This window comes from Zea mays, chromosome 6, assembly GCF_902167145.1.
Source record: "Zea mays cultivar B73 chromosome 6, Zm-B73-REFERENCE-NAM-5.0, whole genome shotgun sequence".
Taxonomy (NCBI): Eukaryota; Viridiplantae; Streptophyta; class Magnoliopsida; order Poales; family Poaceae; genus Zea; species Zea mays.
Genome location: NC_050101.1, coordinates 169,412,591 through 169,483,919, shown reverse-complemented (window position 1 = coordinate 169,483,919; position 71,329 = coordinate 169,412,591). Strand labels below are relative to the sequence as shown.

At 45.7% G+C, this 71,329-nt stretch overlaps 4 protein-coding genes and 1 long non-coding RNA gene across 7 annotated transcripts; 1 reads left to right on the top strand and 4 right to left on the bottom strand.

Moving 5' to 3' along the window:
• Nucleotides 1-12,976: 12,976 nt before the first annotated feature.
• LOC103631200 (uncharacterized) lies at nt 12,977-14,413 on the bottom strand. The gene is made up of 4 exons (XR_002265976.2): nt 14,300-14,413; nt 14,034-14,215; nt 13,820-13,945; nt 12,977-13,708 (listed from the first exon to the last, which is right to left on the bottom strand). It is a non-coding gene; the product is annotated as an uncharacterized lncRNA (long non-coding RNA).
• A 7,787-nt stretch (nt 14,414-22,200) lies between these two features.
• Nucleotides 22,201-28,251, bottom strand: LOC103630579 (F-box protein). Its single transcript, XM_008651626.4, has 2 exons — nt 26,739-28,251; nt 22,201-22,639 (listed from the first exon to the last, which is right to left on the bottom strand). Exon 1 carries the CDS (start codon nt 28,015-28,017, stop codon nt 26,779-26,781), a length of 1,239 nt encoding a protein of 412 aa, XP_008649848.1. The 5' UTR covers nt 28,018-28,251; the 3' UTR covers nt 22,201-22,639; nt 26,739-26,778.
• Nucleotides 28,252-30,522: 2,271 nt separating this feature from the next.
• On the bottom strand, nt 30,523-58,707 carry LOC100281515 (UBP25). Of its 3 annotated transcripts, none has more exons than XM_020546203.2 (9): nt 58,074-58,707; nt 57,492-57,981; nt 56,808-56,883; nt 56,584-56,676; nt 36,021-36,107; nt 35,175-35,938; nt 31,427-31,555; nt 31,101-31,253; nt 30,523-30,950 (listed from the first exon to the last, which is right to left on the bottom strand). In XM_020546203.2, exons 1-8 carry the CDS (start codon nt 58,246-58,248, stop codon nt 31,133-31,135), a joined length of 1,935 nt encoding a protein of 644 aa, XP_020401792.1. In that variant the 5' UTR covers nt 58,249-58,707; the 3' UTR covers nt 30,523-30,950; nt 31,101-31,132. The 3 variants fall into 3 exon arrangements, with proteins under 3 accessions (XP_020401792.1, XP_020401793.1, NP_001147905.1); XM_020546204.3 differs by having other exon boundaries at nt 30,523-30,817; NM_001154433.1 differs by having other exon boundaries at nt 30,654-30,959; nt 58,074-58,560.
• A 4,241-nt stretch (nt 58,708-62,948) lies between these two features.
• LOC100192668 (uncharacterized) lies at nt 62,949-67,841 on the top strand. The gene is made up of 11 exons (NM_001365542.1): nt 62,949-63,123; nt 63,221-63,287; nt 63,394-63,429; nt 63,746-63,890; nt 64,032-64,190; nt 64,271-64,341; nt 64,420-64,498; nt 64,570-64,685; nt 64,760-64,907; nt 66,822-66,891; nt 67,455-67,841. Exons 1-11 carry the CDS (start codon nt 63,090-63,092, stop codon nt 67,613-67,615), a joined length of 1,086 nt encoding a protein of 361 aa, NP_001352471.1. The 5' UTR covers nt 62,949-63,089; the 3' UTR covers nt 67,616-67,841.
• Nucleotides 67,842-69,901: 2,060 nt separating this feature from the next.
• Nucleotides 69,902-70,899, bottom strand: LOC100275527 (uncharacterized). The gene has a single exon (NM_001149586.1). It carries the CDS (start codon nt 70,806-70,808, stop codon nt 70,074-70,076), a length of 735 nt encoding a protein of 244 aa, NP_001143058.1. The 5' UTR covers nt 70,809-70,899; the 3' UTR covers nt 69,902-70,073.
• Nucleotides 70,900-71,329: the final 430 nt, after the last annotated feature.

Sequence of the window (71,329 nt, the reverse complement as noted above, 5' to 3'; positions counted from 1 at the left end):
CCCGGCTCGCCTCGCTCTCCGCCCCGGCCAGGATGATGAACATCCTTGAAGCTGAGGGCGGGACCAAGATCGCAGCCCGGCTTGCTTCTCCCCACCCAGGGGCTGGTGGTCACCGTCTCGGGTGACCACCGGTGAGGGGATGCAGCCGGGCTGCATGATGAAAATCCTTGAAGCCGAACGATGGCTGAAAGGTACCAACTTCCGCAAAGTTGCGTTCCTCCAACGACAAGGCGGAAGGATTGCGGGAGTTCCCCATCCGGGGGCTCGGAAGGTGGAAAGACGCGATGCATAAGGGAGCGCAAAGACATGGTCGCCTTTCAAGGGGATCACCCTCCTTTTAAAGGCGACTCTCCCCACTTGCGTCCTCAGCCATCGCGGGCTGAGTCTTCTCCAACACGCTCCAAGGTCCTCCCCCTACGGCATAGGGGCTGGGTCCCGTGCGTCATGCAAGCTGGCCCAGGGCAGAAGAAGCCAAGCCGCCGCGCGCGGTGCATGCAACTGCCCAGCGGTTAGAAGCATTCCTCCACAATCACCCAGACCAGCGGGTGAAAGGGCGGACAGCCATGCAGGCGGCATGCAACCGCGCTAAGTGGGCGCACCCCTCCGACTTCCAACGCACCTAGCATGGAGGCCCAGGCCCACACGTCATGCAACCGGCGCGCCGGTTGCTACGTGCGAGCAACTGCACCGCCACTCGCACCACTACCGCGCCTCCTCGACTGCGGAACCAGTACCGCGACTCGAGGCGACCCTGCGTATGACCCAACAGTGCCAGCCAGGCGCGACGGTCAATACGGCCAAAAATGGGCCGGCAGTAATGGTGGTGGCATGCGGGCGGAAGCAGCGGTCACGTCGTCAGCCAAGCTTACGTCCCATCCAGGGACAGCAAGGGAACCCTCTCCCACGACGTGAAGACGGCGCGCCCGTGTTCCGTTCCTCGAACGGCTCACGCACGCGCAACGGCCGCCCCGCGAACCACTCGCCCCGTCGCATTAACTCCGCGGCGAGACAGGCGGCACCTTTGGTGGGAGAAGCGAGCGACGCTTCACCTTCGCCATAATGACCGCGTCAAAAAAGGTACGCCACATCATTCGATTTCATATCCTTTTCCTCTTTCTCTCTCTTACAACAGGGACAGGGAAAGGGGGATACCCCGAAAGGGATCCTTCTCCGCGAAGGAAACAGGCCCCGAGCCTCCCTACTGATCAGAGGTTCAAAGGCTGGCCCCTCGGAGGGGTTCAACAGCCGCCTCAGAGTGTTTGGGCTCCGTGCCCACTACTGGTCAGAGGTTCGAAGGCCGGCCCCTCGGAAGGGTTCAACGGCCGCCTCAGGCCACTCGGGCTCCACGCCCACTACTGATCAGGGGTTCGTAGGCTGGCCCTCGAAGGGTTCACAGCCGCCTCAGACGTAGAGCAAGGGATGACCCTAGGTACGTTCGATACATAACCAAGGCTCGGGCTGCACTCCCGAGGTACCCTAGGACATTTCTGAGACCAGCGGGAACGATCTTGTAACGGAATCCCATCAGAGGGAGGCATCGAGCCCTCGGACCCCGTCAAAAGGGGACCGGGTCCGGCAGATCACCCACAGGTACTTTTGGAGCGCGCCTCCGGGCCTCTAGCCGACCCCTAACAAATGGGGCACGTGCGTCCACTCGGATTACCCGTCAGCAGCTCGCTGGAGACACCATGTTCGGCGCCCTCCAAGGGCAACATGGCGCTTCCCCCCCTCCTCCTTGCGGAAAGGCGACGCAGGGGCGTATGTAAAAAAGTCGAGTTTGTCCTTGACCATCCTCTCACCCTATGCAGAGGCTTGGGGGCTGCTCTCACAAACCCGGCTCCGGCCAAAACCGTTGACAACGTCAACATACCAGCCCGAGAACATGGGACCCGACCGTGCACCCGGGCTACGACCAGCTCGCATGAGAGAACAACCAGACCAGCTGAAGTGTTGCAAAACGCACTAAGACCTCGAAGGAGTCAAACCACTCCTCCGAGGCCTCGGGGGCTACACCCGGCGGGTGCGCTCGCGCGCACCCACCGGAACAAAACGCAACCAAGAAAGGCTGGTCCCCTTGCAAAAAAGTGCGACAAAAGCCTCCAAGCGAGTATTTACACTCCCTTCGAGGCTCGGGGGCTACTGTCGGGGACCATAATTAGGGGTACCCTCAAGACTCCTAAATCTCAGCTGGTAACCCCTGAAAGTCGCCTAGAGGGGGGGTGGATAGGCGAAACCTGAAAATTAAAACTTTATCCCCCAACTAGATCCTTTGATTAGTGGTTAGAACAAGATGAACAATTATCGGAGTATAAAAACTAAGTTCTTGCTGGTAAAGAGTATAGCTTTCAAATAAAGCGGAAGTGATAAATCAATACAACTAATAATTCTATGATAACAAAGCAAGAAAGCTTAGATGAAAAAGAGCACTAACTCAAGTTCTTTTCTTGCGGAGTGTTGCTTCACTTAAATGAGATTTTAACTTGAAGCAACACCAAATGATATGAGCAAAGAATAGTGCAAGAGAACTTAGAGTAAGGGAAAGCAAACAAATCACAAGCAAAAGCACAATGAACACGGGTGATTTGTTTTACCGAGGTTCGGCCCTCGAAGGCCTAGTCCCCGTTGAGGAGTCCACTTAAGGACGGGTCTTTTTCAACCCTTTCCCTCTCTCCCGATCACACAAGGATCGACGAGCTCTTCTTCTTCTCAAGGATCACTCTCGATCCCACAAGGACCACCACAATCTTTGGTGTCTCTTGCTAGCTTTTACAAGCCTCCAACACTTTGGAGGAAGTTCGAATGGGAGTCAAAAACTCCACGCGCAAATGAACACAAAGATGTAGAACACACTATCTCTCAATGAATCTCACAAGGCGCTAGGGCTAAACTCAATTGAGTAGCTCTCAATTGCTTGCTCTCTCTTTTGTGGCACTTGTGTTGGTTGTAGTGGACTAAATCTTGTGTATAGGATGGATCAATGAATATAGGTGGTTGGGAGGGCTTGAGTATGTCAACTAGATGACTTGGAATGTTGCTTGGACTCCCACACTTTGAAGTGGCCGGTTGGGGTGGTATTTATAGCCACCATCCAATTTTGTAGCCGTTGGAGAAGCTGCTGGCGATGGGCGCACCGGACAGTCCGGTGCACACCGGACATGTCCGGTGCCCAAGCCACGTCATCCTATCCGTTGAGATTGGAGCTGGTCGACCGTTGGAGGCTTTGTCCTCATGTGGCACCGGACAGTCCGGTGCACACCGGACAGTCCGGTGCCTCTCTGATCCTCTGCTCTGACTTCTGCCGCGTGTACTGTTCTGCACTGTTTCCTGTCAGAGTCGACCGTTGGGCGCAGATGACCGTTGCTCCGCTGGCACACCGGACAGTCCGGTGTACACCGGACAGTCCGGTGAATTTTAGCGGAGCAGTCTTCGTGAAATCCCGAGGCTGCCGAGTTCCTGAGGCCGCGTTCCGTTGGAGCACCGGACACTGTCCGGTGTACACCGGACAGTCCGGTGAATTATAGCGTGCCGGCCCCCAGACTTTCCCGAAGGTGGCGAGTTTGAGTCTGAGTTCCCTGGTGCACCGGACAGGTACTGTTCACTGTCCGGTGGCACACCGGACAGTCCGGTGCGCCAGACCAGGGGTGCCTTCGGTTGCCCCTTTGCTCCTTTTCTTTTGACTTTTGTCTTGTTCTTTTTATTGGTTTTATGTTGAATCTTTGGCACCTGTAGAACATATAATCTAGAGCAAACTAATTAGTCCAATTGTTTGTGTTGGACATTCAATCACCAAAATCATTTAGGAAAAGGTTTAAAGCCTATTTCCCTTTCAATCTCCCCCTTTTTGGTGATTGATGCCAACACAAACCAAAGCAAAAATATAAGAGCATAATTGAACTAGTTTGCCTACGGTAAGTGCAAAGATTGCTTGGAATTTAAACCAATATTGATTTCATAAGATATGCATGAATGGTTCTTTCTTATTTAGTATTTTGGACCATGATTGCACCACATGTTTTGTTTTTGCAAATTCTTTTTGTAAATTCATTTCAAGGATCTTTTGCAAATAGTCAAAGGTGAATGAATAAGAGTTTGTAGAGCATTTTCAAGATTTGAAATTTCCTCCCCCTGTTTCAAATGCTTTTCCTTTGACTAAACAAAACTCCCCCTAAAAGAGATCCACCTCTTAGTGTTCAAGAGGGTTTTGATATACCATTTTTGAAATACTACTTTCTCCCCCTTTTGAACACAATAGGATACCAAATGATAACTAAGTTTTTGAATTTGGTGGTGGTGGTGCGGTCCTTTTGCTTTGGGCTCATTTCTCCCCCTTTTTGGCATGAATCGCCAAAAACGGAATCATTAGAGCCCTCAAAGTGCTATCTTCCCCTTTGGGCATAAATAAATGAGTTAAGATTATACCAAAGGCGAAGTCCGGTCTTTTAGCTTTGGGCTCTTACTCTCTTCCAGAGACGAAGTCCTTTTCTTTGATGCTCATTTCTCCCCAAGGAATAGAGAGTTGCTTGGAGTGATGGCGAAGTATGATATACAGAGTGGAAGCCTTTGTTTTTGCCGAAGACTCCATTTCCCTTTCAATCTACGACTTAGCATAGTAATATACTTGGAAACATATTAGTCGTAGTCATGGTACGGGAATAATAGGATATTTGTACCAACATGAAAGAGATATGATCAAGAGATATGTCAATTAAGCATGATCATAGTTCTATATAACATAGATTTCTCCCCCTAAGTATGTGCATGGAGAGGAACACATATTATGGCCTTAAATGCCAATTGCACATAATTAGGTTAATGAGAACATATCTATATTATACAGAATGTGAAGTGCAATGTGTCATAGTATATGAGTGATGCTCAAGACAGTTTATGCACTTATGAAAGCATGTTGCAAACATTTTAAGCATTTTCCTTTAAGGATTTCAAAGAGACTTAAGGACCATCCACCTTTGGAACAAAGGTAGCTTATCCTCGTTACAAGGTTAAGCTTTAAGCTCTTTGACAATAGAATCACTTCAACTAGTTTTAGCAAAGATGCAATAATGCATGAGTGAAATTTTAAGAGGTTAAACTAGGTATGAAGCAGGGATAAATGCAAAGGACATGCTTTCTCTTCCTTATGTATAAGATATGCAAAGAATGCTTATAAGAGGAAGATTTAGGTACAAGTTTAAATGAAAGGAAGTGATTTTACCCTTTTGTACCTTCTCATAGAGACGCTCTCTTCATTGTGCTTTGTCCTTAGTCTTAGTTGCTTAAGACCTATACTCAATGACAATATATGGAAATACTTTGCACAAGAGAGAGTTCTACAACTAGTGATCTTTTTCAAGTTATTGTTAGCATATATCAAATGGATCACAAGTTGCATAAATGAATCATGAATTCTCCTTTTTCCTTAGTGTATATCAAGATAGATGTCAGTTAATATTACAATTGAAATCAAATTCAAATTACATAAGGCACTAAGGAGCATAAGTGATAATTGAAGTTGTTCAATGATCAACCAACATGCGATCAAGAAGACAACAAAGACATTAAATTTTCAATCAAGCTTAAAAATAGGAGAATCCAATAAGCATGCTACTTTAGAAATGAAAGCAACAATCCTTGATAAAAGCGACATTATTTTAACAAGTTGGATTGATGTGTAGTAGCATACTATATGAGAAACATTATTCTCATGCAAGAGAATATATGAAATTTCTAAGACAAAGCAATAGTCTCAACATAATCAAAATATAATAATGGACTCCCCCTACAGATATGCATCAAGTAATTTAAAGAGTTGATTTCGATGCATTCACTTTTAAGAACATAAAGGGAGAAGCATTATACATTTTGATCAAGGCTCATAAATTTAGCAATAAACAACTTGAGCCTGGTAATCTCATAATGAAAAAGGATTTAGAATGCTTACAACCACATCATTGATTGTTGTCCTTGATGTTCTTTCTTTTTCATTTGAGTGTCCTCCCTTTATATTTGTCTCTTTTACCTTCCAAACTTATTGAAAATACTCAAGAGACATGTTAATAGCGCAAGGGAGTCTATGGTGAAGGATGATTACTTTAGATAATTAGCATACAAGATTCATCATCCACAAGTCACACAGACATGAAGTAAAATCCTTAACATTAGTGCATTTCATTTGAGAAAAATGAGTGAGCACCTTTTAAACATTTTTAATAATCATTGGAGATTTTACTTTATCATATTGGAGTTAGTTAATCATCACTTGGAAACAAATCAATATGATAACATATATATAAATATCGCAAAGGAATTAAATAGATTCTAATGGACATGAGCATTGAGAAAATGATATTTGAATGCACACTTAGTTAATTTTGGTCCAACAGCGAATCTATTCCTCACAAGGGTAGAATATGATAATTTAGATTAAATACTCATAGAGATGGGAACTAAACTTAATTAAGAAGATGAGTTCCCATACCTTTGCTTTTACCTTTCTTCTTTTGGGTGAAGATCAACCCATGAGGCTTGTGTACTTTCCCTTCTATGCATATTTATAAGTAAGCTCAAGAGATACGTTAGCAACACAAGCACTAGTTTCCATTTAGTAATCATTTTGATAAAGAATGAGAAGTTAGATTAACAAAACATGGAAACTCTATAGCATGAACTAGATTATTCATAGATGATGTTATGCTTAATTTTAACTCATAAAACAAGCATAACTAATCCTTTGAGATTATAGGAATAAATCTAAATCATGATTTGGAAAGCGATAAATGTAGAAGAATCATATCCAATTTAAGCAATAAAACATACAGCATACATTATTGGATTAATTTTCCTTGTCATGGTGGATTACGCATTTCCATAGAGAAAATTATCTCTACAAGTGAGACTACTTAAATTATTTAGATAAAAACATTAGTCTCACATTTCTAGCTATAGAGAGAATTTTTCCTTTTATAAGTGTCCTAAGTATTTGAATTCCTTACATGACACCTTATTCTTTTAAGAACATGAAATATCTCTCTATATCTAGAACATGGCAATAATAATTAATGTAAAAACATGCCATGAAAAATTGCAATAATTTAAAACATGTAGATTGTCATAATATAGAATTGATAAATACACAATCTACCATATGAAAGGAATTTCTTCAAAGAATGATGACATAATTTTAAAACATCCTTAAGTGCTTTCTATTTCTATGTGACTACACAAGACACATGACAAATTAAGATAATTGCACTTAAGAATATAAATGTTGCCATCCCTTGACTTTCCTCCATGTTGTAGGCTTTGAAATTCCGCACATGATAATTCTTTAATTCCTACAACATCAATATCTTCCCCGAGATGATATGGGTTTTGAATAACATATTGAAATAACCTTGGGTCAATCTTGAATATGTAGATCATTTGAAGATTGATAGCTTGAGTTGATAAGAATTGAATTAACTCCCTCAAGCACCCCAAAGGTTCATATCATCTCCTTCTCCTACAAATCTTGTCAAGCACATTTTGGTACCCATCGCTTGATGGGTCCGTTAAGGTTAGTAAACAAAGATCTAGGAACCCAAGTGTCCTTTGTGCTAGCGCTTGGTAAACTTGTTACCTTTCTAGCACAAGTTGCAATTTTGGGTTGCCTAGTTACATGAAAATTAATTGACAAGCTAGGAGTGGAATTGTTACCAATGGGACAATCCTTGCATTGATGTCCCTTTCTTCGGCATGTGTAGCATAGGCGTTTTTCAAGTTTTGAAGTTTTCTTCTTTCCTTGCTTGTTGCCTGCTACATGGTTAGTAAAAACTTTCTTTTCTAACTCTATGCCTTTTTGTTTTAAATGGGGACAAGATCTAAGCAAGTGTCCCTTCTTAGAGCATTTAAAACAAAGTCTATCATCCTTGTTAATAATCAAGCCATTAATATAGGGACATGACCTAATCAAGTGCCCCATTTCAAAGCATTCACTACACCTCTTAATGTGAAGTGTGGCTTGATCATTACCTTGGATGTTACCTTTTGTGGAGGCGTGGTTGAGGCTTTTGGAGGAGGTGTTGAATTTCATTTTTTGTTTCCTCCTCATGGCAATCCTCAAATCCTTGACATTTTCTTCAAGGGATGTAGTGCATGCCACGGTTGTTCCTGTCTCAAGCTTCTTCACCATGTGATCACGGTTATCTTGAGAAGGTTGGGCAATGCATTTCCCTTTTAGTTGTGTCAAGCTCTTCTTTAGCCTCTCATTTTCTTCTTTGAGCTTTTGATATGAATCATCATTTGTTCCTGCAAATTCTAGCTCAAAGGAAGTTTTGCTTGTTGACAAACAACAAGCATTAGCACATGGTAATATAGTATTAATTTGAATACATGTGCATGAGTGAGGTTGTTGGGATTTTAAGTTTTCTATCACAACCTCATGAGCGATGTTTAATATGATATGACTATCCATAAGATTTTCATGAGAACATAAAAGCATATCATATTTATCTTGAAAAGCTAGATTTTTCAACTTTTAGCTTTTCTACTTGGTCCTTGAGCAAGGTATTCCTATTTACTAATTGAGAGATACAATGTAAAGCGTTATCTTGCTCAATTGAAATAGTTTCATACCTTTGGACCAAATCATCATGAGAGCACTTTAGCTCCTCATGTTCTTTAGTCAACTCGTCAAAGTGTTGCATCTTTATGGAGAGAATATCTTCTAGCCTTTGACGAGCTTCGCTTTGTTCTCTCGCTCTTTCTAGAAGTTTGAGCATGACCGCCTTATCTTCTTGGCTTAGGCGAGCGTAGAGATGCACAAAGCTTCTTTCTTCCTCCTCATCCTCATTTGTGCTTCCGCTATCATTTTCATTAGCCACACAACACATGTGTGAATCGAAATGGGAAGACAAACCTTTTGGAGAGGTGGATTCATCGTTTGGTCTCCATCGTTCATTCTCTTCTTCTTCCTTGCAAGGGTTAGTATCACAAATACCAAAGGAAGTAGAAGCACAAAATGAACTATCATTTTTGGACTCATCAAATTTGCTTCTAATTCTAGTCCAAATATCATGCGCATCATGGACGGATTCATCATAGTTTGATATGAAGGCACGATAATCTTCTTTGCTAAGAGAATTGTTTAAGATGTCAAAAGCTAGGTAGTTTAAGCGATAACATCTTTGATCCTCCTCGGAATTAATTTTTCCATTAAAACTAGAGGGAAAAATACTCTTGTCAATAATTTGTTCTAATTGAGGATGTATGGTTCTAAAGGCATTTATCACACTAGTAGACCATGAATCATAATTAGAACAATCATCAAGTAATATCTCAAGAGTTACCTCCTTTTGAGTTGCGTTCGTTTGAGGAGTCTTCTTGTTCTTTTGGGATCTTCTACGAGCCATCACTTCGAGTTGTTAGACTCAAGATGAAGTGCCTACCTCTGATACCAATTGAAAGTCGCCTAGAGGGGGGGTGGATAGGCGAAACCTGAAAATTAAAACTTTATCCCCCAACTAGATCCTTTGATTAGTGGTTAGAACAAGATGAACAATTATCGGAGTATAAAAACTAAATTCTTGCTGGTAAAGAGTATAGCTTTCAAATAAAGCGGAAGTGATAAATCAATACAACTAATAATTCTATGATAACAAAGCAAGAAAGCTTAGATGAAAAAGAGCACTAACTCAAGTTCTTTTCTTGCGGAGTGTTGCTTCACTTAAATGAGATTTTAACTTGAAGCAACACCAAATGATATGAGCAAAGAATAGTGCAAGAGAACTTAGAGTAAGGGAAAGCAAACAAATCATAAGCAAAAGCACAATGAACACGGGTGATTTGTTTTACCGAGGTTCGGCCCTCGAAGGCCTAGTCCCCGTTGAGGAGTCCACTTAAGGACGGGTCTTTTTCAACCCTTTCCCTCTCTCCCGATCACACAAGGATCGGCGAGCTCTTCTTCTTCTCAAGGATCACTCTCGATCCCACAAGGACCACCACAATCTTTGGTGTCTCTTGCTAGCTTTTACAAGCCTCCAACACTTTGGAGGAAGTTCGAATGGGAGTCAAAAACTCCACGCGCAAATGAACACAAAGATGTAGAACACACTATCTCTCAATGAATCTCACAAGGCGCTAGGGCTAAACTCAATTGAGTAGCTCTCAATTGCTTGCTCTCTCTTTTGTGGCACTTGTGTTGGTTGTAGTGGACTAAATCTTGTGTATAGGATGGATCAATGAATATAGGTGGTTGGGAGGGCTTGAGTATGTCAACTAGATGACTTGGAATGTTGCTTGGACTCCCACACTTTGAAGTGGCCGGTTGGGGTGGTATTTATAGCCACCATCCAATTTTGTAGCCGTTGGAGAAGCTGCTGGCGATGGGCGCACCGGACAGTCCGGTGCACACCGGACATGTCCGGTGCCCAAGCCACGTCATCCTATCCGTTGAGATTGGAGCTGGTCGACCGTTGGAGGCTTTGTCCTCATGTGGCACCGGACAGTCCGGTGCACACCGGACAGTCCGGTGCCTCTCTGATCCTCTGCTCTGACTTCTGCCGCGTGTACTGTTCTGCACTGTTTCCTGTCAGAGTCGACCGTTGGGCGCAGATGACCGTTGCTCCGCTGGCACACCGGACAGTCCGGTGTACACCGGACAGTCCGGTGAATTTTAGCGGAGCAGTCTTCGTGAAATCCCGAGGCTGCCGAGTTCCTGAGGCCGCGTTCCGTTGGAGCACCGGACACTGTCCGGTGTACACCGGACAGTCCGGTGAATTATAGCGCGCCGGCCCCCAGACTTTCCCGAAGGTGGCGAGTTTGAGTCTGAGTTCCCTGGTGCACCGGACAGGTACTGTTCACTGTCCGGTGGCACACCGGACAGTCCGGTGCGCCAGACCAGGGGTGCCTTCGGTTGCCCCTTTGCTCCTTTTCTTTTGACTTTTGTCTTGTTCTTTTTATTGGTTTTATGTTGAATCTTTGGCACCTGTAGAACATATAATCTAGAGCAAACTAATTAGTCCAATTGTTTGTGTTGGACATTCAATCACCAAAATCATTTAGGAAAAGGTTTAAAGCCTATTTCCCTTTCAACCCCCATCAGCACAAAGCTGCAAAGGCCTGATGGGTGCAACTAAGTCAAGGATCGGTCCATTCAAGGGACGCGATCACGCCTCGCCTGAGCCCAGCCTCGGGCAAGGGCAGCCGACCCCGGAGGATCTACGTCTCGCCCGAGGACCCCCTCCAGCAATGGACACACCTTCGGCTCGCCCGAGGCCCAGTCTTCACCAAGAAGCAACCTTGGCCAAATCGCCACGCCAACCGACCAAATCGCAGGGGCATTTAATGCAAAGGTGGCCTAACACCTTTATCCTGACGCGCGCCCTCCAGTTGACAGAGCCGAAGTGACCGTAGTCACTTCGCCGCTCCACTGACCGGCCTCACAAGAGGACAACGCCGCCTACGCCGCTCCGACTGCTGTGCCACTCGACAGAGTGAGGCTGACAGCAGCCAAGTCCGGCCTCAGGCGCCATAGGAAACTCCGCTTCGCCCGACCCCAGGGCTCGGACTCGCGCTCAGCCCCGGAAGACGATGAACTCCGCTTCGCCCGACCCCAGGGCTCGGACTCGGGCTCAGCCCTGGAAGACGATGAACTCCGCTCCGCCCGACCCCAGGGCTCGGACTCGGGCTCAGCCCCGGAAGACGACGAACTTCGCTTCGCCCGACCCCAAGGCTCGGACTCGGGCTCAGCCTCGGAAGACGACGAACTCCGCTTCGCCCGACCCCAGGGCTCGGACTCGGGCTCAGCCCCGGAAGACGACGAACTCCGCTTCGCCCGACCCCAGGGCTCGGACTCAGCCCTGGCCTCAGTCGACGGTCTCCGCCTCGCCCGACCCAGGGGCTCAGACTCGACCTCGGCCTTGGAAGACAGACTCGACCTCGACCTCGGAGGAGCCTCCACCTCACCCAACCCAGGGCTTGGACCGACCACGTCACAGGAGGCGCCATCATTACCCTACCCCAAGCTGACTCAGGCTACGGGGAACAAGACCGGCGTCCCATCTGGCTCGCTCCGCTAAACAAGTAATGATGGCGCCCCACACGCTCCATGACGACGGCGGCTCTCAGCCCCCTTACGGAAGCAAGAAGACGTCAGCATGGACTCGACAGCCCTGACAGCTGTCCTTCCGCCAGGCTCCAGTGCTCCTCCGACGGCCACGACACCACACGAACCGGGTGCCAAAACCTCTCTGGCTGCCACGATGGCATGTACTTAGGGCGCTAGCTCTCCTCCGATAGACACGTTAGCACACTGCTACACCCCCCATTGTACACCTGGATCCTTTCCTTACGCCTATAAAAGGAAGGTCCAGGGCCCTCTTACAGAGGGTTGGCCGCGCGGAGAAGGACAGGACGACGCTCGCGCAGGGCCGCTCGCTCCCTCCCGCGTGGACGCTTGTAACCCCTACTGCAAGCGCACCCGACCTGGGCGCAGGACAAACACGAAGGCCGCGGGTTTCACCTCTCACGCATGTCTCCCTCCGGCTCCTCTTCCCCCCTTCGCGCTCCGTCTCGCGCCGACCCATCTGGGCTGGGGCACGCGACGATAATTTACTCGTCGGTCCAGGGACCCCCGGGGTTCGAAACGCCGACAAGACTTAGCATACATGTATGTGAAAAAATGCATAACACTGCGTTGTGTAATGCATAAGATGGTTAGCCTATGAACCATGACTGTACAAAAAATGAGCCTTTTTCCAGTATATAACGCTGATAATTGTATCATACACTTGAGACAAAACTAGAATAATGTATTGGCATAGAATGATGACTATTGTATCATAAGTGTATGAGCAAACATGCATAAGACCCGCAATAATTATATCGTAAACTTCGGACAAAACAGACATACTTCGAGGTTATTGATAGAACAATATTGTACAGGAATCTGGCCGAATCAAATGCAAGAAACACACATTACTATCAAACACATTTGGTACAATATTCCAGTTTAGAGGTTAGCTGATCCCCAAAGTTGTCATTGACATAAACTAAGAAACGTCTACGGTCTTTGCCCATATTATACACACATGACTGATCTGAAGTTTAGGGAACCATTGTATACAAAATTTATTACATGTCCAAACTAAACTACATCCTTTAGACCTTGAATCTTTGGATGTCTTCGAGCAGCGATAATGCTTTGTTCTTCGGGTGGAATGTGATATAATGCAGCGCAAGAGACCGTATCTCACTAGTGTTGCCCTGAACAACAAAAACATTGAGTTAGTTATACCTCTGTTCCATATGTTGCCTTGTGCCAACTATAGAAATAACTGGTAAATTTGTACATAGTGCTTCTATGTCTGACCGCAAAGATCCTTCGTCGCATTGATAAAATAGAATGTAACCCATAACATAAAACCCACAGTCATTGGATCCTGCTGCCATGTTAGGACAATTTGGGCACAAGTCAATTGTGAAGTTACCAAACTTGGAAAAAGCATGTCCTGGGCCGTACATGTTGTATTGCTTTGTTTAATCTACTCATAATAACCTTAGCCCATGGTAACTTTCTGCCACTTGAGCCCAAATGTGCAAAATGATAGTCCTTCCATGTAGTTCCACCAAGTGTTGGCCCATATGGGTTGGAATCTAAAATATGAATGCACTTCTTGACCTTGTTGACAACATACAATGTCCAATGCCCCCTGCTTACCATGGGGACCATGATCTGACCGTGTAAAAAAAGCATAAAATGAACAGTGTAAATTAGAAAAGCATAACAATGTGATATGTTCCATTTAAAAGAAAATATGTTTGGATTATGAAATACGATTGTTACCGCTTTGCATTGGTCCAATTCATCTGTCTCAGGCAATGAATTGTCTAGAAGTGTGTGTAGTACAGATTCATCAAAAGGTTGAGGGTTGCGACTGTGTCGTTCCTGTTCCTCAAAGTTGAGTAGTGACTGCAATAAACGATATAAATGGAGTGAGTGTACTTGGGTTCATCTAATTTGTATATGAATATGGTGTATGTAAGTTACGATAATTTACCCCAACATTAACATCAAGAATCAAACTGTTCGAACTCATGGAAGTCTGCTGATTTTTTTGCATCATCAATAACACATTGGATGAAACACTGCATGAATACATTGTCGAGACACTTCCCATCGGCAAAAGATTCATATATATCAGAACATGTCGCTGAATATTCACCATAATCTATTATGGTCCTGGGGAATTTTTTATATCGATTAGAGAGGTCGCGTAAAACTACCAGCATATAAACAGATTTTGATTTAGTATGTACTTTGTACCTGCCGGTGTCAGATTGCAGACCACACAAATATTCGCGTAGAGCTAACACAGTTTGCATCTCCGAATCAAGAGAAGCCTGGCCAACCTGTGGAGTGTTTGTAGCTGGATCGGTTTCAACAGAAACCTAAAAATATATATGAAAATATACATAAAAATCTGTGAACAATTTTGACAACTATAAAGAAAATGAAAATTACTGAGCTGACATAAAGTGGAATAAACGTATGTTGAATCAAGTGTCATAAACTGGCATAAAATTAATGAGCTGACATTACTGATACAAATCAAGAGACAGAAATATTCTTGCAAACTGCATAAATGTATGTGTAATTTATCATAGGCAGCTAACAGTTATGTAAAAACTGAATGCACATCTACTTAGCATACATGTATGTGCAAATATGCATAACAGTGATTTGTATGAATGCATAACCTATTTAAACTGTGAAGCATGGTTGTACAAAATCTGTGAACAGTTTTGACAACTACAAAGAAAATGTAAATTACTGAGCTGACATGTTCAGATAGAGTCTGATCAAAGCATGGACCACTGTCGGGCAAGTCTGTTTCTGCCGCTTGTTGTACGCCGCCAGTAGACTAACAATCATGGTATAAATGGATTACAAATTTAGTAAACTGCTAATAATAATATAGAAAAACCACGAGGGGGTTTACTCATACCTTGATTTGCGGAGTCGCATCAAATATCGGCGCATCAGGATCCATATGTGGTGTTGCTTTAGGAGTGACGTTTGTATTGGTCGGCATGTTTTTGCCACCGTCACCATGTTTACCCTAAAAAATTGTAATGGTTATATGCCATTTAAAGAAAACGATGAATACAACCCTAGAATGAAAAAATACAATTAATAAGAAAAACATTACCACTGTGGTTGTAGGTGTTTTGTTCTGTTTCGTTATATTTGTATGAACCAGTGGATCAATATCAGCTTCATCGGAGCAACTTTCTAATAGTACACGAATATGCTATTGCCTTAACAGTAATTCATGTACCTGTGTGTCTGTAAACTGCGTATCCTGCTGAGAAACTGGAGTAGACATATCAGGTACTGTTGGGGGGGCCAGACACGTACATCCTTCTGTACGTGTCATGTAAACAAAAAAACATTGTTTAAAATAATGACATCAAAACGATATCGACAAATGATTGCATAACTTTTTATATTGACGTAAAGACATTAAACTGACTAACTAGCTGTCTGGGGAAGAATATCATCTGATTTTGAAGTTGTTTTCTGCACATCATAACCATCTTCGTTGTCCCCCGCCTCAGCACGGAGGACCTCATCAATTAACTCGCCAAAAACATCAGATAGATTGTATTGTTTCTCAACAATCTGCTGAAGAGTCTGTTTAATAACTAAACACGCCTTACCAACCTCCGTATCAAAATGTGACAGCTTCTCTATGAAACCCAGGCGGTGGCGGGATGGAAGCTGATTCAGCTTGCTTGATATCAAATCCCTGATGAGCGGGAGTTCGATGTGAATTGAGTGCTGTCCAGATGGGTCAGGACGAGGTACATCAAAAGTGTTGGTCATGGTCTTATGCTGTTGTAAATTGAAAAATATTAAGTAAATATATAGCATATCACTGAATATTATGTTGAAATTCTATGACAAAAAATATATAAATAGAATCATGCCTTGAATTGTGCTTCAACGGGTGGTACAGCTGTGTAGCAGGTCTCTGAGGAGCTTCGGAACTAAAAAAGGCGTGAAAGATGGAGTAAAACTTATACAAACATATTAAATTGATAAATGAGATTCATATGTTTAATGAAAAATGCAAAAAAGCATCACAAATATGCTTACAAACGGGCATAAAGGTATGTGAACGTTATCATATGCATGTAAAAAATGATTGACACATAAAAAAATACCGAACAATGTCCAAATGCTTCTTCTCCTTTGCGTATCTTGCCCTTGTCAGCTCTTGTCAGGGCTTGAATAATATTCCTATCAAAGTATTTGATTCGTGGTGTTCCACGTTTGTTCTGGGTGCCGCTGAGTCATGAAGATGATCCAAATAATACAGCTGCAAAAATCATAACATGAGTCATTATGAGACATAACAAAAGCATAATCTACGTGTATATGGATTTTGCATACAAGATTATGGGTACATATAACAGACAAAAAAGGATAGGCTTACAAGAATAACGATGGAACATCCATAGATGGTTGTAGAAACGTTCGTAACGCTCCTAGTATGCCACTTCTTGGCAGCTTGGCATAAATCATTGAAAATAAGCTGGCACCAGTCCATCTGGTGGAAACGATCCATCTCCTCGGTTAAAAGAACCTCATGGTTGGTTATTCCCTAGCTGGCAGTAGGGAACAACAACCTATTGAACAATATCAAGAAAAAGCATCTGATGCTTAAATCATCGTCAGACCCTTTCCTCAGACGATCTTGAAGAGCTGTAACCCCAAAATCTTCTTTCGATAGACCAAGTTCAGCTCTTAAATTGTTGGCAGCAACAGCTTCATCAATGCCCAATGCGGTTCCTCCACCAGCATTCGGTAACCCCAAAATTAGGTGCACCGTATCCTTTGTAATTTTTAGCTCCTTCCCTGGGCCGGCTCGAATTGTCATGTCATTGTGGTCGAGCTTTTCCATCAGCCAAGCTAAATGTGATCTGCTGCCGAGTGCGTCCAGTCTCATATCAAGAATACTGGAAAATCCCCTCCGTGCAATTGCTTGGCGCTGTCTGTCATTTAATATCTGGATGCTTACTAATACATCTTGGGGGTTGCATCTGACGTTAAGCCTCTGCTGAAAAAAAAGTATACAATGAATATCGTAAACATTTACATCTGCATAATCGCAACTCAATGTTTAACTCAAACATCAACACAACATGATTTCACACATAAAATGATATATTGCCATAGACCATAAATCTCTAACCTGTCGGGGGGGGCACTACTTTCCTCCGCTTTGTGACTACCTTCTTCAAAACTTTCCCAGGACTGTCGTCCAAGTTACGCTTCTTGGATAATGGCATAAAGTCATCATCCTCATCAGCAGCCTACCTTGTTTCGGGTCTAACAGTCTCCACCGGAACACGAGGTATGTCAACGCTGAAGCACTCTTGAGTAGACTGGATTATAATCCGTTTTGGATTAGAAGGAGGTTGGTCTATGTTCTTCATGTCTGATGTTCCTGCCAAATGAAACAACACATATACATAAAATACGTAAAGGATAAAAAAAAAGATAAGCGCAAGTCAATCCAGTTCAGTTCATGACCATGCATTCCATTAGATCCCAACATATCATGCAGCATCACTACTAAATTGTAAATTGCATAATTCTATCAACAAAGCAGCATAACACAATATTGTAAATTGCATAAACGTGTGAGACTAAATGGATCAAAAAAAATCTGCTCATATGCGACATCCAATTAATGTATAACCTGGTTATTTCGTGTGAGCTGACCCAAATTGAACAACAAGATGTTTATGGCATAATATATTGATGTATGTATCATACTTCTGTCAACAAAGCAGCATAAACAGAGTATTGTAAACTGCATAAACGTGTGATGGATTGCATAGTATACATTTGTGTCTCCGTTTAACTATAAGTTTATAATGAATTGGTTTTTGATAAAACAAGCAATTGGCAAAATAATAAGGTGAAATCTATTTACGATTCAGATTGTAAGAGTTAAAGGTTGATGACTTACCGGAGTGTGGATGGGCCTGGAGGACGGCTGAATTCGAGACACCTCTGCAGGGGACAACCCAAGGCGACGCGCGACTGTGTCAAATGCGTAGGGGACTCGACGTTGGGGACGGAGCTCGCGACGGCGTAGGGGACTCGGCGTTCGGCCGCCGCGGTGGAGAAGATCGAGGTCTCGGTCTCTGCCGAGTAGAAGAACGAAGGGGCGGCACAACCGCCTCCGCGATTCCGGGTCCCTTCCCGGAGACGAAGAACAAGGCCACGGCGTGTATGCGGCGGAGAAGGCGAGTCCAGGTCTCTGCGGTGGTGAAGGAGAATGCGACAGCGGTGGAACGACGGGGGGAGAATCTTAATGCTCACGGCGGGCGCGGTGGACAAGAAGCTCACGGCGGCGATTAGTCTAGGGTTCGACGAGCGCGGAGGAGAAGCAGCATACGGCGGCGGATTTGGCTAGGGTTCGGCCGCCGCGAGAGTTACGGGAGAGATGAGCTGAAAAAAATGAGAGCTCGGTTCCTTGATTCGTGGGCCCGGATGTCGCGAGACATGCGCACACCAAAAGAGTGTAAATCGTAACAAGATTGAGCATAACGCGTAGTTATAATTGACGTAACTAGGTACTACAGTCAGCCAAAAAAGCGTGCGCGCCGGTCAGCGCACCTGGTCGGGGCTTCCATTGGTCGGGGCTTCCATTAGTTAGAGAGAGTCCAGGACTCTAAATACTATATATATATATATATATATATATATATATATATATATATATATATATATATATATATATATTCAAACTAGACATATAATTTGTCTAAAATGAATGACTAATCTGATGTGGATCCGTGAGATCCAACCCACAATCCATTTTTTGTCAATATAGCGTGTGATCAATTGCACCTTGCCATGCTTAAGTGCATTTAGTATGCATGCACAATAAGGAGCTCATGTATGGTGGGCACGCCACCATGAAACGAAACTTAGGGCACATATAATTTAGATATTATGATGTACTTTTCTAAACACTAGATACATTTAAAAAACTTGTTCGTACAAATCATTGTATTTAAGCATTGTATATTATTCATTAGAAATCCTCAAGATACCGATCATTTATGCGGGGTTGTATGTGTGAAACTGTATCTTAGACTTGCAAAACCGTGTTAGATATATTCATACATCAAAATATGTCTCGTATGTTTCGTATCTCTTTAAATACCCTTAAGATATATGTCATTTACGTGTGCATGCAACGACATGTGTATGGAATAGAATTGAAAAAAAATGATATAATATATGATAGTTGATATAGGTTTGAGATATAAAGTAAATATGAATGTGAAGAATTATAGTATAAGGTAAAGAATTTAATTAACAAAGATAGAATATTTCTTTTAAAACAGAAATTTAGAGTTATAGTGGAGCTGTCAGCTTATACGAGCAAGTGGTTAATATAATGGGCTCGCAGATCGGACCCGCGGCTGTTGGCATGGCTGCTCTACGCCGCTCGCGCTCGCCGCTCGGGCCTGTGGAATACAAAATTGATTTCTGATACGTTGTCAGTGAGGCCGGGGACGGACGTTGTCAGTCACTCAGTTGACAGTCATACTGATGCGATGCGGTGAATCCGAATCCGGCTGTTGGCAAGTGTTTTCGGCGTGGGATGACTACTGCATGTATGCATGTGGCCGCAGCCCGTACGCAATGGAGAGTAACGACTAGTATGCAATTAGATACTAAGCGTGCAAATAGACTTTTTTTATCTGTTAGATTTAAATCTAACGATAGATATAATTATGGCATGTTAGGGTTTTTTAAAGCTACGTCAAGTGGTGGTCGAAGGATTTAAGTGCTAAATATAACATACCGTTGGATCTATATCTAATGGAGTAAAATATCTGTTTGCATGCTTTCACCTACTCAGTGACGGACCCAGCTGCTATGGTTAGAGTGTGCCAGAAAAAATATATAAAAAAAATAGGGATCAACAAGACTCAAACCTTGAAAACCAAGTTCAAGATATAGCACTTACACCAATATGCTAACTACTCTTAATCTTAGGTTGTGTCGTGGATCATATAGACCACCCGCTGGGTCCGCCCCTGCACCTACTATATGCTTGCATATTAGTCGTCATCTGTTGTACTATATGTCGCCTTTTAATACAGCATAATGTAGATCAGTGGTGAATTTGTCTCGCTTAATTCTATTCTCTACTACCGGTTGTTGTTTTCAAACACCATTCCCCAAAATGTGTGGATGGAACTATACAACCAACAAAACATGATTTTGAACCAACTCATGCCATGCCATACCCTACAGCCATCCAAACAAAAACCATGTACGTACGTACGTACGTCAGGTAGCCAAACAGTTAACCTGTACCCGTCAATCGTTTTCTCAACCTGGATGTCATCCTTTTTAGGACATGTACAAATTTATTTAATATGCGATCTTTTGTAAGGTCTCTAAGGAGTTAAATGCAAAAAATACGATTCTCATTATGCATATATCTTTTAGCTGCATTTATTATCAAAGTCTTAAAGTTATATCATACAGCCTCTTAACCGTATCTTGTATTTTGAAAACCGAATCAAAATGTCAGACTCGTACATGCCCTAATCTCTTTCCATCCAGGTGGCACGTCCCACTCATCTCTGTACGCCCAATCAGCACTGCTCGTATTTCGTAACACGTGCTTCATCTTTCACAACACTGTCTGTATTTTGCAACACGTGTTCATCATCATTAGCTTCGAAACCGCGTCTCCAAGCCAGAACCATGTATGAGATTTTAGGTGCCATAGCCGAAATCTTATATAAAAGCATTTAACCTAGTATATGCAATAAATATATATATGTGCATGTATATAATTACAATCACATATTTCCATGGGCCAAAAAACAAACATAATTAGCTAGCTCTTGCACATGTTATACACGCACACTTGTCTCGATCATTGACTGTGTGTTCCAATGTTTACATGACTGTCTAGTTCTTTGGCGACGTGGCAGCGACACCGTAACAGGAATTAGGTGTTTGAATGTATTATGTTCTGAATCCTGATTTAGAACATGACTTACATGAATAGGTCAGCAGCCACTTCTGGCTTATATTATATGAGCAAGATAGCAAAGATTAAGTTGCCCAATTACATAAGCGAGGTAGCAGGTGGTAGCATTAGACGGACCAACCAAACGGACATTATTTAGACTGATTAAATAACTAAGTATTATATTTAATTATATAGGCTCTGGACGGCCGCCCACCTCGCCGTCATGTCCGGCCCTGCTCCAAGCGGGGGCATTCTTTCACTTGTGCTCGTGCTGTCGTGCACAACAGAGAGCTCCGAGATGAACGACCCTATTTAAATATACTAGAGTTAATAATTAGTTGACTAAAAAATTGCTAGTAAATCTAACTAAGTATTTGTCAATTTTAACTAATGGTTTGTTTGGATCCTTGTGGCAAACACATTGCCGACCAATTTTAGCACCTTAACCTTCAAACAAGTCGGCTAACAAAGTAGCTAATTATTGTTAGCTGGAGGGCTAGCAAACTGTTTGCTCATTAGTCATTTCACTTTGTTAATAAGTGCTAATAGATCAGTAAAGAGAAAAAGACGTATATTAGCCAAATCTCAAAACATAACCTGACTAATTTTTGCTAGCTAGTTATTGAGGACTAATTATTACCCACTCGCAAACAATACATCAGAAGGATCTAAATAAGGTAGGTTGCGCAAGAAAAGCTGGGTGGGTGGGGTGGGGGGGGGGGGCATAGAGCTAGCTAGTGAATAGGGCGCCAAGACCACCATTTCTTAAAAAAACGAACGAGTCAAGTTACCCAGTTTCTAAGGTGCAGATCAACCGGCCTGTGGCTTGGATCAATCAACATGAATCGGTTCTCGCTCGTTTTCCACATGGATCTCCCTGGCCATTGCTTCTCTCGTTTCTCCACATGAATCTGCAGCCAGCTATCACCTAGCTGCAGGAAAGATACTCATTTCTCCACGTTCATCATCCATGATCCGTCCATTCATCTGCGTGCGCAACTTATGTGTGAACCTAATCTGAACTTCACTTTCTGATAACATCGCAAAAATTGGCGCAGCATTATCGATCCTGTCCGCGTAACGTACTCTTTCGGACAGCTTCACCAACGTCAGATTCATCATACAGGGCTGAATCACATCATACAGGGCTACAACATTTCCAGATTCACGGGGGAAAGGAAGCAACATTCCCAAACTCTGTTTGAAGTGCTAGTAACAATTTTATAGCTTCCACTAATGCCAAATCTACGGGTCCAATCTTGACACACATTGATGTACAGAGCGCATTGCATGTTATTCTGCAAACAAGCGGCACAATGCCACAATCCAAAAGTAGAAATTACATAAAGTTAGTACCTTGATGTGGATACATATATATAAAAAAAACTATCTATGCCACATCTGATCTCAGAGAACACAATCAACTCGGCCATGGTTTTGCCTTTCGACTCCAGCATCATAAGTTAACAAAATTTCTGTTTTGATTCCATCCATGTTCTTGCTGATAGCGTACAATAGCGCATACTTGCCACGTCCGAAGTAGGTGCATGAAAGGCATCCACAACATTAGTTATAACATCCTGGCAAAATGAAAAATAAGAAGATTTAAGTAGCAGGTCAGAAGTGTTAATCTCACGTTAATGGCTTCCGGAATTGAATACTGCTTGCTAAAAACTCCACTTCAAACATAATGACTACTTACGTTGTTGGAACAATTGTTGACCACGACTAAATCCAATAAACATAATGGAAACATCCATTCTTGCCTTTTATTGGCTTATGCCATGCATATGTTTGCGAGTTAACATAGTGTCGGCGTTTCGAGACCGGGGGTCCCTGGGTCGACGAGTGAAATGTCGCCGCGTGCCCCAGCCCAGATGGGTCGGCGCGAGACGGAGCGCGAAGGGGGGAAAAAGGCGGCCGGAGCGAGAGAGAGGCGGAAATCCCGCGGCCTTCGTGTTTGTCCCGCGCCCAGGTCGGGTGCGCTTGCAGTAGGGGGTTACAAGCGTCCACGCGGGAGGGGAGCGAGCGGCCTCACGCGAGCGCCTGTCCCGTCCTCTTCCCCGCGCGGCCAACCCTCTGTAAGAGGGCCCTGGTGCTTCCTTTTATAGGCGTAAGGAGAGGATCCAGGTGTACAATGGGGGGTGTAGCAGAGTGCTAACGTGTCTAGCGGAGGAGAGCTAGCGCCCTAAGTACATGCCATCGTGGCAGCCGGGGAGGTTTTGGCACCCGGTTCGTGTGGTGTCGTGGCCGTCGGAGGAGCGCTGGAGCCTGAGGGAAGGACAACAGTCGGAGCTGTCGAGTCCTTGCTGACGTCCTCTTGCTTCCGTAAGGGGGCTAAGAGCCGCCGTCGTCATAGAGTGTGCCATAGAGTGTGCGGGGCGCCATCATTGCTTGCCTGGCGGAGCGAGCCGGATGGGACGCCAGTCTTGTTTCCCGTAGCCTGAGTCAGCTTGGGGTAGGGTAATGATGGCGCCTCCTGTTGACGTGGTCGGTCCGTGCCCTAGGTTGGGCGATGTGGAGGCTCCTCCGAGGTCGAGGTCGAGTCTGTCTTCCGACGCCGAGGTCGAGTCCGAGCCCCTGGGTCGGGCGAGGTGGAGACCGTCGGCTGAGGCCAGGGCTGAGTCCGAGCCCTGGGGTCGGGCGAAACGGAGTTCGCCGTCTTCCGGGGCTGAGCCCGAGTCCGAGCCCTGGGTCGGGCGGAGCGGAGTTCGCCGTCTTCCGGGGCTGAGCCCGAGTCCGAGCCCTGGGTCGGGCGAAGCGGAGTTCGCCGTCTTCCGGGGCTGAGCCCGAGTCTGATCCCTGGGTCGGGCGGAGCAGAGTTCGCCGTCTTCCGGGGCTGAGCCCGAGTCCGAGCCCTGGGTCGGGCGAAGCGGAGTTTCCTATGGTGCCTGAGGCCGGGCCTGCCTGCCTGTCAGCCTCACTCTGTCGAGTGGCACAGCAGTTGGAGCGGCGCAGGCGGCGTTGTCCTTCTGTCAGGCCGGTCAGTGGAGCGGCGAAGTGACTGCGGCCACTTCGGCTCTGTCGACTGAAGGGCGCGCGTCAGGATAAAGGTGTCAGGCCACCTTTGCATTAAATGCCCCTGCGATTTGGTCGGTTAGCGTGGCGATTTGGCCAGGGTTGCTTCTTGGCGAAGACTGGGCCTCGGGCGAGCCGGAAGTATGTTCGTCGCTGGAGGGGGGCCTCGGGCGAGACGTAGATCCTCCGGGGTCGGCTGCCCTTGCCCGAGGCTGGGCTCGGGCGAGGCGTGATCGAGTCCCTCGAATGGACAGATCCCTGACTTAGTCGCACCCATCAGGCCTTTGCAGCTTTGTGCTGATGGGGGTTACCAGCTGAGAATTAGGAGTCTTGAGGGTACCCCTAATTATGGTCCCCGACACATAGCAATGAATAAACATAAAAAACTATAAGATCAACTTGGGATAAAACTGATGAGGGCTCCAAAGTTTGCTAGGACTATTGAAGTAACGGTAGGCCCTCCCTAACCTCTCCATTGCAAAGAAAATTTCCCATCACTACGACACAAAATAGGTCTAGGAGAAAATCAAATGAAGTTTGGTGAGTAACCAATGAGAACTACGTCATGGGGCAAAGGGTTTCTCAAATTGATTAGGAAGATCTGTAGAAAGTAGTTAATCATTTAATTACAACAAGATTATGTAGACTACTGGGCCAATTGGACCATACTGAACATCCACATGATGGAAAGAGATCGAAACACTATATCCTTTCCAAAGCTGATTTGAATTTCACAAGATTCAAATGTCTTCAAAATTTTCCTTGTTCCTTACCAGGATTTTTAAAAAAATCGACCAGCGGGGTAAGACAACCCGCAAGTATTATATTAAGAAGAAAACCTTCTCATGCAGATCGAGAAAACCCTCGAACCTCTTCCGCACCCATACACAGCGGCATCATAGGCTCGTAGCCCATGTGAGAACGGCAACGACCGGAGCCACCCTTAGACCTATGCTTTGGCGTGCGACAGATGAGGGAAGCCCCCAGATATTATATAAAGTAGACCTTTTCACGTAGGTCGAGAAAACCCTCAAACCTCTGTCGCACCCATACACATCGACATCGTAGCCTATGTGAGAATGACCACGACCCGGGCCAGACCTTAGGCCTATGCTTTGGCATGCGACAAATGAGGAAAAATTTAAACCACAGTCTGAAATTTGCTCCCACGAGGAATCAAACTCAAGACATGAGGAGTGCTACTCAGACAACCTAACCAACTCAACTAGAGGCCCTTTCGCCCTTACCTAAATTTTGAAACCAGTAATGGTATGGCAATCCTTGAAGGGTCGTGCTATACAACACTTATCAGTTAACAGTTATAATCATGTGTATGTGTAAACACAGCTGAATTCCACGTATTAGTCAAGCGAGTGTGACAGTTCAACCCAACAGACCAATCCAAAGTCCAAACACAGTCACATGCTTCTGTAGCAACTATTAATGGATTTGAGGAAGTAATTAAATGTAGTCCGCTACACCTGTTTCCTTCTCGATGAGCGCAATGTTACTCTTATACCAAAAGAAAGAAAGAAAAAAGAATCATTGACTCATTGTCAATTATAGAGTTATCTAAGATTAGTCACTTCTGGACTAATGGCTAGGGCATCCAAGTGTTCGCTATGATTATGTTGGGATGAGGTATAATGGTGCATTCTCAAAGCTTGGAGCCTTGGAAGGCTTTGAAAAGAGGACTCACAATGATGAAGTGGAGTTCACTATGATTCTGTTGGGATGAGGTATAATGGTGCATTCTCAAAGCTTGGAGCCTTGGAAGGCTTTGAAAAGAGGACTCACAATGATGAAGTGGCGTTGCACAGCAATAACCAATCAAGACATGTCGGATGTGTAAAAAAAGAGTAAGCAGAATACTATACTTAGCAGTCGTAGCCAGTACAGTGGCAGAACGAGGAACAGAGTAATACAAGTAACCAACATGAAGTTGTAGAAGTCTATACTCTGAAAAAAAACTTACTATGGAACAGAATCAAAACACCAAGAAAGGCAAAGATCCCTTTTGGCTAAACAAGGTTTGGTTTGCGGTGAGATAACAACAAATACAGGCACTCCAGCATTTGGATATGGCGAGGTCAATGAGCAGGGTATTAGCACAAAGCTACCAACGAAGCAAAAAAATGTCATAAGGAGCCAGTGTTTTGAGGAATTGTGCAAACTAGCTAGTCACGTCTTTTCGTTTTGCAGCCCAGGTCCCTCTGTCCTCTGTGCTTTTGTTTTGCTATATGGCCTCTACAATAAGCTTCAATCCACCATACAGCGGCTGATGTGTGGGCAAAAAAAATTTGGAAACACCAAATAGCACTTGGAATCAACATGGGTGCAGGGTGCCCAGCTCGGCCAAAAAAAAAAGAACATAGGTTTCCACCTAATACTGGTCCTGACTGCCCAAAACTTAGTTCCACCTAATGAACTAAAAGTCTAAAACAGAAATTTGTGTACTTCTAAGATGCAACACAAGCCAAAGTCAAATTCGGCACATAAATTCAACCAAGATATTTTGACTCGTGCTGTTTAGTGTTTAGAAAAATGTGTGTCGAGGTGACCTAGTTGTATTCATTTCAGTATTTCACAATTATGCAAGAATACTAAAACTCGATCTACCAAACAGAAATTACAAACAAAAATCAGACAACTATTGTGTACCTCTCACATCTGAAGCTTCCAAAATGCCATCTCCCATAGATTAGAATGAATTCATCTCAAGGCTGTAGGTCCTTCGCTTGAGAAGCATCTTCGCCGCTGTTCTATATGGCTCCTCGAATGCATCCAACACCCAGGCTGCATCAGCAGTTTCATTCCAAACTGTGTCCCCTGTTCCTTCCTCACTTGGCTTGATGGCCACCAGCGTTGCACCATTCAGCAACAACCCCCCAGGCAGCTCAATACATGGTGCATACCACAGCCACATGCAAAGCTCTGGCATGAGCGTCCGGTGTGAGCCCCTAGATGTTGACACCGGTCTCACCCTCAGCTCCTGCAGTTGGCACTTGTCCATGGTGAGCACTCCCTGACCATCAGCATCTGTCAGGTCCAATGTCTCGAGCGTCATGTGATCAGCAATGATCGGCTGCAGCAAGTAATGCCTCGCGGCGGCCGCAATCAATGAGCTGATTGACCAAACCACTCGCAGCTTAAACCCCCCATTTGTGTAGAACGACTCAGGGATGCTTCCTGAATCGTCACATTCATCAGGCTCGGTGTGGCCACTGTCATCAGAGGGAGCGGCGCTCGGACTATCTGAGCCAGCTGAGGAGGGGGAGGGCGACGGCGAGGCTGAGGATGCTCCAAGGATGACGCAGCTGCCCAGTGTGGACCCGAAGTCAGCCTTCCACTTGAGCATCACGCCATCGTCCATGCCGAGCTCGCCCGCTGGGAGCTCGATGCGAAGGTGGCGGAGCTCCTTGAAGGAACGGAGCACCTCCGATGGCGAGTGGTGCGACACGTCCCCAGCAGGCAGTGGCGAGGAGGAGGACGACGACGACGATAGCGACGAAGCGGCGGATGCCGGAAAGCCGGAGGCGGAGTTGGCGGGTGAGAGGATCTGACCAAGCGCCTGGATGGGCTTCACGATGCCGCCGAGCACGATGCGCGCAATCTGTGAGAAGACCCCGCGGGCGCGCACGGACGCCGTAGGAGAGGACGGCGTTGACGAGGAGGACGAGGAGGAGGGGGGCTCGTCGGGGATAACGCAGTCGACGCGGACGAGGACGGAGTCGACGAGGGGCACGAGCTCGTGGAAGCGGCGGGAGACGAGGGAGCAGCGGCCGAGCGCCTTGACGTCGCCGATGCGGTTGAAGATGACGAGGAGGAGCGCGTCCGGGAGGCGGTCGAATTGGTCGTCGCCAGCGGCCCCCGAGAGCCAGCGCTCGTCGCCGCCGAGGTCGCACCGCCAGCGGCGGGATCCCACGGGATCTTCGGACATCGGCGGCGGCGGGGCAGACCGGATCTGAAGGGGGGAATGCAGGGAGGGAGGCGTGGGAGACGTGGGCACGCGCCGAGGAGCGCACAGAGTGAGCCAGGAGGAGAGACAGAGAGAGAAGGAGAGGTGGTGGGCTCGCACTCTTGTTTTTTTTTTCGCCGTTTCGGCAGACGGCAGGGATGATGCTGGCAAGGCCCCCCCTGACCTTTCTAAAAATTACACCGTAGGGAGAAACTTAACACTAATGGCCAGCCACATGGTTTAAATTGCCAACACCCAACAACCATGGACCAGCAATTTCCCCATACGAAATGCACCGATTATACCGGGATTTCACTTAAAATGCAAAGATGAAGCAGTAACAACTAATCTCTGGAAAACTAGCACCGGTGAGAAATAACAATAGCATGAAAGTGGTCATTCAATTTAAAGAAAGAACAAAACCAACCAACATTATTTTATTAAGCAACAACTAACTTTGTTTGGAACCTCGATTTTTTGGGGTAACCGACGCCAATTATAAAGGGAGTAAAAATGTGTTGCAGGATGAAAACGGAAATGATAATTTTCAAATATCGGGAATCATTTTTGAATTTTTACCGAAATTTAGGTCTAAACGGAAACAGTTACCGAAAATACGGAAATGGAATCGGTAGAAAAAAAACCGGAATCGAAAACGAAAACGGTTTGGGCTTTTTCCGTCCGTTTCCGAAAATTGCCGTTTTTATTCGGTATTTTACTGTCGGTAATAAATTCGATATTTTTCAGAAAAATATTAAATCTGAACTTATCTTTATAAATTCATAATAAATTCATCTTAGCTTAGAAAAATATGAAACTAATTTTATTATTTTCCTAAAATCAAGATCTATCTAATGATATATAGTTTAAAATCATTTAAAACTTTTATAAATCTTATTTATGTTTTTTACCTATTATTACTCTATACATATATTCATAATTTGCACGAGAACTTAAGAAGGACTAAGAGGACACTAACTATATTGACTATGCCAAATAGTAGGAGCACACATAGAATTTAAGTGTCATATCATTATACACATCTTGATTCTACTTTATTTAAATACATAATGATGATTTTATTATTGTATATTTCTTACCTTATATATTTATTGTAACCTCCTACCTTATATATTATTACTAATTTTATATGAATGTATGACTTGCATGAATTTTTGAAGTCAATTGATGGTACATGTTATAAAAATCGATCAAATTTTAGATTCTGATAACCGGTGTAATTTTCGCACCGAACTTTTGTTTCCGATGTTTTCATTTCCGGAGTTACCGTTTTCAATCTCGTTTCCGAGAAAAAATATGAAAACGAAAATGGTGTTTTTCGATCGTTTCCGACTGTTTTCACTTGCAGGTATCTAGATTTTTTTCACATTCTCGTTTAGGTCCCTTTAACTTTCTAGGTGGTTAATTCAAGGGACTTTAGAGTTTAGACCAATGATTTGATTTAGAATGTAACTATTTGTAAAGTCGATGGTGGCCCTGAGGGTGAGGCAGAGTAGCGACCACCCTATAACCCTAAGTTTATAGGGCCCCGACACTAGGTATACATTCAATAGTCAGTCTATCATTATATGTCAAAATAGTCCAGCAGCGAAGTATTAAAAAGTTGATGGCCACAACCCACAATGTCAAAACAGTCTATTATTTTAATTTCATGAACCACCAACGACGCATTTTAAGTTAATATGAAAGAGAAAACCGTTGGTATAGAATTTTGATTAGAACGAAGACACGGAGGTCAACAACTAATTGTTGCTAAGTGGTTGGTTAATCGAAGATGAATTCATTCTCTTTACTTTGTCTCTGTCTCTTGGCCCAACGTGTATAGTTGAGGAGACTTTGAACAGGGAGTGGTGAGAAAATATGCAGCGTGCTCAGCTGCACTTTTGCAACCGCTGCGGCAGCTTGATTCGCACGGTGGTTAGTGGTTACCGAATGATGCAGCTAGCGGTAAGCCGTAAGCGTTGCAGATCAGAGCCCTATTGATTATGCATTTATCAATGATCTAATTTTTTACTAGTCGCTCTATTCCAAATGATGGATCATTCTGACTTCTTCTAGATATATTGTCTAAGTGCACCTACTGAGCTATTATCAACCAGTTTGGTGTTATGGCACTGTCTTCCTATATGCAGCTGCCAAACAAGTGCCTGATGGCTACGCTTTGTTCCAGTGCATCGTAAGGCAGGCGCCACCAAAGCAAACCCATTGACAACAGAAAGAAAAATAAAAAATGACAAGCTGTTCCGAAACAAAGCTTTAAAACAACTTGAAATGCAAATATACAGCCCACTACCTGTCTACCCACTTGCATCATTGGATAGGTAGCTCGATATTCTTTCCAGAGCTTAGATCCTCCATTTAAAGCATGCCAATTTAATTTCTGTGCCATAACAAAGTACAAGAACAGATACACATAATGTATAAAAAGCACATTACTAAATAGACGAAGCGCTAGGGCTATTCAGGTTTTTCTCATGATCAAACATCAATTTACCATCAGAACGATAAAAGATTGTATTCTCAAGTCAATTTGCTTCCGGAGATTACACCAGAAAATCTAGAAAAATGTTGCTATCGAATCTGCCCGTAACAGAACATTGACCAAAACTGAGACTGATCGGGGCAAAAAATACATTTGTAAAGGGTCAAAAACACCATAAACTCTTGCTTTAATCTGCCAGCTATAGTATCTTACAAAAGGAGAAAAGGAAGTATCTTCTACATTCTAGACAGAGAAGCGGTGGGGATGGTGGTGCGTTGCCTATAACATCAGGGAAACAACAAAAGATACAGCTTAGAACTCCTCGTCTCAACCTCAGCAAAGAAAACAAAAAATTCCTCAAAATAAGCCGCGCGAAGCGTTAGGGAGTAGACCACCAAGATCCAATTGACACCTAAATTGTCTGGGATAAGTTAGCAATAAAAATATATTCATGGCAATCAGCCATAAGGAAATTAACAAGATAGTAACCAGGACAATCAACTATTTCCGCATGAAACTACAGAATCCCACACAGCAACACAGAGTTTATATAGATCCGAACCTTAAGTAGCTTCTGAAGAACTGCATGAAAAACTACTCATGTGGTGAATGTTTGCCCTCGAAGTATGATCTCAGGCGTTTAATGAGATTTTCCATCAGTGACTCCGGAACTTTTGACCTAAATATTGCTGCAGAATCTGACACTAGCTGCTTTCTGCATCACATGAGAAAAGCACACGGTGTTAGAACAGGAATCCGTAAACATCTTGAAAATATTTAATTCAACAGACCTTTGGTACATATAAAAAAGTATAGAATCTTAATCAACAACTTTCCGGTAACCAAAGTTAGATATTTTCCACCATTGACTACAACAAAGCACGTCACCTCATTGCATCAAAATCTTGAGTAACGTCTGAACTTAGAAGTCGACGCCTCTTTTGCGAGCGCATAAAATTATAGACATCATCCATCCATACAGACAGCCGAAGCTCAGAAGAAGCTGACTTAGCAAGCCTGTTTTTTGGAGGCAAGGTCAACAAAACATGCCATTAGCATTATAAAATTATTACAATGAGACAATGATCAGCACAGGAAGGAATAATATATTATGCATATACATTAAATGGAAGAAAAGAATATGGTTTTAGAATGTGAAGGTAACTAAAATGGCAACAGTAATGTCCATGCATGGGTCGTTAAACGATGTCAAATGGATTGTGCATCTAGAGGTATGAGGCAAGACCTTCATGTGTGGTTGCTAAGCGTTAGGGACATTTGAAAATTTCCATTCAAAGCTGTTAGGCTGTGTAACGTGTGTGGGCCTTGAGCAACATCTCTTTCATGGTACTGGTAAAAATAGTTAGGTTCTTCCTACCGTCTGCACCCAGCGCGCCATCTCCGGTGTTGCCCCAAGGCCAACGCCGTCGCCCCTACGGATCGGATATCAATGTTGTTGCTGCTGACCTCCAGCGCGAGGATGCTCACGCTGCACAGGAGAGCGAACACAGCCAAGGCTGATCATGACGCTGCCCTTGCCCACACGACAGAGGCAGAACGCGAGGCTACCATTGCTCAAACCGAGCGTGCGGTCACGGAGCTGCACCACGATGAGAACGCCGCCACTGACATCGACGGCAATCTACCTCCTCTTTTTTTTTAGAGAACAGGAGGGGGGAGCCCCTACTGAGCAATCTACCTCCTCTTGATGCGGCACTTCTTCAGCACGAGATTGCGGCCCTTCTAAACCTGCATGCCTAGGCCATCACCGTTTACAACATCTGCGCCCTCGTGCAACTACTACTCGATGTCACCTCTAGCTTCTATGCCTAGTGGCGCAAGTCGTTCCTCCTCATCGTTGGGAATGTTAGACAAAGGGTGCGGCAGCCCCATGCTAGGCCAGCACACCTCTATTTGGGCCTAGTGCCTATATGTCTAGTATAGATAGATTGATCTCTAATATGCAAGTATCTCTCTATTAGGCAAGGATCACTGTTGATTGATTCTGTTTCGATAAACCATCGGCCATCCTTGCCTACATATGTGTAACACCACATCTCCTACAATCCTTTACATGTGTAACACCATCGCTTTGAAGGGCCGTCTTGCACATGACTTCCAATGTTGGTATTCTCACACACCTCGCCTTCTTGGTACCATGTTCCCTCTTCAATTGTTGTCGGTAACAATTCACTTGTTATCTCCATTAGCGCAACCACCCTCCTAGGTCACCTTCATCTTAATAATGTTCTTGTCTCTCCCAAACTTATTAAGAACCTTATTTTCGTTCGCCAGTTCACATCTGACAACAATTGCTCTGTGGAATTTGACCCTTTTGGTCAGGGACAGAGGCAGCGGTGGGGCGGGCAGGGTTCGAGGTGTGCTCCCCTAAAATTTAAAATGTACACAGTATAATGTAAAAGGGGCTCCTATACTGTAGCGATTTAGTTCAATCCCTCCTAAATTTTTTTCTGGCGCCATCCCTGCTTTTGGTTGTTCTATGAAGGATCTTCAATCTTGAAACGAGACGGTCAGGTGCAATAGCTTCAGGCCCCTTTACCCGTTGCGCCTTCCTGCTGTTGATGCTCTTCATGACTCTATCTCCACACCCCTATGGCACCGCCATCTTGGACATCCTGGCCTGACGCCTCTACAGTCTTATACATGCTTCCTTAATTCCTATTTGTAATAGACACCAATTCGGTTTGCCACGCTTGTCAACTCGGACGCCATACTCGTCCTCTTTTTCATGTATCTATGGCACGAGCAAGTGGGTAACACATAATTTTGATCTAGTTCATTGTGACTTGCGGCCTCCCCTTTTGCCAGCATTTTTTGATACAAGTATTACTTAGTCATTCTTGATGATTGCTCACATTATGTTTGGGTGTTTCCTTTGCAACTCAAGTCTAACACCTTTTTACTCTAACTTCTTTGCTTATGTCTCCACCCAGTTTGGCGCCACCATTAAGGCAGTTCCGTACGACAATGGCTGCGAGTTCAACAACTCAAGCGCCCGCCATAACCCTTGCTGCATCTAGGACATGCAGTCCCAAGCTGCTAACCCCCCACCTGTCATCAACAGTGTTATTAAAACTACATTTAAACAGAGACGTTTAAACGTCAAAACGCTAATTAGAGGTTGAAACCACGTTTTGGCGTTCTAAACTGTAAAATGCAGTGTTTCATGCGTTTTAGACCATTAGCTACTTTTGGGCCCAGACCATTAGCTATCTATGGGTCTAATTCGGCTCATGGGTGAAGTTTTGGTAAGCCACTAACCTCTTTGTTTTGGTATTTAACTTCATATTATTGTCTGAAATTATGATATATTGGTATTTTCCTATGTTGTTTAAAACTATGTTTAAACTTCGTTTAAACGTTTATAAGTCAAAACTTCATCCATTTGCGTTTTAATGTTTTATAGTTTTAATAACCTTGGTCGTCGACTACTCCGCCAACCATTAATCAGCCCCAGCCGCCCCAACATCCTCCACAGATGGGGGGTAACTAGAGTGGTGGGTTCGGCGGCAGCTCCTAGCCTCCTACCAGCAACGATGGCGGTGGCGCCAGCTCTGCTATTCCCAGGGGCGCTAACGGACAGCCCCACAATGGCACCTAGCCCACCACCATCTACAACATGTGGTCCGATTCCATCCATGTGGCCCGGACCGCAGGAGCCTCATCCTCCGGTTGGGCAAGCCTAACCACCCCACGCTCTGCTCCCTAATACGGGCAATGGGCCGATCAGTGGGGTGTCCCACCCCCAGCCGTGACGTTCTGCCCACCAGCAGCTCCAGGATGGGATACACAGGCCCTAGCATCCAATTTCCAAACCATGTTTCGCAGCAGCCACCACAACATGAGTGGTATTTCGATTCCGGTGCCACTAATCATATGACCTCCAAGCCCCATGCATGTATGTGAAATTAGCACCATTATTATTACAAGGATAAACAACAGATCCAAATCAGTCTTAGATTTACTAGTGTATAATACAATTTTTTATCTATGCAAACCATGGTAGTACATATTATCTCATGTTAACATATTTCTTGTTCACATTGTACTACATGACAAGTTGGAACATATAAAATGAATACATGACCAAACTTGGAAGGTGCTAATGTGCAAAACACAACTGAAGGGAAATGGATGACTCATATTTCATGGGAAGTGTTGACACGTAGAATAGGTGAAGGATGTGACAACATCAGAGCCAACATTGTGTTGGTGGGCATTGGGTAGCGCCACGAGGAGACTAACTCTTAAATTCTTGCTTTCCTCTAATAGTTGCAACTCCTATATTATTAGGTAGGATCCCATTCCTATGACAAAACCCCCGAGTGCTTGTTCGGTTAATCACCTCCCCAAGGAGATTGGAGTGGATAAGGGGCACTTTGACTTGTTGGACATTTAATCCCTTTAAATTCCCAACAAACCAAACAAGGCCTAGGTATTGGATGACTCCAGACTCTACATAGTATAATTCTACCAAACATAATGGACCGGTAACCACTGATTAGGAGGGTAGACCCGTTGTTACAGTACCACAGTGCTGTTCATATGGCCTCGGTGTTCAAGGCAGCAGAAAGATATACAAAAAAGTGTAACAAAACATCAATTAGGGACTTACATTTTCTGAAACTTATCTTCTTCAAGTTGGCGTTTGTTTCCTGAAGAGTTTGCATGCTCTTTTTGGTGAGATGACCCCTCAAAACATTGTTCAGCATGTGAGGCCTTGCCATTACTGGTCTCTTGTTGAGCGGGCGTGGCATTGCCATTACTGGTCACTTGTTGAGCAGGCGTAGCATTGCCTATACTGGTCTCACCAAGATACTGGGACTGATGGATTGGCTGGCCATTTCCATTTGCATCCTGCAGTATTCTTTCTGATTGTTCGCCTCCCTCTCCACAAGAAATAGTATTATTAGCATTAATTTTACTGGGTCCTACAAAGTGTTCAGTCTTGCATCCATTTGATTCTGATAATTTCACAGTTTCATTAACCTCGGGATTAATTTTTGAAGTGAGGTTTATTTTGCCATTTGGTGTAGCCTTTTCTGCTGCACTATTCTTGAAGTGAATTGGCTTGATAAGTGGACCTGATGCAGTCTTGCCATTCCTCAAGGGCATCAGTACATTACCTTTGGCAAGACGTAGGTCATTCTGTTTTACCAAAGGTATCTTCGAGGTCTCACTAGGTGAGGTGCTTGATATGTCAATTACATTGGTGCTGAAAGGTTTAGCTGCAGTAAAAGAGTAACCATTTGTACTAGACTTTTGAGTTTTTGAATTCAGTATATAAAATAGGATGTAGACCTTCTCAGACAAAACATTCTGAGAACTTGATAGGGAGACATGAGAATCGTTACAACAAAACCATTGACCACTAGGATCCTGCATATAATGCATGTTCCGAGTTAAGTTTAGATATAGTACAAGTACAGGATTAAACGAATTTACATACTGATTGAATTACCTTAACATATGCATAGTAGTGACCAGACTCTGGGGAGAGCCCTGAGTGGACGATGCAACCAAAAAGGTTATATACTGGTTGCGGATCCTGCAGCTCCATCAAACCAAGATATATTTCATATCAATCAAGGGGATAACTGATATAGTCTAATAAGATATCCGCTAGAAAATAAAAAAAACAATTTTCAATTAATAAGATTAGGAAAAGCATCATGCCTTCACTAAATGAAAAATTCATTGTCCCAGACAGAAGTGGCACACTACAACTACGAAATTAGAGAAGTTAATAGACAACAAAGGAAAATTATTTCACAAAGAAACTTGAGTGATACAATCAAATACATAGATCATAGAAAGAGAATATAAGTGGATAAAATACTGCAAAGAAATCTCACGGTTCACATTGCCATCGCACTGTTGCCATGCTCTTATACGCTTTAGCACGCTATAAACAAAATGGTACTCATAAAACCTAATTGTAAAAGATTTCCTTGAAACTAAATGAAACACAAGTCTTGGTTTAGATTGACGTACTTTGGTGATAGTTTCATGTAGTAAAAACTTGTGTGGTTGAGTTTCAAGACTGGAGTACAAGCTATATTACTGACATTCACTACAGAAAGCGATTGTTACTACATAACAGGGGACATTTTTAAATTCAACTTTACTCTTAAAGCACTCAAAGTATGAACGTGACTAAGTCAATTCGACAGATGGCAACGGGCCCCGATCCTCGATTCCCGTGGGGAATTCCTCCATTAGGACACGGGAAAGTTTCTTCCTCCACGAGGATGTAACCGCGGAAAATTCTTCCCCCAACGGGTAAAGGGGGATGGAGATATCCCCGTTCCCCATGGAGACTCATTAAACTTGCATGGGCCTATGTTTTGGTGTACTAGTTAATGATAAAAATAAATAATTATCTTGTCAAGAAATTATTCATTGTACAATGTGTTCATTTTTATGTACACATAATGATTCTTACATCTGACAATATGTATAGGTGACAATGTTTTGCATTAATAACAAAGAACAAATGTATCAATCTCTATCTCTACTACTTATTAAGGCAGCAAGGGTAACATGTCATTCCCTGTTCTACCATTCTCATTCCTTGTTCTGTCTTTCCCATTCCCCTTCCCCACACAACCCACACCCATTCCCATTCACCCACACAGCCCACGCCTAGCTAAAATAAAAAACACATGTTCACAAGGGGATTCAAACCCACGCTCCCTCAAGCCAATGCGAGCAGTAGCTACCGCTACACCACCTGTGTGTTTGTGTCTCCATCTACGACAGGAAAAACATCTACTACACCTCTCCCTAGGCCCACCTGCTACCCTTGCACAATGCGCAGAGCGGCGTCTTCCATAGGAAACCGTAAGCTTTCCCCTCCGCGGTGGCAACCTCCGTCTCCACAGATCCCCTTCGGCAACCGCTCAACTCCACTCCGCAAGCTCCCTCCCCACGACCACGACCTCCACTTCTCTCGGTTCAACGTGCAGGATGAAGACAAATCGATGTGCGTCTCGATTCCTCTCCCCCACTTTGCCGACGCCAGAGCCGTCCGCAAACTCCCCTCCCCCATCCTCCTTCCTTCATCGAGAGCCGGAAAACCACTTAGTCCACAACCTCTCCTCCTCCCTCCATCGGCGCGGCGTCGACGACTTCGCATACGGACTATCTCGGTCGAGCCTCAACCGAGAAGGAGCAGTTGAGCGGGCAGCAGACGAGCGAAGCGACCAGGAGCCGAAAGACCTCGCCGTCCACAACCTCCCCTCCTCGCTTCCTCCATCAGCGCGCCACTGCAAGCAGCAACGGGGGAGAATCGTCCCTTCTTCGGCGGCCACCGCAAGCACCATGCCCAACGTCTGCGCGCGTAAGAGTTGCCCCTGCGGCCCTGCGACATCATCTCCGGCTCCGGCATGCTCAATGGCACCGGAGGCGAGGAGCTTGCAATCCTTACGGCCCTGCGGCATCAGCTCCGGCTCTGGCGCGCTCTATGGCACCAGAGGCGAGGAGCTCGCGGTCTGCCAGGCATGCGCGATGCCGCTGGACGCTTCCAGGATCCTCATTGCCAACAGCAGGGAGCGATTGGCAGCCGGAGACGAGGACAACGAGAAGAAGGTCAAGATCCTGGTCGTTGCGATCGGCGTGGGCGGCTGTAGTGGCGCTCTACCTCTGACACAATAAGACGACGATGAAGCTGCGTCTCGAGGAGTCATCGCGACGGGTGTGCCGCAATGTGGAGGCCATGGCCATGACAGCGCCTCTGGTCCCGTCGCTCGGATGCGAGGAGTTCACGATCCGGGACTTGTTGCGCGTCATAGACGGCTTCTTGGAGAAGATGATCGGGATCAACAACTTCGTGTCAGTGTAGCGCGCCAAGCTTCCCGACGGGCATGAGGTGCTGCCTAAGCATGCTCGTGACTAGCCCTTGCCGGACATGGCGCCAAGGCCTCGTATAGGCCACGCGACACTAGGTGTCTGACGGGCGCTCGCTCATCAAGTCGATTTGCGTGTGCGTTGCGACAATGTTAACCGTGACCCTGCAGTGCTGAGGGGCACCAACCTCAACGTCATCTTCCAGGACACCAAGTGTAGCGGATTCGTCGGCACAATCCAAGGTAGGAGCATGAGAGCAGCCATCCTACTACTATGTTTTCTTACTTTCTTTCTTTAATTAACTTTCATGGGGATTAGGGATTGGATTTTCCAACCTTGGTGAGGAGATTGCCATGAATCATGATGTGATGTGATATGCCTCCTCTGTTTTGGGTGCTTATTGCACTACCAAAACATGTCAGCATGTGGGGCTTTAATTTGTGGGTGCAGCCACCGTCATTATTTTTTGATTATTTGCACTCTTAAGGATTCCATTTTTCAAGCTCCCAAATCTGATAACTCAGGTATGTTTGACATTGTCTTATTTTTCTTTTACTAAATTAACTATAAAGCTACATAGAAATTACATAGCTCTTCTGTTTCTGCACTTGATTCGGTCCATTTGGTAAATAGCTCTTGGTTCTGCATTTGTGATATTAGATTTCCAATACTTGAAATAGTAGTAGATAAGTATCACTTAGATTCTTGAATTATATTTTTGGATGAAGGGAGTAGTAGTGCTTGCTCTGTTAAGGGTGGGTGCCGAGGTTCATTCGATTTGGTTTTGTTAGTCACCCACCTTAGGGAGGAGTACTGTGTTTGTACGAATAGCGAAACCTAACGGGCAGCTACACACCAGGAGAATCTTTGTAAAGGCTAGGTAGTGAATCCCTAGTCATTCACCTCGGTAGTGAAGATCGGGTCTTGCAAGCCTAGGTTGGAAAGGGATCACGACTCGTGGGTAAAGTGTGCGACCTCTGCAGAGGGTTAGAATGTGGTATATCAGTCATGATCACGGTTAAAAGCAGCCTTGGGATCATCTTTGATTAGAGATACTATGGATACATTTATGTTGATGGTTTAATGATGATGGCTATACTTATGATATATGGTACTTTCCTCTCTGAGGAGGTGCTTTCTTTTGGTAATATCAACTTGGGTTCTATGATAAAACTTGGCTTTTACTAATGATAAGTACCTGACCAACTAAAAGCAACTGCTTTGAGCTTAACCCCACATACAGCTAGTCCACTTCAACCAAACGGAACATTTGCTGAGGACGTTGATGTGTACTCACCCTTGCTTAAACACCAAACACCAGGTTGTCCACATTGCAACCATTGCTCAGGAGAAGATGAAGGCAACGCGGAGGATTTTCAGGAGTTTCAAGACTTCGAGGAGTTCTAAACTAGATTAGCGGCAAACCCCCAGTCGGCTGCATATGAAGGCCTTATCTCTACTACATTTCGTTTAGCACTTTGATTTCTGTTTAAGTTAATGACTTTGTGGATGTTTTGGACATCATGATGTAATAAAGTAATACTTCTTTACGCTATTATTTGAGCATTGTGTGATGATGTCCAGTTATGTAATCGTTGTGTACGTGAATTTCTGATCCTGGCACGTACATGGTCCGCATTCGGTTTACCTTCCAAAACCGGGTGTAACACGCAGGTCAAGTTTTTTTTAAAAAAATGGCATCACCTTGTTGCCATGTCCTCTTCTTTCTCCATCTATCTCACTCGATTTCAAGACAAACGGCGAGTGCCAAGCCGACGAATCTCTCTCCATCCCTCTTCTGACCATCCCTCCTCTTTTGGCGCAGATTACCACAAGTGACAGCGGCTGCAAAACGCATGCGGCGATTCCAGCCGCCACTCCTCTTCCAGCACCGATAAACACGAGCTATGAGGCCTCAGGGTCAGTGTCATGTGGGGCCGCTCCTACACGAGGAGGCGTCGTGCGCGCGTCGTGCGCAGGGCCACGGAGCGCGCCGAGCGCATGGCTCAGGAAGGAGTCGGTATTAGTGGCTAGAATACAAAGATAGGATTTGATTTGTTAGTTTCTAAATTAAGTCCTTAAGTCTAGGACTGATTGGTTGGCCAAGGGCCATATATTCCTTGTACCGCACACTATTATGGTTAAGCAAGATTAAACCCATATAATCTCACTCTTCTCTCTTAAGTCAGTGGTAAGGGGGGCATAACCCTACCGACGAAGAACAACGGCGTGGGGGCATAACCCTGCCAGCCACCACGGACCGCGACTAGGAGCTTCGTAGTCGTGGACCGGCTACCCTGAGCACCAACGCTCTTGACAACCTGGTATCAGAGGTCAGGCGATCTTCCTCCTCACATTCCCAATCCACAGAGCCCTCCACAGCCGTCGCACCCCACCAGGCCACCACCACAGCTCGCGCCGCCCTCTCCCTCGTCGTCCTCAGTCATAGGCGATCAGCCCACCTTCACTGATATCATGAAGCAGTTGGAGTCCCTCACCACGGATATGACGGCTATGAAGGCCGACATGGAGGGCCTGAAGGATAAGGCCGCCACGACGTCGGAGGGCGGCGGTAGCCATTCTGAGGTGCCCCGCGACCTCGATCGTCCCCCAAAGTTCCACAAACTTGACTTCCCTCGCTACGACGGCAAGGCAGACCCCATGCTCTTCATCAACAAGTGTGAGTCATATTTCAGGCAGCAGCGCACCATGGCCGAGGAGCGCGTCTGGATGGCGTCGTACAATCTTGAGGACGTCGCCCAGCTCTGGTTCATCCAGCTCTAGGAAGACGAGGGCACGCCGTCGTGGGGGCGTTTCAAGGACCTCCTCAGTCTGCGCTTCAGGCCGCCTTTGCATTCGGTGCCCCTGTTCGAGATGACGGAGTGTCAATGCACGGGCACCGTGGAGTACTCCAATCGCTTACAGGCCCTCCTACCCCGAGTCGGCCGACTCGAGGAGTCCAAGCGCGTCCAGCTCTTCACAGGGGGCCTACTACCACCGTTAAGCCACGTCGTTCGGATCCACAACACGACGACGCTCGCGACGGCTATGAGTCTGGCCCGCCAGGTGGAATTGATGGAGCTCGACAGGCTGCAGCAGGCGCCGGCCAAGCCCGCGCCTCGCACGCTGCTGCCAGCTCCGGCACCGCGCCTCCTGTTGTTCGCGGTTCCGGCGCCGCTCGCCCTGCCTGCACCAGCACTACCGGCGCTCCCGACGCCACACCGACGCTGCCAGCCCCCCAGATCAGGGGCGGGGCCAACCAGGCAAAACGCCTCTTGCATGAGGAGCAGGCGAAACGGCGACGCCTCGTCCTCTACTACAACTGCAACGAACCCTATTCTCGGGGCCACAACCGAGTTTGCCGCCAGATTTTCTACATTGACGGCGTCGAACTCGGTGCCGTCGCGCCAGCCTACGACGAGGACGATAAGGACGCGCCAGTGTTCTCACTCCGGGTCGTTGCTGGTATGCCGATTTGTGACACGATGCAGGTGCGTGTGACTGTGGGCGCGGCGACCTTCACAGCCCTCTCAGACACCGAGTCCACCCACAACTTCATCGCGGAGGCGGCAGCAAGTCGCACTGGTCTCCAGGCTCACTCCGACCCGCGCCTCACTTCCATGGTGGCCAACGGCGAGCAGATCTCCTGCCCCGGCGTGTTCCGTCAAGCACCCATTGCCATCGCTGGCGAAAAGTTCTGCGTCGATCTGGTCCTCGGCACCCAGTGGATGGTGACCTTGGGCTCGATCGTCTGGGACTTCACCAAGCGCACCATGGCGTTCACTCGCCAAGGCCGACCGGTTTGCTGGTCCTCGACAAGCTGTTGTCCGGCTTTGGGGGGTATCTTCGTCGAGCCGACCAGCCTTCCCCCGCAGCGCGCGCGCGACCACAACATCGTTCGTCCTCAAGCCAGGCGCGCTGCCGGTGGCGGTCAGGCCGTACAGGTACCCTACCGCCCACAAAGATTAGCTGGAGCGGCAGTGTGCCACCATGACATCGCAGGGCATCGTCCAGCGCAGTGACTCCGCATTCTTGTCCCCAGTCCTCCTCGTCAAGAAACTGAACAGGTCGTGGCGGTTCTGTGTCGACTACAGGGCACTAAAAGCGCTCACGGTGAAGGACGCATTCCCCATCCCCGTCGTCGACGAGCTCCTGGACGAGCTCCATGGGGCGTGCTTCTTCACTAAGCTCGGCCTGCGCTCTGGCTATCACCAGGTCCGCATGCGACCAAGTGACATTACCAAGACGACGTTCAGGACGCAGAACGGCCTCTACGGGTTCCTGGTCATGGCTTTTGGGCTATGCAACGCCCCGACCACGTTCCAGGCCTTGATGAACGACGCCTCCCGGCCGTTCCTCCGCAGCTTTGTGCTTGTGTTCTTTGACGATATTTTGATTTACAGTCGCACATGGGCGGACCACTTGCGCCACATCCGCGCAGTCTTCAGAGAGCTCCAGCGGCACAAGCTCTTCGTCAAGCGCTCCAAGTGCGTGTTTGCGGCGTCGTCCGTCGTGTACCTCGAGCACGTCGTCTCTGCCGCGGGCGTTGCCATGGACCCGCCCAAGCTCCAGATTGTGCGGGATTAGCCGCCTCCACGGTCGACGCGGGCGGTGCGCGGCTTCCTCGGCCTCGCCGGATACTACAGGAAATTTGTGCACTACTACGAGACCATCGCCGCGCCACTCACCGCACTTCTTCGGAAGGATGGGTTCTCGTGGTCCAAAAAGGTCACTGCTGCGTTTGCCGCCCTCAAGGGCGTGGTGACCTCAGCCCCGGTGCTAGCCATGCCGAACTTTGCCAAGACGTTCGTGGTAGAGTCTGACGCGTCATCTCACGGATTCGAGGCTGTGCTGGTCCAGGACAACCACCCAATCATGTTCTTCATCCGGTCGGTGGCGCCCCGGCACCGTACTCTTGCCGCCTACGAGCGCGAGCTGATCGGCCTTGTGCACGTCGTCCGACACTGGCAGCCATACTTGTGGGGGCGCTGCTTCGTCGCCAAGACAAATCACTACAGCCTCAAGTACCTGCTCGGTCAGAGGTTGTCGTCCATCCCGCAACATCACTGGGATGGCAAGCTCGTGGGATTCGACTTCGCCATGGAGTTCAAGCCGGGCCATTCTAATGTTGTGGCTGATGCCGTCTTGCGTCGGGACACTCCAGAGGGTGGCACGGTGATGGTGCTCTCTGCCCCGCGCTTCGACTTCATTGATCGGCTTCACCAAGCACAAGCCACCGATCCGGCCCTCATCGCCCTGCAAGACGAGATCCAGGCGGGCTCCAGACCGCTGCCATGGGCGCTAGCGGATGCGTTGGTCTAGTACGGCGGGCGGTTGTACCTTCCACTGGTGTCGCCTCTGTTGCAGGAGGTTCTGGTGGTCGTTCACGAGGAAGGGCACGAGGGTGTCCGGCGCACTCAGCACCATCTCCGCTGCGATTCCACTTCCCCAATATGAAGCGCGCGGTGCAGGATCTGGTCTGGGAGTGTGTCGTCTATCAAAGCAACAAGTCCGAGCATCTCCTCCCAGCCGGCCTGCTGCTCCCACTGCCCGTGCCACAAGGAGTGTGGACTGACATCGCCCTAGACTTCGTTGAGGCGCTGTCACGCGTCTGGGGCAAGTCTGTCATCCTGACCGTGCTCGACCGGTTCAGCAAATATTGCCACTTCATCCCCCTCGCACACCCATACTCGGCGAAGAGTGTGGCTCAGGTGTTCTTCACTGACATCGTCCGGCTGCACGGCATTCCGCAATCCATCGTCTCTGACCACGACACGGTGTTCAACTCCAGTTTCTGGCGCGAGCTGATGCGCTTGAGTGGCACCAAGCTCCAGACAACGACGGCCTTCCACCCCCAGCCAGATGGGCAGTCCGAGTCGGCTAATCGAGTCATCATTATGTACTTGCGGTGTTTTACAGGTGACCGGACCCACGACTGGCTGCGCTAGCTGCCTTGGGCGAAGTACATCTTCAACACCGCCTTCAAGTTGTCGCTGCGCGAGACGTCGTTCCGCGTCGTGTACGGTCGCGACCCCTCGTCCATTCGGTCCTACGAGAAGGACGAGACACGGGTCGCTGCTGAAAAGGAATTAGGCTTACACCTAGTTCCTAAATAATTTTGGTGGTTGGATTGCCCAACACAAATAATTGGACTAACTAGTTTGCTCTAGTGTATAAGTTATACAGGTGTAAAAGGTTCACACTTAGCCAATAAAAAAATCAAATATTGAATTCAACAAAGGAGCAAAGGGACAACCGAAGGCACCTCTGGTCTGGGGCACCGGACTGTCCGGTGCACAGAGGACTCCAACTCAAACTTGCCACCTTCGGGAATTTCCAGAGGCACTCCGCTATAATTCACCGGACTGTCCGGTGTACACCGGACAGTGTCCGGTGCTCCAAGGAAGAGCGGCCTCCGGAACTCGCCAGCCTCGGGAAAACGCAGCGGCTGCTCCGCTATAATTCACCGGACATGTCCGGTGTACACCGGACTGTCCGGTGCAACTCCGGAGCAACGGCTACTTTGCGCCAACGGTCACCTGCAGGCGCATTCAATGCGCGCCAGAAGCGCGCAGAAGTCAGGCACGCGCGCGCTGGCACACCGGACATTGAACAGTACATGTCCGGTGTGCACCGGACATCCAGGCGGGCCCACAAGACAGAGCTCCAACGGTCGAATCCCAACGGCATTTGGTGACGTGGCTGGCACACCGGACATGTCCGGTGTACACCGGACTGTCCGGTGCACCATACGACAGTCAGCCTCCACCAACGGTCATGTTTGGTGGTTGGGGGTATAAATACCCCAACCACCCCACCATTCATTGCATCCAAGTTTTCCAGCTTCCAACCACTATACAAGAGCTAGCATTCATTGCAAAGCACACAAAAGAGATCAAATCCTCTCCCAACTCCACACAAAGCTTTAGTGACTAGAGAGAGTGATTTGTAGTGTTCATTTGAGCTCTTGCGCTTGGATCGCTTCTTTTCTTTCGCATTCTTTCTTGTGATCAAACACTCACTTGTAATTGAGGCAAGAGACACCAATTGTGTGGTGGTCCTTGCGGGAAGTTTGATTCCCAAGTGATTTGAGAAGAGAAGCTCACTCGGTCCGAGGGACCGTTTGAGAGAGGGAAAGGGTTGAAAAAGACCCGGACTTTGTGGCCTCCTCAACGGGAAGTAGGTTTGCGAGAACCGAACCTCGGTAAAACAAATCCGTGTGTCTCACTTCTTATTTGCTTGAGATTTGTTTTCCACCCTCTCTCGCGGACTCGTTTTTCATTTCTAACGCTAACCCGGCTTGTAGTTGTGTTTATATTTGTAAATTTCAGTTTCGCCCTATTCACCCCCCTCTAGGCGACTATCAATTGGTATCAGAGCCCGGTGCTTCATTAGAGCCTAACCGCTCGAAGTGATGTCGGGAGATCACGCCAAGAAGGAGATGGAGACCGGCGAAAAGCCCACTACAAGCCACGGGAGCGCTTCATCGGAAGAGTCCCGCACCAAGAGAAAGGAGAAGAAAGACTCCTTAAAAGGGAAGGAGAAGAAGGACTCCTCCAAAGGGAAGGAGAAGAAATCTTCTTCACACAAAAAGAAGAAGGAAAAATCCTCTTCTCACAAGCCTCGTCGGAGTGGGGACAAGAAAAAGAAGATGAGGAAAGTGGTCTACTACAAGACCGACTCTTCATCAACATCCACCTCCGGCTCCGACGCGGCGTCCGTCACTTCTAAGCGCCAAGAGCGCAAGAAGTATAGTAAGATTCCCCTACGCTACCCTCGCATTTCTAAATATACACCTTTACTTTCCGTCCCATTAGGTAAACCACCAACATTCGATGGTGAAGATTATGCTAGGTGGAGTGATTTAATGCGATTTCATCTAACCTCACTCCACAAAAGTATATAGGATGTTGTTGAGTTTGGTGCACAGGTACCATCCGTAGAGGATGAAGATTATGATGAGGATGAGGTTGCCCAAATCGAGCACTTCAACTCTCAAGCAACAACAATACTCCTCGCTTCTTTAAGTAGAGAGGAGTATAACAAAGTGCAAGGGTTGTAGAGCGCCAAGGAGGTTTGGGATGTGCTCAAAACCGCACACGAAGGCGATGAGCTCACAAAGATCACCAAGCGAGAGACGATCGAGGGGGAGCTCGGTCGGTTCCGGCTTCGCAAAGGGGAGGAGCCACAAAATATGTACAACCGGCTCAAGACCTTGGTGAATCAAGTGCGCAACCTCGGGAGCAAGAAATGGGATGACCACGAAATGGTTAAGGTTATTTTAAGATCACTTATTTTTCTTAACCCTACTCAAGTTCAATTAATTCGTGGCAACCCTAGATATACACTAATGACTCCTGAGGAAGTAATCGGGAACTTTGTAAGTTTTGAGTGCATGATCGAAGGCTCGAGGAAGATCAACGAGCTTGATGATCCCTCCACGTCTGAAGCTCAACCCGTCGCATTCAAGGCGACGGAAGAAAATAAGGAGGAGTCTACATCAAGTAGAACACCCATCGACGCCTCCAAGCTCGACAACGAGGAAATGGCGCTTGTCATCAAAAGCTTTCGCCAAATCCTCAAGCAAAGGAGAGGGAAAGACTATAAGTCCCGCTCCAAGAAGGTTTGCTACAAGTGTGGTAAGCCCGGTCACTTTATAGCTAAATGTCCATTATCAAGTGATAGTGACAGGGGCGACGACAAGAAGGGGAGAAGAAAGGAGAAGAAGAGGTACTACAAGAAGAAGGGCGGCGATGCCCATGTTTGTCGCGAGTGGGACTCCGACGAAAGCTCTAGCGACTCCTCCGACGACGAGGACGCTGCCAACATCGCCATCACAAAGGGACTCCTCTTCCCCAACGTCGGCCACAAGTGCCTCATGGCAAAGGACGGCAAAAAGAAGAAGGTTAAATCAAAATCCTCCACTAAATATGAATCTTCTAGTGATGATAATGCTAGTGGTGAGAAAGATAATTTGCGTACTCTTTTTGCCAACCTTAACATGGAACAAAAAGAAAAATTAAATAAATTAATTAGTGCTATTCATGAAAAGGATGACCTTTTGGATTCCCAAGAGGACTTTCTAATTAAGGAAAACAAGAAACATGTTAAAGTTAAAAATGCTTATGCTCTAGAAATTGAGAAATGTGAAAAATTATCTAGTGAGCTAAGCACTTGCAATGAGACAATAGACAACCTTAGAAATGAAAATGCTAATTTGTTAGCTAAGGTTGATTCTCATGTTTGTAATGTTTCAATTATCAATCCTAGAGATGTTAATAATGATTTGCTTGCTAGGATTGAAGAATTGAACATTTCTCTTGCCAGCCTTAGAATTGAAAATGAAAAATTGCTTGCTAAGCCTAAAGATTTTGATGTTTGCAATGTTACTATTTCTAACCTTAGAAGTGAGAACGATATATTACATGCTAAGGTTGTAGAATTAAAATCTTGCAAACCCTCTACATCTATCGTTGAGCATGTATCTATTTGTACTAGATGTAGAGATGTTGATATTAATGCTATACATGATCACATGGCTTTAATTAAACAACAAAATGATCATATAGCTAAATTAGATGCTAAAAATGCCGAGCATAACTTAGAAAATGAAAAGTTTAAATTTGCTACAAGTATGCTCTATAATGGGAGACGCCCTGGCATCAAGGATGGCATTGGCTTCCAAAGGGGAGACAATGTCAAACTTAATGCCCCTCTTAAAAGATTGTCTAATTTTGTAAAGGGCAAGGCTCCCATGCCTCAGGATAACGAGGGTTACATTTTATACCCTGTCGGTTATCCCGAGAGCAAGATTAGGAGAATTCACTCTAGGAAGTCTCACTCTGGCCCTAATCATGCTTTTATGTATAAGGGTGAGACATCTAGTTCTAGGCAACCAACCCGTGCTAAGTTGCCTAAGAAAACTCCTATTGCATCAAATGAACATAGCTTTTCATTTAAAACCTTTGATGCATCATATGTTTTGACTAACAAATCCGGCAAGGTCGTTGTCAAGTATGTTGGGGGCAAACACAAGAGCTCCAAAACTTGTGTTTGGGTTCCCAAAGTTCTTGTTTCTAATGCCAAAGGACCCAAAACCGTTTGGGTACCTAAAGTCAAGAACTAAAATTGTTTTGTAGGTTTATGCATCCGGGGGCTCAAGTTGGATCATCGACATCGGGTGCACGAACCACATGACAGGGGAGAAGAAAATGTTCTCCTCCTATGAGAAAAACCAAGATCCCCAACGAGCTATCACATTCGGGGATGGAAATCAAGGTTTGGTCAAAGGCTTGGGTAAAATAGCTATATCACCTGACCATTCTATTTACAATGTTTTTCTTGTAGATTCATTAGATTACAATTTGCTTTCTGTATCCCAATTATGCAAAATGGGTTACAACTGTCTTTTCACTGATGTTGGTGTCACTGTCTTTAGAAGAAGTGATGATTCAATAGCATTTAAGGGAGTGTTAGAGGGTCAGCTATACTTGCTAGATTTTGATAGAGCTGAACTCGACACTTGCTTAATTGCTAAGACTAACATGGGCTGGCTCTGACATCGCCGACTAGCACATGTTGGGATGAAGAATCTTCACAAGCTTCTAAAGGGAGAACACATTTTAGGACTAACAAATGTTCATTTTGAGAAAGACAGGGTTTGTAGCGCATGCCAAGCAGGAAAGCAAGTTGGTGCTCATCATCCACACAAGAACATCATAACGACCGACAGGCCGCTTGAGCTACTCCACATGGATCTATTCGGCCCGATTGCTTACATAAGCATCGGCGGGAGTAAGTATTGTCTTGTAATAGTGGATGATTATTCTCGCTTCACTTGGGTGTTCTTTTTGCAGGAAAAATCTCAAACCCAAGAAACCTTAAAGGGATTCTTGAGACGAGCTCAAAATGAGTTCGGCTTAAGGATCAAGAAAATAAGAAGTGACAACGGGACGGAGTTCAAGAACTCTCAAATCGAAGGCTTCCTTGAGGAGGAGGGCATCAAGCATGAGTTCTCTTCTCCCTACACGCCACAACAAAATGGTGTAGTGGAGAGGAAGAATCGAACTCTATTGGACATGGCAAGGACCATGCTTGATGAGTACAAGACTTCGGATCGGTTTTGGGCCGAGGCGGTCAACACCGCTTGCTACGCCATCAACCGGTTATATCTACACCGAATCCTCAAGAAGACATCTTATGAACTCCTAACCGGTAAAAAGCCCAACATTTCATATTTTAGAGTTTTTGGTAGCAAATGCTTTATTCTTGTTAAAAGAGGTAGAAAATCTAAATTTGCTCCTAAGACTGTAGAAGGCTTTTTACTAGAATATGATTCAAACACAAGGGCATATAGAGTCTTTAACAAGTCCACTGGACAAGTTGAAGTTTCTTGTGACGTTGTGTTTGATGAGACTAACGGCTCTCAAGTAGAGCAAGTTGATCTTGATGAGATAGGTAATGATGAGGCTCCGTGCATCGCGCTAAGAAACATGTCCATTGAGGATGTGTGTCCTAAGGAATCCGAAGAGCCTCCAAATGCACAAGATCAACCATCCTCCTCCACGCAAGCATCTCCACCGACTCAAAATGAGGATGAAGATCAAGTTGATGAAGTAGAAGATCAAGCAAATGAGCCACCTCAAGATGATGGCAATGATCAAGGAAGAGATGCAAATGAGGAAGACAAGGAGGATGAGGAACAAAGGCCGGCACACCCAAGAGTCCACCAAGCAATCCAACGAGATCACCCCGTCGACACCATCCTCGGCGACATTCATAAGGGGGTAACTACTAGATCTCGTGTTGCACATTTTTGTGAGCATTACTCTTTTGTTTCCTCTATTGAGCCACACAGGATAGAGGAAGCACTCCAAGATTCGGATTGGGTGGTGGCGATGCAAGAGGAGCTCAACAACTTCACTAGGAATGAGGTATGACATTTAGTTCCACGTCCTAACCAAAATGTTGTAGGAACCAAATGGGTCTTCCGCAACAAGCAAGATGAGCATGGTGTGGTGACAAGGAACAAAGCTCGACTTGTGGCCAAAGGATACTCCCAAGTTGAAGGTTTGGATTTCGGTGAAACCTATGCACCCGTAGCTAGGCTTGAGTCAATTCGCATATTATTGGCCTATGCTACTTACCATGGCTTTAAGCTTTATCAAATGTACGTGAAAAGTGTCTTCCTCAATGGACCAATCAAGGAAGAGGTCTATGTTGAGCAACCTCCCGGCTTTGAAGATAGTGAGTAACCTAACCATGTTTATAAACTCTCTAAGGCGCTTTATGGGCTCAAGCAAGCCCCAAGAGCATGGTATGAATGCCTTAGAGATTTCCTTATCGCTAATGGCTTCAAAGTCGGAAAGGCCGATCCTACTCTATTTACTAAAACTCTTGAAAATGACTTGTTTGTATGCCAAATTTATGTTGATGATATTATCTTTGGGTCTACTAACGAGTCTACTTGTGAAGAATTTAGTAGGATCATGACACAAAAGTTCGAGATGTCTATGATGGGAGAGTTGAAGTATTTCTTAGGATTTCAAGTGAAGCAACTCCAAGAAGGCACCTTCATAAGCCAAACTAAGTACACTCAAGATATTCTAAGCAAGTTTGGAATGAAGGATGCCAAACTCATCAAGACACCCATGGGAACCAATGGGCATCTCGACCTCGACACGGGAGGTAAATCCGTCGATCAAAAGGTATACCGGTCGATGATAGGTTCATTACTCTATTTATGTGCATCTCGACCGGACATTATGCTTTCTGTTTGCATGTGTGCAAGATTCCAATCCGACCCTAAGGAATCTCACCTTACGGCCGTAAAACGAATCTTGAGATATTTGGCTTATACTCCTAAGTTTGGGCTTTGGTATCCTAGGGGATCCACATTTGATTTGATTGGTTATTCGGATGCCGATTGGGCAGGGTGTAAAATCAATAGGAAGAGCACATCGGGGACTTGCCAGTTCTTGAGAAGATCCTTGGTGTCTTGGGCTTCAAAGAAGCAAAATTCGGTCGCTCTTTCCACCGCCGAAGCCGAGTACATTGCCGCAGGTCATTGTTGCGCGCAATTGCTTTGGATGAGGCAAACCCTGCGGGACTACGGTTACAAATTAACTAAAGTCCCTTTGCTATGTGATAATGAGTGCAATCAAGATGGCGGATAATCCCGTCGAGCATAGCCGCACTAAACACATAGCCATTCGGTATCATTTTCTTAGGGATCACCAACAAAAGGGAGATATCGAGATTTCTTACATTAATACTAAAGATCAATTAGCCGATATCTTTACCAAGCCTCTTGATGAACAAACTTTTAACAAACTTAGGCATGAGCTCAATATTCTTGATTCGCGGAATTTCTTTTGTTAACTTGCACACATAACTCATTTGTATACCTTTGATCATGTCTCTTTCATATGCTATGACTAATGTGTTTTTCAAGTCTATTTCAAACCAAGTCATAGGTGTATTGAAAGGGAATTGGAGTCTTCGGCGAAGACAAAGGCTTCCACTCCGTAACTCATCCTTCGCCGTCGCTCCAAGCCACTCTCCACCTTTGGGGGAGAGAGCAAAAGGACTTCATCTTTGGTATAATCTTCACTCAGTTATTTATGACCAAAGGGAGAGAAAGTATTTCCAAGGGCTCTAATGATTCCGTTTTTGGCGATTCATGCCAAAGGGGGAGAGAGTATGAGCCCAAAGCAAAAGGACCGCACCACCACCTATTTCAAAAATTAGAGTATTTTCAATTGGTATCCTATTGTATTCAAAAGGGGGATAAAGTATTATTTCAAAAATGGTATATCAAAACTCTCTTGAACACTAAGAGGAGAATCTCATTTAGGGGGAGTTTTGTTTAGTCAAAGGAAAAGCATTTGAAACAGGGGGAGAAAATTTCAAATCTTGAAAATGCTCTACAAAATCTTATTCATTTACCTTTGACTATTTGCAAAAGAACTTTGAAAAGGATTTACAAAAGAGTTTGCAAAAACAAAACATGTGGTGCAAGCGTGGTGACGTGGCTGGCACACCGGACATGTCCGGTGTACACCGGACTGTCCGGTGCACCATACGACAGTCAGCCTCCACCAACGGTCATGTTTGGTAGTTTGGGGTATAAATACCCCAACCACCCCACCATTCATTGCATCCAAGTTTTCCAGCTTCCAACCACTATACAAGAGCTAGCATTCATTGCAAAGCACACAAAAGAGATCAAATCCTCTCCCAACTCCACACAAAGCTTTAGTGACTAGAGAGAGTGATTTGTAGTGTTCATTTGAGCTCTTGCGCTTGGATCGCTTCTTTTCTTTCGCATTCTTTCTTGTGATCAAACACTCACTTGTAATTGAGGCAAGAGACACCAATTGTGTGGTGGTCCTTGCGGGAAGTTTGATTCCCAAGTGATTTGAGAAGAGAAGCTCACTCGGTCCGAGGGACCGTTTGAGAGAGGGAAAGGGTTGAAAAAGACCCGGCCTTTGTGGCCTCCTCAACGGGGAGTAGGTTTGCGAGAACCGAACCTCGGTAAAACAAATCCGTGTGTCTCACTTCTTATTTGCTTGAGATTTGTTTTCCACCCTCTCTCGCGGACTCGTTTTTCATTTCTAACGCTAACCCGGCTTGTAGTTGTGTTTATATTTGTAAATTTCAGTTTCGCCCTATTCACCCCCCTCTAGGCGACTATCAGCTGTCGTGGCCAGAACCATGGAGGAACCCACGGAGTTCCTGAAGGACATCCGTCTACGACTGGAGCCGACCCAGGCGATGCAGAAGCACCACTATGATCGGGCTCATCGCTCGGTCACCTATCAGGTGGGCGACTAGGTTCTTCTCTGCCTCCGATAGCGCGCGACTGCGTCTCTTCCCTAGGCTTCGTCCGGCAATCTCAAGCCCAGGTTCTACGGCCCCTACCACGTCGTCGAGATCATCAACGTCGTCGTTGTTCGTCTCACCCTACCACCGCAAGCCCGGCTACACGACGTCTTCCACGTCGGGCTCCTGAACAAGTTCCATGGCGACCCTCCGCAAGCACCTCCACCCCTCCCTCCAGTCTGCCATGGGTCGGTCATACCTGAGGCGGAACGCGCTGTCAAGGTGCGCCTGGCACGCGGCGTGCGTCAGGTTCTCATACAGTTGAAGGGCACCTCACCAGCATCGGCGACCTGGGAGGACATCGACACGCTCCGTGACAAGTTCCCACAGTTCCAGCTCAAGGACGAGTTGCTTCTCGAGGGGAGAGATGTCATGTGGGGCCGCTCCTACACGAGGCGGTGGCGTGCGCGCGACGTGCGCAGGGCCGCGGAGCGCGCCGAGCGCATGGCTCAGGAAGGAGTCGGTATTAGTGGCTAGAATACAAAGATAGGATTTGATTTGTTAGTTTCTAAATTAAGTCCTTAAGTCTAGGACTGATTGGTTGGCCAAGGGCCATATATTCCTTGTACCGCACACTGTTATGATTAAGCAAGATTAAACCCATCTAATCTCCCCATTCTCTCTTAAGTCGGCGGCAAGGGGCTACCGACGAAGAACGGCGGCGTGGGGGCATAACCCTGCCGGCCACCACGAACCGCGACTACGTGCTTCGTAGTCGTGGATCGGCTACCCTGAGCACCAACGCTCTTGACAGTCAGGCAGCGGCACAGCTGCCCCCGCCTAGCCACCTCTTCATCAAAAGCAACAAAACCATGGGTTCTCCTTTTCCACTCACCAACAAATAGATCTGGTGACCCCAGTCACCCCCCCCCCCCTCTTCCCCTTGCCGACAGTGATGGATCTGGCAACCCGGCAGTCGCTCCTAAGTATAATAGTACAGAGTTGGCAACCAACATAAAACAATTAATGAATGGTAAACCAAATTTCTCAACGCATGAGCATGAGTATACTCTCTCTATCCATCTATGATAAGTGCCTAAGAGCAACTCCAAGATATCATTAAAAAATTGTTCCCCAAAACCTGTTATTAGGGGTGGTTGAAAAAAAATGTTGCTAAAAAAATATAAACCCACATCAGTGTCCTAAAATTTTTGAAACACCAACTTAGGCCACGGATACCTGTTCATCACATCCATTTTGCATTAACATTCAGAGTTCTGATTTTATATTTGCCATTTTTATACATGTTCGTCCTGCATATACAAGGAAAAGAAATCCAAATGTTTGCCATTGCAGAGTATCCAATGACCGATTACTAGCGACACCGATATGACGTGCAGAAATTCTAAAGACTCAAAGAAAGGAAATAGCAGCGGCATCAGTCTCAAACTCCAGTGGTGTGAAACATCATCAGCAAGCCAGCCTCCTAGCTGATGAAGGCAGTAACACTTAACACAGCCTCCCAGATGATGAGGGATGAGGCACGCACCCATCACGTTGGTCCGCCAGCCGCCGACCCCCATGCCCATCCACCGTTGCGATGACAGCGACGGTGGCCTGCACGAAGGCGAACTCCTCTACGACGCGCTCCATGATCTCCTAGAACGCCGACCGGCTGAGGTAGCTCGTGCGCACCACGAACCGGTGGGACTCTGTGCCCACGTACACAGGGAAGCACCCCTTGGGCACCGTGCGCGCCCGCCCGTCGTCGCTGCCGCCTCGCCTTGGTCGTCCACCAGCAGGGTTGCTTTCTCTCGGGGCTGGTGCTCCCTCTCTGCCGCTCAAGTTTCTCGTCGCCACTTACGCTTCTCGTCGTTCAGCCACCAACAAAAATACGCGCGAGGAAAAAACGAGGGAAGCAGCTAGATGCCCGCGCGCTGAGGGGATTGGGGAGGAATACAGGACACGGATATTTGGAGGAGAGAAAGCTGGATATTGGCGACGCGAAGATATTGGGGGAAAGAAGGGGGAATTGTTGGAGGGCTCAAAGTGGGCTTTTTCCCTAATAAACATTTTACGGGTTACTTTATGGATTCTGTTGGAGTTGCTCTAAGCATAAAACACAAAGACCAAGGAAAAACAAATCAGGCCTGTTCTCCATTACTTCAACTACTTACAAGAATGACTTGTGCAGTTGTGATGTGCATTAAATCGACCACAAAAATGTACCATCCTGCTACTACCAACATAGGATTGGCCAATCGCACCATGGGAGAAGGAGCAGCATATTAAATCAGCCAGGGAAATGAAGCAGCATGTGCGTATGACCTGAGGCAAAATTAGCCTCCGCAACCAAGCGCGCTGATCATTGTTACACACTTTGTCTGAGTAATGCGTTTAACAAAGACAGGAAGAAGGAATACTTTGCTAAGACATAAAGAAGTGCACAATTAGCAAATTGAAGATTGTCACTTATTCTGACTGTCCATAGATGTTTTATGTAGAAAGCACAAAGTCAAAGCTTTCTAACTTTGACCAATGCTTTAAACAAAACTGTGTGTTGGTAGTACCATTGGATTTATGCATATTGAAAACTGTATTGATGTTCAAACATCATATATCTACAAATGGGCGGTGTTTGTGATAGTAGCAGCAAACTGGTTGCACAAAAAGATGCTCACAAATAGCTCGAAAACAAAAGCGGTGATAGCTGCTAGTTATATCAAAATGGAGGACAGAGATTAGGGCATGCTTGATTCCCATGCTAGCCCTTAACTCGCATTGTCCAGCAAAGACAAGAGTTCGGTAGGACTTCGGAGCTGGAAAGCTAGCTTCGCCCATCAAATTAGAATAGTATGGCAATGGTATCTTTTCTCATTCAGGAGACCCATTTTAGTGCTAAAAAAGGTTCGCAACTCGAATGTCAGACGAGTAGGCCTCATATGCAAGGACTAAATACAACTACAAATAAAGGTCTAACCTAAAAAGTAGTTAGCTCAACAATTAACCACTAGCTCCAACAGAAACCCCTGAAGTGATATCACATACTATTAAATTAAGTTACCATAAACTAGTTCATATCCATTTAAGTTTATCAGTTAATTGGAACTTACGTTATTAAAGGATCGTGATTTGATAGTTGCTGTGATTACCTTAAAGAAGTTTGATCCACATAACTGGAAACAATGTCCTTAAACAAACTAGAAATTGATGGCAGTTAACATGTGGTTTCATATCAATGAGCAACCTACCACAGCTAAATAATTGGTTTCACAGATAGTTTTTGCATCCACAGAAGTTTGCATGCCTAAGAAAAAAACCAAAGAATAAGCAATCGAAATTTGATGTTTTACCTGGCTTTTATTGTACATGCAATCAGAAATACCAAGTGTCTCCTTGAATTCTATATTCCTGTTGATCTTTCCACCATTTATCCCCTCAAACCTCTAATATCACCATTAGTCCATTACAGAAAAAAGGAAACACGAATCATCAGCAACAGCTCCTAGCCATGTCCAATAAATCAAGCAAAAGTTTTGTCCAAATACAAAATAAGAAATGACAGAGAGTCAATAACCTTGAGTTGTATGACAAGCACCTTAGGTGCCCTCAGCATAAACATTTGCTTCTGCGCTGAGGTGAGCGTTTTACATCTGCCATTACCAAAATCATAATTAAAGTCTGTTTCGAACACAAGAATTGAGAATACAGGAGAAACACATTTGAATGAGTGAAAAGAAACACAAGACATTGTCATCACATCATGAAAGGCTGCATCGAGATAAGTTTTTCACATACTGCAAACAAATACAAATACACTGGCTGCTTTACATTTTTTACAAATTCAATTCGGAAAGAGAGACGAAAGAGATGATAGGACGTTTTGACCAGTTTGGAACACTCACAAGGGTCCATGGTTGGGGTCAAACCAACTTTGTTCTATAATAAGCAGACATAAACTGGAGAGATTACCAGAGCTATCATTGCCTTGGTGAAAATGACTACATAGAAAATTTTACAAGAAAAGGAACAGTAAGCTTTTCCTTCTATAAAAAAATAGCCAAGTATGGTAATTTCAAGAGGTTCAAACTAATATTTACATTCCTATGGAACTAAAGACTAAGGAAACTGCACCATTTGCCTACAGGGACAGTTATATTGCAAAAGACGGGGCTGGTGGAACTTCCTACATGATTTTGTTTCCACTGAAAATGTTATGATCAACCCTGAAGTGTCCTTTTTTAGATAAAGAATAGCATACCTTTCACAACTATATTTGTTTGCACCTTCCAATATCTCCGGCTTAAAGAAGCGGGCAAGGGCATCAGCAACAGAACTGCTCCCAGGCAGATCGAGACTGATGTCCATTATTTCATCAGTCTTGTTAGACTCTCTGTTGCACACAAGGCATTTCACTTGACTCAGCAATGCCCCACCAAATGTCTCCCTCATAACCAGACATGCCCCCTGCCCCCTGCCATCCTCACCACAGTTACCATTGGCACCTTTAGCGAGTAGCAGCTTGCGCGTGCGGAGGCCAGCAGTGTGACAGGCATCTACCACATAGCGGAGGAACTCGTGCGCATCCTCCTGGCGCCCCCACCTGAAGTGCTCAGCGAATAGGGGCATGCAGCGGATTACCTTTGCTGGGGAATCGAGCGCCCCAGCATCTGCCCGAAGCAGCCGGGCGATCTGCCGCTCAAGCACGCAGAACGCGCACTCCTTGTCCCTATTCGGGGACACCTTCTTGCCTACAAGCAAACAAACCAAAAACCAACCACTTGATGAATTGCGAAAAAAAAAGAGCACGCAAGGGGATAAATCGGGCGCTAGGGTTTCCTACAAATGTCGGAGTGGCCAGAGGCAAGGCAGAACGTGGCGAGGGGCGGCGTGGACGCGAGGCACTGTAGGACGCAGTTGAGGTAGCAGGTATTGCTGAGGTTCTTCAGCCCCGGGGGTGGGCCCGTGCGGGGGCGCCGTTGCGGCGGCGGGGAAGACGACTCCGCGGTCGGGGCCATCACCGGCTCCGAGGGGCGTATGCGGCGGAGACAGCAACGCCGCGGGAAAGCACAAGGCCCCCCTCCTCCTCCTTTCCACGAAACACTGCCGCCGCCGCCGCCGCCGCCCACTCATCCGACCGCATCGCCCACCTGCGTGCGCCGCGGCGGAACGGCCACCGTGGGGAAGTTGGGCGCTCCGACGCGAGCACGGGTATTGGCGCCGCCGGCAAGGCGAGGCAAGAGCGATGGCGAAGGGTCGCGCCTTCGAATCGAGCAACGGGACGACAACGGCGTGACGAGAGAGGATAGGGAGGGAAACGAGGAGTCTGATTTTTTCCCCGTCGGGGTCGGAACTCGGAGTTTGGAAGAGCCGGAGTAGGAGTGGCTGGTGCGTTGCGTTGCGTTGGGCTCGACGGCTGGTGCCTGGTGCAGCGGCTACACCGGGTCTAGAACACTTCGGTAAGACAAGGAGCTCTTCTCCTAGCTTGTGCGTGGAGACAATTGCATATTTGGGTCTCCAAACATGGTGCTTCGCGATATTGCCATCACAAACAATTAAGTCGCAAAAAAGGGACTATAAACATGGTCTAGTTGATTAGGCTGCCATAATCGTATATTCACTTCCTTTTTATAATCCATTTACGTGTATTTTTTTAATGAGACAGATTTACCCTTTTCTCTGCATTATATCGCTCCGCTCGTTCGAGAGATCTCTTCCTGTTCGCGCAATGGTGCTCGTTCGAGATCTCCCCGCGCAATGGTGCTCGTTCGAGATCTCCATGTACGCGCTGCTGGACTCGCTGCCGGACTGGCTACGAAGGGCACCGCGTCTGCCACGGCTGCCCCCGCGTCGGTCCCCGCCGCCCTGCGCCGAGCACGGCCCAAACTCTGCGCGGTTCTCCCCTGACGCCATGGCCGCGGACTCTCCTCACCTGTCCTCCGTGATGGAAGTGCAGGCCCGCCACCCCGCCGAGCACGAACTCTCTAGGCACCGTCTCGATCTTCCCCTGTCGCCATGCCCGCTGACTCCGCTCCCCTGTCTGCCATGACGATGGAAGCGCACGAGCTGGAGACGCCGACGCCGAACAGCGGGTTGCCCATGGCCGCGTTGGCCTCGAACGAGCTGGTCTCAGCCCTGCCCACGGCCGGCCATTCGGCCGAACAGCCTGGCCACGACTGCCTGGCCACGGCCGCGTTGTTCGCGTATTGCTGTTCATACAGCCGTTTTGTGTTCGTGCTAATGTTGTTCTCATTCATGCTACTGCTGTGCTATTCCTGACGAGCGCATATGTCCTGTTGTGTCACGTCCTACTTTGTCTGTTCCTAATCTCCTCTCGTCCGGCGGTGCTTTGCGTAAATGGAGATCTCAGGTACAGAGATAAATCTATATTACGAGGAGGAAATACAAGGAATTATAAAAATGAAGAGAATACGGTAAATGGCAGCTTAATCAACTAGACCATGCTTATAGTCCCGTTTTTGCGATTTAACTGTTTGTGATGGCAATATTGCGAAGCACCGTATTTGGAGACCCAAATATACAATTGTCTCCTTGTGCGTGTCCGGTTTCTCTTTTCTTTAGTGCGTACTATTTTGGCAATTTCATTTTTAATAGATTTTTATTTTACCAAGGAAAAATAAATTATTTTTTCTTGGAAAAATAAAATTCTCTTTGGTATAGTTTGGCAACTTTATTTTTCCGAGAGATTCACGTTTTCTCAACGAAAAATAAACTAATTTTCATTGAGAAAATAAAAATCCATTGGAAAAATAGGTTGTCAAACTAGCCTTTAAAAAACAAGGTTGCTAAACTAGTTCTTACTTTTTTTCTTCTTTTGTGCTATGGCTCGATGCCAGGGTGCTACAATGCTTAGTGTCTTTGGATTGCGGGTTTTTTTCCATTCCTACATTTCTCGGTAAGGGCTAGTTTGAGAACCCCATTTTTCTAAGGGTTAGTTTGTGAACCCTATTTTTCTAATGGATTTTTGTTTCCCCAAAGAAAATTAGTTCATTTTCCCTTGAAAAAAATAGAATCCCTTGAAGAAATGATGTTCTCAAACTAGCCCTAAGGGATTTCTATTTTCTAACAGAAAATAAACTTTTTTCTTGAGAACATAAAAATTCCTTGAAAAATAAGGTTTCCAAATTAGCTAAAAACTAATTTCTATAAATTTTCTATATTATTCTTCTGAAATTCCTGCAGTCCAAAAAAACAGTAGACATAATTACACATAGGAATTATATAGAGACACAGAAGGGTAGTTTAGACACGACCCAAAAAGAATCATTTAGACATACTAGAAGAATTGTTTGAATACATTCATATGTTTATTTTAAAATATTCTATATTTTGATGAATGGGGTTTTTAAAGAGCTAATATTTAATACTCACTATGTTCTAAATTAGTATTCATTTTAGCACTTAAATTTTATGTCTATATTGTAAATAGATGATGATGAATCTAGACACATATGTAAAACATACATTAACTATTGTCTGAATCCACTAAATACTTAAAAACGAAATTAATTTTTGAACGGACGTAGCTACTGACCCTTGGTTCGGGTGAGACAATGCCTACAGGGCGCAGTTTCGTACCTAGACTCCTTATGCGGTTAGATGTTGAGCAAGACGGATACCAAATGTTGATTTGTCCTATTCTTGGTCCTTAAGGGTAAGGTGTCAGTCGAGGTGGAGGCATGAAGTGGAATCTGTCCGCAAGAGTCGGGAGTCAAACAAGGCATGTTACTCTATATTTATGTTGCACCTATATTACTTATCTTCGACAGTACCTTACAACCTAAGTCATGGCAACAACACGTCTATTAGGCCTATAATGTTGCACTTCACACACTGAATATGGTATGCCTTAGACTTACCCGAAAAGCTATTGCTATAGACTTGTCAATATGTCTCTTGATGTGGAGTACCAACTTCGAGGTCATAGTGCCCTCGACGTGTTTAGGCACAACTTTCTATCTCATGGTAGGATTATACTTAGTTATACTCGATCCCTTATTCCTCTAAAGGCATCAGCTGAGGGGTGCGACGTCTAGTCATTCTTATGAGACGAGGCCAAGGACTTAGGAACCCGATAGTATTTTTATAATTACCATATAATTAGAGATCTAATGAATTTATCGAGTGATCTAGTGGGTCAAATTAGAGGAGGATAATACAGAAATGTGGTGGACTCTATGTTTAGTTTTTTATGGACTCTATGTAAAGCAAAAAATGGATCCAATCTAAAGAAAAAAACAAAATATACCTAACGATCAACCCAGCCCCTAATGCATTTGGTGTAGACACAATTTGATCATCCCATAGACATGTCAACCTCAATTGATGAATAATTCAAAATTCATGATGTAAACTTTGAACTAAGATTAATTTAGATCCCCACAACCATTACAATATTGTTCTGTTGGTTATCAACCATACACAATATGATTGACCTTGACGATGAGAAGGCTTTCTTGCAAACGAATCGATAACACAAGAAAGAACGAGATAAACACAATTTAGAATTGCAGATATGTATGAAGCATGTAAGTTTTGTAAGAGCTTCAGATGTTTATCTAAAAGGACGAGTCTACAAAGACAAACAAAACCAAGGACAAGGGCTTTGGTTTATAACAATTGATTTTAGCGATACAAGTGTGACGAATAATATCTATTTCATCAGGAAATCAAGAACACAACAAAACTGGAACTGTAACGAGTGTGATAGAGGCTACTTACACGGTCTTAGGTGTCACCTCTGAATGCATCCTTTAATGGACTCCAACGCGATATACGGTCGTCCAATAGGTCAAAAGACGATGCCTCGGTATCATGATAGATTTGAAAGTTGACTTGTTTTAGTATTTTTGTTGACTTAGGGTATTTTTTGATGTCATACTAAAACCATTAGTTAGCTTATCAAAATGTATTTTCATGAATATATGGACCATCAAACACAGAGTTCACGTGTGTTTTTACCTAGGATTGCTCCTGAAAACCGAGATGGGCTCTAACTTGAGTTGAACTGGACTTTCGCCATGATGTAGATGAGTTGAATGCCTGCATTGGCCTTTCTCGACTCTTTAACTTGTATTTGAAAGAGTGATGTCCTTATCATACGACATAAAAAATAGGAGGGGTATAGTGATTGTAGAGTGTGGGCACGACAAAAGCGCCACAACTGTGATAGCGTCGTAATGTTAGGTCATCTGGCTCAGTACGCTAGAAAGCGATGGTGAGATGTGTGTGTGCCAGACTGAGGGGGTGTTTGTTTAGAATTATAATTTGTCCAGATTATATAATCCAGCAACATAGTTAAAAAGTTGTTGGATTATATAATATGTATAGATTATAATTCCAAACAAACATCCCTCGACGTGGGGCTAAGATGTCAATAAGAGAGGACTAGTCAAATAGCATTACCATGAGTTATATCTATTATATGTTTAGATTATGTTTTAATAAAAATACGTATATTATACTATTGGTTATGTGTGTGTCAATACAGAGACAACAACCAAGATCCACACGTCTATTTATGCATAATTTTGTAGAATGAGAAGGGTAGTGCACCTACTTCTCATAGAGAGTCAATTTGTTAGTCATTCTTCTTCTTCTTCTTTTTTTTTGCAAAAAAAAAAAATGACATCAACAACGGAAGGAAGCTGCGCAGCTAGTTACCCAACCGAAGCAATCCCACTCTCACAGCCTCACTTCTCCCTCTGCCCCACGCAAAGCACCCAAGGCGCCCACGGCCCTACGGCCTCGGCACCTCCCGCTCAAAATCCTCGCCGCGCCGCGCGGAGCGCCGTAGTGCCCGAGTTCGCATGAAGTGTGCCTCCTCGCGCCCGCAGCCATGGGAGCTCAGCAGAGCGTCAACGCAGGGAAAGGTCATTGCTCTTTCTTTTAGATTTTTTTGTTCGTGGCGGTTGTTGAGCGTGTTGGTAATTTGCTGGCGTCGCTCATCTGTTCGTGGATATGCCGCAGCCAAGGTGGATATGAAAGTCGATCTCACCCACATGCTGTGCGAGGCGCTGCTGCTGCCGCCCCTCAGGTGCTCGGTACTTTGCCTGTTAGGGAGCCCTCTAATTGATGTGTGTTTTCCCTCTTGGTTTTCCTTGCGGTTAATCCTGACCTGCTGTTGTTCTGGGTGGTTTCAGAAGCTCTGGCGTCACGTTATCACAAATCGTTGGAAGGTAGGCATGCATCCACTGGTATATTTGTTCAAGTGCACCGTGTACTTTAGCATCCGGTGTTTCCCTGTCTCTTTGTGCATGCCTTTGATGCCTGATGCCTGACGCCTAGAACATGTCTGTCCTAGCACGTTCTTGCACATGCACAACAATGTCTTGCGTGTTCATGACTTCATGCACGTGCAGATTCTTACACTATCTTCATACCAGATCTGTGCATTTGGGTGACATGCCTATGCATCTCTCCGTGAGTCTGTATATATGTATTTTTTGTCAGAGATTATACTACCGCGTTGTGAATCTAGAATTTGGCCTGCAGGATCTCTCTCAAACATCCAAACCTCTTTGGGAGAAGTGAGAAGTTGGATGTGATATTGGATAAAGGAATCAACGACTCCAATTTTGTCATTGCCTATAGACGCCCTAGGGCTGAGTGGTTATCACAGCAATCATTTGTATTTCAGGTTGTCATTGCACTGTGTATCCTGGTTATTCTTCTACATTTCTTATAAGTAAAGCTGAAGCACTGGAAACCTATCATTGTTGATAATCTTTTGATTGAATTTACATTTTTTTCCTCACGTTCTTATGGTTTGAGCAATCAGCACTCAATGACACCAGAAGTTGCCGTCCATGGATTCCCAGCTGATAACTTCACACGATCAGGGAGCAGAGGGATAAACCTTAGTCGATTGTCATTTGGTTTGGAGCTTAATGAACCAGCTACATCAAACTGGACATCGGGAACCAGTGTTAAATTTGAGGCTGGCCTCAAACTTAATTTCAATTGATCATTGTTAATTTCATGTTATACAGGTTCCTTATCTGTTGCCTTTTCCCACAGAATATCCGTCCTGTTAATAACCAGGGCCACTCTATTGCCAGAGACCATGATGGTTTTCCTCTGACATGCAGGTGATGATTTTTTAGAGGATTGCTATAAATTGCAGCTGTAAGTGCTTATCATTAATACTTTTGTTAATTGTCATGCAGTGGTAATCTCCATGACAACATGATCATCTTGAAGCAAGAATCTGGTTATGCAGATGTCAATGACAATAGCTTCTTAAAAGTATGTTATGCCAACTTTATGATACTATTTCTACCATAATGCCTACCTTATACAACAACCCTTATTTGTAGGTAAACTTCCAAATGGAACAGGGATTGCCACTTGTACCTAAGTCATTGACCTTCAATAGAGTTAAATGTGCAGTTTCAAAAGGCATTAAGTTGGGTCCGACATTTTTGGTTACTAGGTAATGTGTACCCCTACTATTCATTCTCTGGAAATCTCTTCTCTGACAGCTCTTCATATCTCTCTACCTCACAGTTTGACAGGCGGATCCATTGTTGGGGACATGGCACCTTATCAAGCTTTTGCCATAGGTGGACTTGGTAGTGTCCGAGGCTATGGTGAGGGCGCTGTTGGTTCAGGAAGACTATGTCTAATTGCTAACTGCGAATATACGATTCCCTTGGTATGTCAGTGTCAAATAGACCAGGCCTATTTTATGTTTTTTTTGTGTGCTTATAATAGTTTGAAAAAACCTGGTACTTATAGCGAAGGGAATGGAAACTGTACTAGAGAAAGATGAATAGACAAGCAGTTGACACCAACACATGAAAGTCATACCACTTACTTTTGACTAGTTAAACAAAATGGTAACTTATTTTTAGCTAGGTAGTTTACTGAGTAACAAATGATTGATTTTCTCGATTGACGCAGAAGAACTGCATGCCATTTCTTTAAGAAGTAAAACGGACTACAAAGGATAGGTCAAGTGACCGGTCCAGACCCCCCCCCCCCCCAAATACTAGTAGAAACACACTCTAAACTACAACGACTAGTTGCTGCCCAACACTTCCCACACCAACTCAGAACAGAGATCCTGAGGGGAACAAATGGTTAATTATGAGTTTGTTCACTGGTTTCTGTTCACACTTCACAGATTATCATGTGAGACATGTTTGACTATTCTCAGTTTATTATGTGACATATGCCGAAGGCCTTTATTGCTCTATGTTAATAAAAACTAATGATGTGGTTGTTCTACTCATAGCTTTGAGTATTTTCATGTTGATCATTGGAAGTGTTCTGCTACAAGATCTGAATCTTGAGAGTTGCTGCTATTACACGCCATCCCTTTAGAGTTGCACACTGTTTAGAGCACTAGACAAATGCTGATTCTAAGTACTTCCCCTCATTGACGTTGAGTGGTGTAACATCTGCCCTTGCATCGGATTTTCTTCTTTGATGATTCATTGAATGTGAAACACAATTTTGTGAGTTCCGGTGGTAGTTTGCAGCAACACAGTTTAAGATATGTTCAATATTTATTTTGTTTTTTTAACCTAGAAGCCTTCTTGAATCCTTTAAGCAAGATTTGGGATTGCGAAATTTGTAGTTTACCAGAAATCAGCAATCAGTCTCTGATTGGAGTGAAACAATGGTCACTGCGAATTTTTAAGAAATCAGCATCACCTAGCTCCAGCATTTTGTTGAAACTTGTTTGAGAATCTTTGATATATCTCTGTTTGTTTCGGCTTTTCGCAGCTTCTGGCTACCAAAAGCTGCTGCGGACTGTCAAACACTCAGCTTTTCAGCCAGCTTCTATAAAATTCGTTTGGGTAAAAACCATTCAAAATCAACATAAACATATAATTGGTGGAGTCGTCGCAATAGTAGTAATCCGTCACTTTATAGATCCTGAGCCACATGGACAATTTTATCTTCCTCCGCACGTAATCCTAATGATACTCAGATTCTCTACACAGTCAGATTCTTCCCACAGCTACATTCTCGGAAAAGCTGGTCAGAAAAAAGCTGAACCAAACAGGCCATAGAATTTTCCATGGAAGTGTCTAAGAATTTTCGTGAAACCGCATCACTAAGAGTTTTGATATAGTCAATCATGAATTTTCATGAAATTAGCAATTAATGAACTTTCCATAGAAGTTTTTGACTTTCTGTTAGAATATAATATAAGTGAATTGCCCACACCTCCTATCAGCTTAAGCTTTTAGGTTGGATCGGTTGAGGTATACAACTTAATATAGTATCAGAGCCAGAGGTCTCGTGTTCCAATTCTGGTTAGTGCAATTAAATAAAATAATTGTTGCTCGCTCATATTCCACATCGGAGACCCAAAAGAGACTCGACGTGAGGGGGAGTGTTGGAATATAATATAAATAAATTGTCCACACCTCCTATCAGCTTAAATTTTTGGGTTGGATTGGTTAGTGCATGCAACTTAATAGTTTCTACCAATATCAGCTTATTGTGAATCTTTGATATTCTGCTTATCTTTGTGCTGTCCAACAAATCCCTAGTATCCAGAATAGCGATATTTGTATGGCATAACCACAAAGTATTGAGACATGTTTCTGTGAAGGTGAAGCATCTGGAGGGTTCTATTTTCATGGACTGTGGGAGTGACTTAGGGTCTGCTCGTCATGTCCCTGGTAAGGGTGTTGTTTCCTCTATGCGTAGTAGTGCACTAATCTCTATTACTTTCAAAAATTGACTTGAGGTTCATTACTTAATTGAATATTTCCTAAGAAAATAACATCATAGTTTCTTAGTTCAAGCGCAATTAGTTTCGTTTTTTAGGAAAAAATGGAAGTTTTGTGGAATCTTGTAAACGTCCATAATTCAGTTCAGGGATTGCTAAGTTTATGATTCACCAGGGGCTGAAATTATCACTCTGTGCCCTGCTGTGGGATGCAATCAAGATGTCTTTTGGTGGGTTTGTGGAAACGCCTAGATGATATATCATATAGAACCGAAAAAGGAAACTGATAATTTGCATGATAGAAATCACTACATCAGTGTACAGTGTGATACAATGCGCATAGAGAAACACGACAACAGTACATGATCGATAATTAATGATTGCATATTCATCTGTAGTTATGGAAAATGTAGTTTCACCATCCTCAAGATTTCTTTACATCAGATGCAGTGTTTCTATGTTCTTATGGAAATAATTTTTTCAGTAGTATCAGTTATTCACACATAACTGCAGGTAATCCAGCTCTGCGGCAGGGGAAACCAGGATTTGGTATTGGATTTGGATACGGACTTCACTTCAACACTGACCTAGGTCAGATCCGTGTCGACTACGCTATGAATGCATTTAACCGCAAAACCATCTATTTTGGAATCAACAGTAGCGGTGGCTCTTAGGTTATGAAAGACATAGCTCTCACTTAACATAGACTGGCAATTCAATTCGATTCTTTTCCGTGGACATAGAAGGGGAGTTCTTTTTCTTGACAGTGTGTTCCGGACATGCCAGCAGAATCTTATTGTTTGTACTACGTGCTGGCATTCAAAAGGTGTATAGTTGGGATCCACAAGATGCATTCTTCTTATTATTTATTGTTATGATCTTTTTTTTGTGGGTGTGGGTAGATGCTGAACAAATGTTTTTGCTGAGAAGATGGTATGCTTAGGAGTAGGACTGCTCCAAATATACTTCCACTGCATTATAGCTTAATTTCATTAGGTTTGCAAAATATATACAAATGGATGTTCATGGTCAATGTAACTTCGTTAGATGCTAAATATTTTTTAAGTTAGACGCTGAGCAAACATTTTGCCTGTATGATAATGTGAGAACTGCTCACTGACGCTTCCATTACATCACACCTTCATTACTATGGTCGATGTCATATTGTGGACTTGTGTCAACGTCAGATGTGGTTTATTTGTGATCCAAAGGGGGCAGGCCATTCGTTGGGAACATCTTTTTATCTACTTGTTCCATTTTTATCGGCGAACCTGTCACGTATCACCCGTGCTGCAGATGAAATCTGACGTCGCCTCTAGGTCTGGAAACGGCTTGTTGGCTGACCGGGCTTGGCCCTTCCACTTAACAAACAAGCTGAATGAAGAGACTCAGCTCGAAGTTGGCAAACTACATCTTAATAAATAATAAATAATATTGTATTATATAGTGATTTAATAACATATAAATTCTAAGTAAAATTATTAAATATCCATTATTATTATATAGTTTAATTAATTTGGTACAGCTTGCTAGCTACTCTAAAAACCTGGCTGGACTCTGGCGAGCCGCTCTAATCCGAGCCCCGAGCTAAATCTAACCCGAGCTCGAACCAACCGGTGAACCTCGAACCAACTAGTGATTAGCATCATTTGCCTTTTGGTTGGTGTACATGATAACGACGGATCAGTTGAGCATATTAGGCGATTCGGAGGACACAGTAAACCCTAGTTCTCCAAGTTGGCCATGAACAAATAAATCGATCTATGTAAACAACTGAAGTACATGTAAACCCTAGGGTCAATCGAAATTAGGTTTTTTTGGGACACAGATTGAATCGGATATGTAGAACATGGAGCAGGGGACACGTACCTTGGACCTTGAAGCTCTAATGACGCAGATCGGGTGAGCGTAGATCTCTCGGCGAATCGACGAACTCCCGTTGACCTCCTCCCCGCAGACGCAAAACCGGCGGACAGAGACGACCGGCGGTGGCGCCTTCGCACGGATCGGCGGGGTGGCCGCTCCACGAAGCAAGCCGGCGGATCCGCGGCCACAACGACCTCTGCTGCTCGTCGCCCGGACCAATAGAAAGGATTTGGTGCCGTGCGCGGAACCACGGCTACCTTCTCCGGCGGCGTTGCGGTCGCGGTTGAATCGCCTGGAGCTCGCTCCACGGAGTATTCCGATCGCACGCGCTTGTCTGGGAAGCTACCGGCCGAGGGGGAGGCGAGCGCGGTAGCGTCCCCATCCATTTAGTGGGAGAGAGAAGGAAATGGGAGGGGAGAGGAGGAGGAAGAGGGATGCGGTGAAGGGGATAGGGGTCGACTGTAGCCCCTATATGAGCTACAGTGATAAGGGAGGGGGAGGGAAGAGGGATAAGGGGGAGAGAAGAGGGATACGATGAACACAGTCTTAACAAACAAGCTGAATGAAGAGACTCAGCTCGAAGTTGGCAAGCTACATCTTAATAAATAATATTGTATTATATAATGATTTAATAATATATAAATTCTAAGTAACTTTATTAAATATCCATTATTATTCTATAGTTTAATTAATTTGGTACAGCTTGCTAGCTACTCTAAAAACCTGGCTCGACTCTGGCGAGCCGCTCTAATCCGAGTCCCGAGCTCGAACCAACTTGTGAACCTCGAACCAACTAGTGATTAGCATCATCTGCCTTTTGGTTAGTTGGGATATATTACCTACCGAGCAGAAAAATAAATGCAGCCTCTGTGAGCATCGTTAATTTGTTCTGTCCTCCACAGCAGTTCATACCGAAGGGAGAACAGATTTTTGCCACCGCCCATCCATTGCCACCCACGTAAATGACGTCCATTTTCTCGGCTTGAAAGAGCCAGCTTCGCTTCACCGCCACACACGGCAAATTCCACCTTTTTGACTCCGAAAACAACCCTCCGATGACGGCAGTGAACGGCAATGCAACGAATTTGTTCGTGGTGATCCAATGTCAAGCATCAGATTGGAAGGGGGGAAACAGCACGGAATTGAGAAGATAATTCACATCATGCTCGAAGGTAAAGTACATCGGATCGAAGAACCATGAGAAAATTGTTTGTGGAATTGTACTGAAGCCACGCCCCACGCGAGCGGGAGGTCGGTCCCGCGTGCTTACGCCGGCGGCGATGTAGCGGCCTCGAGCAGGTCCTCCCGCAGGTCGCCGTCGACGTCATCCCCGGTGATCCGGTCGAGCACGAGCACGATCCCCATGGCGAAGGCGGCGTCGAAGCCGGCGCGCACCCAGAGCACGAAGACGTCCCGGCCCATCATGACGTGCGCGTCCTCGTCCACCTTCCGCCTGACCTCCGCCACCACCACGTCCTCCTCCTCCTCCTCCTCCTCCTCCTTGGCGACGGGCGCGGCCCAGGCCCTGGCGGAGGCCACGACGCGGCAGCAGCGGCGCGGGAAGGAGCCGTCGACGCGGAACTCCCCGGCGGCGCCGGGGGCGAGGAGGTCGACGAGGACGGCGGCGGCGCCCGTGCCGGCGCCGAGGATGGAGGAGCGGCGCGCGGAGAAGACGGGCTTCTTCTGGCCGTGCGCGGCGCCGTCGCCGAGGAAGCCGTCCCAGCGGTTGTGCAGGCTGGGGCGGCGGCGGCGCACCGTGAGGACGGGCTCCCCCTGGGCGCCCAGCAGCGCGAGGTCCCCCCTGGCGGCCCCGCCCCCGCACGCCCCGCCGCGGCCGTACGTCTCGACGCGGAACGCCAGCGCGCCCGTGCGGTGGTCGTACGCCTCCAGCCCGTCCCCCGGGGTGAAGAGCGTCGTCTTGCGCACCGTCAGCTCCCTGTCCTCGCCCTCGCAGTACTCCTCCCCGACTATCGCCGTCTGCTGCTGAGACTGCGGCGACATCTCCCTCCTCTTCTCTGTCTCTCTGCGTGTGTGTGTGTGTGGTGATTCCTCGCTGCAGGGCTACACGCGTGCTGATAGCGGAGACGGCGGGTCTGCTCTCTGCTGGTGGTGTAGTCGGCTAGTGGCAGCTTGGTTTATGAAGTTGGGGTGGGGGTGGATTGGTGGATCGCTATTGGCTACAGTCTACAGATGTCGGCGTTCGCTCGCCAACGCGCCGGCCATCCGCGGGTAGTGTGGGACCACCAGCTGGGGCGGGTTGATTCGATCCGATCCGCCGTCAGTCGCCAGGGCCACAAGCGAGACGCGGGAACGCAACGGGCTCAGATTGGATTTGGACGTGTGTGACTCACTCGGTCGATGATAACATAAGTAGGAGCATAATGCGCACGGGACATCTGTTCACGAGTCGTACGTAGGAGTTGTCGCGTTGAGTAAAGCTGGAGTGGAGGATGACGTAGCTTTGCTTTGCCTTTGCCGCGACAAACTAGAAAAAACTACAGCACAGCGTGCTGGAGTGCCGC

What these genes read in the sequence shown, in the direction of transcription:
- LOC103630579 (XM_008651626.4), bottom strand. Translation starts at nt 28,017, where the DNA reads ATGTCCGAAGATCCCGTGGGATCCCGCCGCTGGCGGTGCGACCTCGGC.
- LOC100281515 (XM_020546203.2), bottom strand. Translation starts at nt 58,248, where the DNA reads ATGGCCCCGACCGCGGAGTCGTCTTCCCCGCCGCCGCAACGGCGCCCC. An exon ending in TGCTTGTCATACAACTCAAG is followed by an intron (nt 56,677 to 56,807) that starts GTTATTGACTCT and finishes TGGTGATATTAG; the next exon opens with AGGTTTGAGGGGATAAATGG. An exon ending in GCATGTACAATAAAAGCCAG is followed by an intron (nt 36,108 to 56,583) that starts GTAAAACATCAA and finishes ATGGAGCTGCAG; the next exon opens with GATCCGCAACCAGTATATAA.
- LOC100192668 (NM_001365542.1), top strand. Translation starts at nt 63,090, where the DNA reads ATGGGAGCTCAGCAGAGCGTCAACGCAGGGAAAG. An exon ending in CTGCTGCTGCCGCCCCTCAG is followed by an intron (nt 63,288 to 63,393) that starts GTGCTCGGTACT and finishes GGGTGGTTTCAG; the next exon opens with AAGCTCTGGCGTCACGTTAT. An exon ending in CCGACATTTTTGGTTACTAG is followed by an intron (nt 64,686 to 64,759) that starts GTAATGTGTACC and finishes TCTACCTCACAG; the next exon opens with TTTGACAGGCGGATCCATTG.
- LOC100275527 (NM_001149586.1), bottom strand. Translation starts at nt 70,808, where the DNA reads ATGTCGCCGCAGTCTCAGCAGCAGACGGCGATAGTCGGGGAGGAGTAC.